This window comes from Martes martes (genome assembly GCF_963455335.1).
Source record: "Martes martes genome assembly, chromosome: X".
Taxonomy (NCBI): domain Eukaryota; kingdom Metazoa; phylum Chordata; class Mammalia; order Carnivora; family Mustelidae; genus Martes; species Martes martes.
This window is the reverse complement of record NC_137897.1, coordinates 102,107,869-102,179,957: the sequence shown is the minus strand read 5'-3', so window position 1 is coordinate 102,179,957 and position 72,089 is coordinate 102,107,869. Positions and strand designations below refer to the sequence as shown.

Here is a 72,089-nt window from a genome sequence, read left to right as displayed (position 1 = left end):
ATAACATATCGCATTTTTCACTGAGGGCGTTGTTTCAGTCAATTACAGTTTCCAACAAGATAAACACTGTAGGGCAATGTACTTGTGGTACAATATGCTTTATTAACAACATGCTTTGTCATCTGAGTAGGTTAGGCCAAGGAAAGATGATTACAGCAAAAAAGAACCTTGTTATCTGATCCAAGTTTATGTGCCATCAAAGTTGTTACCTTCTCTCTGTTCTTGGTCAGGAATCGATCTGATTATTTAACAGAACAGTTTGTAGATGATTTTTTAGGAGATAAAGTATTTACTGTTACCCACCCCCTTTTGGCTACCCTTACTGGAGAACATATGGTAAAATAGAATTTTATTTTCTATTTTAATGTTGCAAAATTCACCCAAGTTTGTCACTCCCATTTTTGCTCAGAAAAAAAAAAAAAGTGTTTTACAAAAAGTGCTACACTATATGGAGATACAATACTGCTGCTTTATATTTTCTACTTACAGTAGTTTTGCTTCAGATGGTATCATGGACCCCGGTTTCGAATTTATTCTGACAGTGTCCAAAGTGGAACTAAACCAGTTCAGAAATATGAGTCGAGGAGACGGACATGAAATGAGAACATTTAAATGAAATATGAACCCCAGGCAATCTGAATGAATTCTCCAGCACCTTGGTTCGGGAAAGAAACTGTAAGGGTCTTACTTCACTCACAATGAAGTGCATGACCCCAAGCAAGTCACTTAATTTATCTCTTTGTCTTGATGTCCCTGCTTTTACAATGAGGTTAATAGGACTAATAGTTCAACTGCACTTACAGGATAAAAGAGAATTAATTACACCATTTCTGAAAGGTACTTGATAATTATCAATCAATTATCAAGAGGAATTTACTGAGCCTTGGGTGTATTCACCATTATATACCCAAAGCTTAGTACATACCTTATGTATAAATACTCAAGAAATCTTTGTTGTATGGATGAATAAGAAAACGAATGAATGAGCCATTTACTGAGTGCCAGGTCCTGTTCTTTAGAAGATCTAAGATGCATCCCTGCCTTCAAGGAACCAATCATCTAATCAAACAAGACATGTATACATAAGTTATTTAGCAATTTAGGGTAGTAAGTACTAAATGAATGTTATAGTTCATCATCTTCAAACCAGAATTTCCAGATCCTCTGTTTCATTATGAATTCTTCCCTAAAATTTATCTGCTTGAGGATGCACCTATGATTTTATTGCATAGAAGTACTTGAGGATGGTTAATTAAAGATTTCCAAATATAGAAATATATGTCATTAGTATAAAATTCTGTAGACAAGCATAATGAAAATATAAGTTAAACAGGAAAAAAGAAAGATATAAAACATTTCCATCACTCCCAAAGTTTTCTCATGCCTCAGTCTTGTGCATTTCTCCCTCCATCCCCAACTCCAAGCAACCACCGATTTTGCACATTGTCACTATAGGTTAATTTGCATTTCTAGGATTTTAGAAAAATGCTATCACACACTATGTACTCTCTTTTCTGGCTTCTTTAACTCAAAGTGGTGATTTTAAGATGCATCTATATTTTTCCATGTATTTATTATTTATTCCTTTTTATTGATGTATTCCATTGTACGGATATGACCCAATTTCCATTGTATACCGCAATTTGTTTATCCATTCATTTGTTTATAGACATTTGGGTTGTTCCTAGCTTGGGCTATTATGAATAAAACTTCCACAAACACTTGTGTACAAATCTTAATAGAGACGTATGTTTTCATTTCCCATCGTGAATACCTAGAAGTGGAATGCCTGGGTCATATGGTAGGTATATGTTTTTTTTTTAATTTATGGTAGGTTTATTTTAAACTTTTTTATTTGAGTATAGTTTGCATACAACATTACATTACTTTCAGGTGTACAACATAGTGATTTGACATGTTTATACATTATGCTATGCTCACCACAGGTGTAGCTACCATCTGTTACCACACAATGCCATTACAATATCAGTGACTGTATTCCTTCTGCTGTCCCTTTTAGGCCCCTGACTTACTCACTCCCTAACTGGAAGCCTGTGTTTTCTACTCCCTTTCACCCATTTTGCCCATCTTCCACCTCCCTCCCCTCAACTATCCATTTGTTCTCTGAATTTATAATTCTGATTCTGCTTTTTGTTTATTCATTTGTTTTTTTGATTCCACAGGTGAGTGACATCATGTGGTATTTGTTTTTCTCAGATTGACTTATTTCACTTAGCATTAATACCCTCTAGGTCCATCCATGTTGCAACGAATGGCATTATCTCATCCCTTTTTGTGGCTGCATTATATTTTAGTGTTGTGTATGTGTGTGTGTGTGCACCACATATATAAATAGCACATTGTACATATATAGTATATATGTATATATTTATATATACCACATCTTCCTTATCCATTTGTTTATCATTGAACACTTAGATATCTTGGCTATTACAATAAACATAGGGATGCATATATCTTTTTGAATTAGTGTTTTCATTTCTGGGGGGCAAATACCCAGTAGTGTAATTGTTGGATCATATGGCATTTCCACTTTTAATTTTTTTGAGGAAACTCCATACTGTCTTCTACAGTGACTATGCCAACTGACATTTCCTGCAACAGTGTACCTCCACATTTTCCCTCCACATTTTTGCCAACACTTGTTATTTTTGGTCTTTTTGATTTTTACCATTCTGACAAGTATAAGGCAATATCTCATTTTGGTTTAGTACCATGTTGAATAGAAGTGGTGATAATGGCATCCTTGTTCCTATCTTAAAAAAGAGTAATTCAATCTTCCACCATTAATTATGGTGTTATGTGTTGGTGTTTTATAGATGCCCTTCATTCATTTGAGGAAGTTCCTTATCATGTCTAATTTTCTAAAAATGTTTGTCAGGAATAGATACTGGATTTTGTCATGTACTCTCTGCATCTATTGGAATTATCATATGGGTTTTCTCTATCTTGTTAATATGGTGAATTACACTGATTGATTTTTAGATGTTAAATTAACCTTACATTGTGGGATAAACCCTGCTGAGTCTTGAACTATAATTTTTATATGCTGTCTGTTTTATTTGTTAATGTTTTGCTAAGGAAATTTGCCTCTACATTCATGAAGGATATTGATCTGCAATTTTTAAAAAATGTTTTTCTTTTTTAAAAGATTTTATTTATTTATTTGAGAGAGAAAGCAAATACAAGCAAAGGGGAGGGGTGGAGGGAGAAACGAACTCCCCACTGAGCAGGGAGTCCAATGCAGGGCTTGATCCCAGGACCCTGGGGTCATGACCTGAGCCAAAGGCAGAAACGTAACCGACTGAGCCACCCAGACACCCCTTAAAATATTTTTCTTATGTTTTGATATGAAGGCTATGATAGCCTCATAAAACGAGCTGGACTGTGTTCCCTCTTTTTCTGTTTTCCTGGAAAATGTTTGTAAGATTGGTGTTAATCAGTAGTGAAGCCATTTGGCTTTTTTTCCCCCTAACAAATTCAATTTGTTAAACAGATAAAGTGATATTCAGAATTTTTGCACCTTAAGTCTATTTTGGTAAGTTGTATTTTTTCAAGAAATTTGCCCTTTCCATCTATGTTGTCGAATTTTTGACATAATGTTATTCATAGTGTTTACTTCTTATTCTTCAATGTCTACAGGATCTGTGCTGACAACCCTTAATCATAATCATAATAATTTATATATATATATATATTTATCATGTATGTTAATGTGTAATGGATTTATTATTGTTAAAACAAATTAATAAATGATTTTTTAAATTCTCGCACACTTTACTTAACGGAATTTGATTTAAGGAACACCAGTCCAAGACAACATGGTTCAAATTTCAGTTATCACCGTATATGGAAGGGAATACTATGCATAATTTATTTATTTATTTACTTACTTATTTGAGAGCAAGAGAGAAAAAGCAGTGCAAATAGGGAGAGGGACAGAGCAGGAAGGGGAAGGAGAGGGAGAGAAAATGTGAAGCAGATTCCATGCTTCCATGCTGAGGGTGGAGCCCCACATGGGGTTCAATCTCCTGACCATGAGATCATGACCTAAGCCAAACCCAAGAGTCAGACACTTAATGGGCTGAGCCACCAAGTGCTCCTATGCACAATTTTATGTGAACAAGTTAGATAACCTGGATGAAATGGGCAAATTCCTAGAAAGACACGAGTTATGAAAATGAATGCAAGAAGAAATAGAGAATCTGAATAGGTCTATAATAAGGAAAGAAGTTTATCTAGTAGGTCAAAATTTCCCACACAGAGAAGTCCAGAACCAAAAGGATTAACTATAGAATTCTACCAAACATTTAAAGAAGAATTAATACCAGTGCTTCACAAATGCTTCTAAGAAATAGAAGAGGGGGATGCCTGGGTGGCTCAGTTGGTTAAGCGGCTGCCTTCGGCTCAGGTCATGATCCCAGCGTCCTGGGATCGAGTCCCACATCGGGCTCCTTGCTCCGCAGGGAGCCTGCTTCTCCCTCTGCCACTGTGTCTGCCTGTGCTCACTCTCTCTCTCTCTCTCTATGGCAAATAAATAAATAAAATCTTTAAAAAAAAATAAAAGAAATAGAAGAGGATGTGATGCTTCCCAACTCATTTTATGAGGTCAGTGTTACCCTAATACCAAGACCAGAGAGAGACATCATAGAAAAAAGAAGAAAAAGAAAAGGAAATTTCAGACCAAAGTCCCTATGGATATAGACTCAAAAAATCCTCAATAAAACTTAAAGAAATGGAAAGACATCCTGGATTCATGGGTTAGAACACTTAGTATTGTTAAGATGGCAATGCTATGCAAATGATCTATAGATTAAATACAACTTTATCAAAATTCTAACTGGCTTTTTCCCCCCCAGCAATGGACAAGTTGACTCTAAAATTCATGTAGAAATACAAGAGACCTTAAAATGACAAAAAAAAAAATCTTGAAAAAAAAAACAACAACAGTTGGGATGCCTCGGTGGCTCAGTATGTTAAGCCTCTGCTTTCAGCTCAGGTCATGATCTCAGGGTCCTGGGATCGAGTCCCACATTGGGCTCTCTGCTCGGCTGGGAGCCTGCTTCCCCCCTCTCTCTGCCTGTCTCTCTGCCTACTTGTGATCTCTCTGTCAAATAAATAAATAAAAATCTTTAAAAAAAAAGAACAGTTGAAGGATTCACACTTCCTAATTTCAAAACGTAGTACAAAGCTGCAGTAATTAGGGTGTGTGGGTGGGCTCAGTTGGTTGAGCATCCAATGCTTGATTTTGGCTCAGGTCATGATCTCAGGGTTGAGGGATCAAGCTTTGAGTTGGGCTCTGCACTCAGCAGCATGGAGTCTGCTTAAAATTCTCTCTCTCCCTCTCTCTCTGCCCCTTCCACCACTTGCAGGTGCTCTCACTCTTTCTAATATAAATAAATAAACAAATAAAATATTTTTTAAAAAGCTACAGTAATCAAGCAGTACAGTACTGGTATAAAGATAAACATAAATGTCATTGGAATAGAATTGGGGCCCCAGAAATAAATCTTTGCATTTACAGTCAACTGATTTTTGACAAGAATTTTTAACTTTCCATACTTGTTATTTTGATTATTCTGTCTTTTCCTGTAAAGATTATTTTCAGGACCGGTAGCAAAGGGCAGTATACATGAGGAAGAAGAAACTAACCCAAATAGAAGAATTGCTAGGATTCAGTGACTGAACTTACGTGTGTTAAGGAACTAGTGAAGGAAGATTTGAAGTCTGGGTAACTTGAGAGCAGGACCACTAGTGCCATAGAACTTTCGAAGGTCTATTGGGAGAAGAAACCCTTTTACTCTTCAGAATATACATGTTTAGAAAATGTTTGTGCAAGTGGTATCTTGATGGATGTTTTTCTTGTAGGTGTATATTTTCTTAACATTTTAATAACTATTCTAGACATTTATATGACAAGAATAACAAAGAGTTAGATGCGAAGCTATATTATTTAAAACAAATTTGGTGAAATTAACCAATAATTTAAATAATCTGACTTTTATTTCCTTTTAGTCATCAAGTTTATGTCTTTGCCTCTCAGGTACAGTACTTCTTTTTATTGGTGTTCCTATCTCCTACACACAAGAAGACCTGGAATTCACATTTTCAGGGTGTGCATCCCAAATTTCAAGATTGCAACTCAGGTTGAACAATGAATTCACTAAGAAGATCGGCATCAGCATGGGACCCTTACCCTGGCCCTCCCCCTAAGGCCGGTGGCCCAGAGCGCACAGCCAGAGTGCCTCTGCCTTCGAGAAAGTGTAAGACCGTGCACATGTCCGCACCGCCCCTCCCTCGTCGGTTAGAAAAGAAACCCGGATGTGCAGGGGCGGGGTGGAGTTGGCGTCTACCCATGAGGCAGTGCGCGTAGTTATATACTTTTGCCTTGGTCTGAGGCGCTCATTCCGCGCTGGGAGTCGCCGCAGCCGCCGCTGTTTCTGTGGCCGCCGCCTAGCGTCTTCGCGCTCCTCCCTTTCCTCCTCCTCTTTCTCCTCCTCCTTCGAGTCCCAGTCACGGCGACCTGCTCTGCTCACGGTAAGTGATCCCCCCGCCCCCGCCTGATTCTCGCTGAAGCCGGCAGCGGCTCTGCCACAAAGCTGTGGCGGCATTGCTCTGAGGGTGGCGGCGCCGGCTCGGCTCTGAGGGGGGCAGGTTGAGGGTCCGGATGCCGGCGTGTGTTGCTAGGATCGCCCAGGGAGCGGGGGAGGGGACGAACTTGGCGGCGCGGTGGCGGGTGGGCCACCATCTTGCGCCAGCCCCGGCGAGGGATCTCGGAAAGGTAGCTGCTCGGCGGCAGGGTTTGGCGGCCCTCTCAGGCCGTTGGCTGGGCGGGCCGCAGCCGCTGCCTCCTCACCACCCGGGCCTGCGCGTCTGTCAGTCCTTAGCCTGGTTTTGGCTTTTCTTTCTGGAGGCAACTCCCTTTGGTCTTTTGTATATTTGATACCAATGTTTAGAGAGACCCGCCCACCCTCAAGTCTCTTCGGCCTTAAGAGACCAGAGAAGGTTCCGAACTTTCTGGCTTCTGGGCCCCTTGGGCCCCTCCTTTCAGTCCCGGTTCCCCCATCCAGATTACTGGTCATTCAGTGCTGATACCCTTGTTCTTGCCAAAGGGACTGTGCTGCTCGTTGTAGAAATCGTGCTCCATTCAGTTATTGTCTAGGAGAGAAGAGCTCTAAGGAGAAACATGGAGTTAGATACACAATTTTTTAACAGTGAGCTTTGCGCGTTTTTCTGAGATGGAAAAATTGTTTCCTTTTGGGGTTTTATCCTTCTCTAGACACAGGGAGTTCCTCTTGTTATCTCAGTGTAAGTGCTTTTTAAAGGAGAAATCATATTAGAAAATGTCAAGTGAGCCAGCTTCTGCAAGCACAGGAGATCTTCATCCAAAGGATTGTCTTTGTTTGCAAAGATTTTTTAGTTTAGTTTTTTTTTTTAATCTGTGAACTTAAATTTTGCCTTTATTGTTTTCAAGTGTGGACTGAATTTTAATGTGTTTTTGTGCCATTAAAAATAAAATTGAAACCAAGAAATAGAGTTTCAAACTACAAAAGTCTCCTCTTAGCATTTGTGAGATGTCCTGTTTTGGGGGTTACTGTAAAAACTCAAGCTGTCTACTTAAGCAGAAACTTCACTGGGCTTATGAGGAAACTGGTTTGCATATAAAATTAAGTTAGGGCTGTGTGCCTTGGTGCTTTAACATCGGTACAAATTCCACTATAATTGCGTTTTTCATTTATATATTCATTGATAATCGTTCCTTTTGAGGTGAGCTGTGGAGTGTTGGTAGAACTGTTTGGAAGGTGAGAAGACTGCCTCAAGGAGATTTTCCCTGAGGCCACTTGGTTAGGAAGTGATAGAACCAGTTCTTGAACCTAGGTCTTCTGACTTCTCCAATGCTCAGTTCACTGTATCATGCCCCACTTCTCATGGGAATGAGGTGGTCAAAGAGAATAATCAAGGACACTTTACCTAAAAAAAAAAAAAAAAAAAAAATTTCAATTCCCCTTTCCTTTATATTTTCATTTTAAAATCTTCATATCTTTTCAACTTTTTAGTATTTAAATGATATCATTATTATTTCCAGCCAGGTTGAAATGTTGAAGAATAGCCCATTCTTCCATTAGCCCAGTTTTCCAGCAGAAAAAGTTGTGATGTTGAAGGGCTCCAAATTTCAGCTTCCCTGTTAACCCCTTTTCCTCACTTAAGTTTACTACTCCAGTCTGATTTCTTCAGCCCAGTGTTTTACTACCCAGCACCAGCTTTCTTAGTAAAAAAGAAGAGTTAAGTGGAAAGAGTATATAATTAAGTATTCTTGCTTCTCTCCCATTTGTTTTCTTTATTCAAGAGAACATTTAGAACCCTACAAAAAAAAATTGTTGTTGCTGTTGTTATACTGATTGCACAGGAAAAATATTTAGATGAAAAGAGTTTTTTGTGAATAGAAGGTAATCCATAGTTTTAGCGACTGGATATAGGAAACATATTGAAAACACAGTTTGTTATTTCAAAAGTGACTTTTCAAAGAACAGAGATCTTTGTGATATATTCACTAATTAAATATATAACCCTGAATATTTTTTCTGTCCTCCTGCTTCAGAGAGGGACTTGAAAATGTTTGGTTTTCATAAGGTTTTAAATAATGACTCAGGAAGACGTGGTTTACTCAGTAATTTGTATCAAAAATGTGTTTTTGATTCATTCTCTGCAAAGCAGTTTTCTTTTAAGGAGTGGTTTTATTAACCCACAATATGTCAAGGAAAATAGTGAACACTATCATCTGGATAAAGTGGACGACTTTTATTTTATTTTTTATATTTTAAGTCCTTTTACAAATAATTTACATAAAAACAAATAGTGAAATCAACTTTATTAAAAATTTAATAAGGATTGAAGCATGGTGTACGTCTTTGTGTATATTTGGAAAAAATACATTTCGGAAGCTGATAAAAGAATTCAGCTACCTTTTGTTAAACAGATATTAAAGACATTTACAAAATGTATATCAGTGCCACTTTTCTCATTAAATTTTTTGTTTTAGAATAGTTATTTTCATTAAAAATATTTATATGAACATGTAATAGGCTTATTATTACTTTAGATAAATTAATACATATTTAATTTTTTCTCATTTTCAATTTCTAATATGATAAGTATCAATAGATATAATCCATATAAGCAAGCTCATTTGGGTCTTCAAGTTTTAAGAATGCAAAGAGGTCCTGAGACATCCTGAGACCAAAAAACTTGAGAACTACTGATCTAGTGTACGTTTTTGGTGACAGTATCTTAACAGTTCATTGTTGTTGTTTTTTTTAAGATTTTATTTATTTATTTAAGAGAGAGAGAGAGATAGAGTGAGAGTGCATGAGAGGGGAGGTCAGAGGGAGAAGCAGACTTCCCATGGAGCTGGAAGCCTGATGTGGGACTTGATCCCAGGACTCTGGGATCATGACCTGAGCTGAAGGCAGTTGCTCAATCAACTGAGCCACCAGGGACCCTTTAACAGTTCTTTATATGAACTAGAATTTCGTTTTCTTTTAGTGTTTATATTCATCAGCTTGTAATATGAGTTCCAGTAAAGAAGGAAAAGTTGAATAAAATAATGTAAATAATTTTTCTTGTGCTTTATTTAATCTTCCTAATAGTGCTGCAAGGAAGATACTACAGTTTTTACTTTACAGGTAGTAAAACTAAGCTCAGAAAGGTTGATTAAACATCCTATAGGTTTGGCAATCAGAAAATGGTAGATTCAAAATTCCCAGTTATTCAGCCGCTATGTCACGTGTTTTCATCATCGTACTTTACTCTTACTTGACATTTTCCATATTAGATAAGTTTTATTCCTATAAAATGTGAAGTAATTAATCCTGAGGTTACTTTAGTTATTAGTGATTACAGAATATCTTATGAAATGTATATAAATATTAATTTGGCTTTGAAAAGCCAATTTGTCTTTTTTGCAGATTATGCCTTTTATATATGATGTGCAATAAAAACATATTCTTGTAGGTAAAATCTTTACCTTGACTATGATATAAAAATTACTTTGCAGAAAGTAAATTTTATAGCACCCCACCCAAAAAACTAACATAAAAGAAAATGTTTTAAAATATAAGCAATCTTTGCAAAGTATTATTCTAATGAACTTTAGTCATAGTGCCAACTAGCTACTTTCCACAAATAGATGAAATCTGAACATCGACAGAGAAAAAAATTGAAAACCTAAATAAAATAGGGGAAAATAGGAGAGTTATTAAAGAAATATCTTCTCAAAATATGCCAGGACTTCATGTGTTCAGACTTTCAAAAAAATAGTTCCTACAATATAAAAATTTCTTAAACAAAGAAACAAAATGGTGAGCCTAAGTTTTCCTTCTAAATTATATGTGATTTGTTCCCAAAACCTGGTTTGAGAGTTTGAATTATTTAGATGTCAATGTAATTGTCTAAGGAATCAAGGTATAATGCAGTGTTTCTTGCATTTGAGTACTGTAGCAATTAATTTCTGTTATAAGAAAACATTTTCATAAACATTTTCCTACTTAAAATGTTTAAAGTATTTCTGAGCTCTTACATAATCATAAAAATTTAATCAAATCGATGCTATTTGAGTCAACTTTAATACATTGAGTGAATAATACATTTTGATGAAACAAAATCACTGCCTACTTTTATTGCATTTTTATACCTGTCTAAACAATGGCAAGATTTTTCTATTTGAATCTTTTAAATACCATCATTTTTATAGCTAGCCATACTGTCATTTGTCAATTTAGTGAAGATATATCGTTTAGATATTGTCTTCCTATGTTCTTTAGTTTGTTATTAACCAGCAGCAGTAAAAGTGATAGTACTTGATAAAAATGCAGTAGTAAAGACAGACAAAAACAGCAATACTGATATGATCCAACAGTTTCCTCTTCTGCCTGTTTATCTGAAGGAAATGAAAACACTAACTCAAAATTATATTTGCATCCTCATGTTCATTGCAGCATTTTTTTTTACAATAGCCAAGACATGGAAACAACCAAAGTGTCCATCACTGGATGAATGAATAAAGAAAATTTGGTGTATAAATATAAAAGGGACTCTTATTCAGCCATAAAGAGGAAGGAAATCCTGCCATTCATGACATGCATGGACCTTGAGGGCTTTATGCTAAGTGAAATAAATCATACAAAGACAAATACTGTATGATCTCACTTATATGTGGAATCTTAAAAAAAAAAAAAAAAGGAACTTATAGATACAGAGAACACATTGGTGGTTGCCAGAGCTGGGGATTAGGGATGGGCGAATTTGGTGAAGATGGCCAAAAGTTATAAACTTCCAGCAATATAAGCCCTGAAGATGTAATGTATATCATGGTGATTACAGTTAATAAGATTGTATTGTATATTTGAAAGTTTTTAGATAGCAAAACAATATATTGGTTTAGATAGAGCTCTCTTGTACCATCTATAATATATCTTTTCTCCAGAGGTCTATTAGTTTGAAAAATATGGGGGTAATAAGCCACTAGTAAGTGTGTTATTACTCTTGAATGCAAGTACTAGAAACCTCACTCAAGATAGATAAAACCAAAAATGAACAATTATTCCTTCTCTTTTTTAATAATTTTTTAAAGATTTTGTTTATTTATTTGACAGAGAGAGACACAGAGAGAGAAGGAACATAAGCAGGGGGAGTGGGAGAGGGAGAAGCAGGCTTCCTGCTGACCAGGGAGCCCAATGTGGGGCTCCATCCCAGGACCCTGGGATCATGACCTGAGCCAAAGGCAGACACTTAACCGACTGAGCCACCCAGGCGCCCAATTATTTCTTCTGTTAACTAAAAAGTCTAATAGTTAATTTACTTCAAGAATGGCTAGATTCAGGTATTTAAATGGTATTATCAGAATTTGAATATCTCCCTACCTTGCCCTCTCTTTCTCTACCCCAGAATCTTACGGCTTTTCTATTTTCTTTGTTGGTTTCTCTCTTGGACATTCTTTCTCCACATAGTGACTGCATCACTCCCAGGCTTATATCCTAGCAGCTTATTATTTTTTTAACTTTATTAAGTTTATTAACTTTATTAAGACAAAATTCACGTAAGAGGGGCCCCTGGGTGGCTCAGTTGGTTAGGCTTCTGACTTGATTTCAGCTCAGGTTATGATCTCAGGGTCCTGGGATCGAGCCCAGCATTGGGCTCCATGCTCAGTGGGGAGTCTGATTGAGATTATCTCTCTCTCCCTCTCTCTCTGCCCCTTCCCCGTCCCCTGCTCCCACACTCCCTCTCTAAAATAAATAAATAAATCTTTAAAAATTCACATAACCTCCAATTCAGCCATCTGAAGTATACAGTTTAATGGTTTTAGTATATTCACAGTGGCATGTAACCATTACCATGGTCAATTCCCAAAAGAAACCCCATATCCACTATAAGTCACTCCCCACTTCCCCTCCAACAGTCCCAGCCCTAAGCAACCACTACTGTACTTTCTGTCTTTATGAATCTGCCATTTCTTGACATTTCATGTAAATGAAGTCATGCAATACATGGTCTTTTTGACTGGCTTCTTTCACTTAGTATGTTTCAAGGTTCATCTATGTTATATATGAGTATTTTATTCCTTTTATGACTGAATATTATTCCATTGTATAAGTATATCATATTTTGTTTATCCGTTCATCAGTTGGACGTGTGGGTTGTTTCCACTTTTTGGCTATTATAAATAATGCTGCTATGCACATTCCGGTGTACAAGTTTTTGTATGGGCATATGTTTTCAATTCTCTCTCACTTGGAGTGGAATTGCTGTGTCATATGGTAACTATGTTTAACTTTGTGAGTGACTGCCAAAGTATTTTCCACAGTGTCTGCACCATTTCATATTCCCCCAGCAGTGTATGAGGGTTCCAATTTCTCCATATCCTTGCCAACACTTGTTATTATCTGCCTTTTTGATTACAGCCATCCTAGTAGGCATGAAATGCACATAACATACAATTTACTGCTTAACCATTTTAATCTATTAACGTTTTTTGAAAATTTTGTAGATTTGAACTCTTAAAAGGTAGGTGAATTTTAAGTATATAGAAACTGAAGCCAAAAATATATAAATAGCAGTTATAACCATTTATTCAGGCAGTCTCCAAAAACTGGATTGTATTCCAAGAGGTCTTTCGTTAGTTACTTAGAATTCATTTTTCCCCCATAGGAACAGTGTATTAAATATAGACATAGTATTCCTACCTGAGTCAACAGCTGAAGTGGAGAGTTCTTTGCCTATTTTGCAAATATGCCTATCTTGGTGCCAGCTCTGAGTTGCAGAACCTAGAGACCCTCTGGAGCTGCTATTACGGAAGCTGTAAGATCCTCACTGCACCTTTTGCTGTGTATTCCATTTCTTTGAGAGATGACTTAATCTCCCATATAATTCCTTGCACTGTCACCAAAACTCTGAAATTATGACTTGAGAGATTTTGTGTGTGTGTGTGTGTGTGTGTGTGTGTGTGGTGATAGTTTTGGAGGGCTTGACTACTTTATTGGATAGTGCAGCTTTAGATGAAGTTATGGTTCTAATGGCATCTAGGGATTTCTGACTTCTTAGAGCGTTTATAAATGTACCAATTGCAGCTCCTTGGTGGCTGTTACAAGCCTCAAAATCCATCTCTGCAGTCATAGACAGTGGATATGAGTTGTTTATGTAAACTGCTTGTATGTTTCATACTGATTTTAGGCTATTTGTACTAGTAGATATTTTTATGAGCATTTAATAAAAGTGTTGTACCTGAGTCTCCATAGGCTATGTAGTTGTGACTCTTAAAAAAATTGTGTTCCTGGTAGCAGTAGGTCTTTAATGCTAAGCAGAAATTGACATGTATTTATCTACTTGACATATGCATTACCTTAATTCTAGTTTAGGTTTCTATTCAAATAATTGAGTAAAAGAGATTTGAATAGTCAAACCTCAGACAGAACTAGGGAAATTTACTTAACTACAGAATTCACTTGAGATCCTTATGATAGTAATTCAAACATTCATACCAATAACATCTTCTGGAGTTAAAATAGGTTTTTTCCTTTGGTCTAATTCAGCCCAAATAATTTGGAATTGAAAAAAGCAAGAAAGCTTGCTTTTATCAGTCTGAAAATAAAGACAAACGTGAAGACTTAGCTCTGTTCATCCTAATACTTTAGATTTCTGATGACTAATTTTTTACATTTTTGTTTTATAACTGAAATAGTTTTTTAAAACACATGTATTTTGTATGTGAAGAATATGCATGTATGAGAATTCAGAACACAAATTCCTACTTTAAAGAAAGCAATTCAAAAAACAATTTTTGATATTGTTTAATACAATAGCTTTTTTAAAAGCCCAAAGAACTGTAGGTATATTGGACTATAACCTTCTGAAGGCAAGGACTGTGATTTATTCATCTTAATTTTTCCCTCTAGAACTGAGCACATCACTTTGAGCACAGAAGGCAATGAGTAATTATTTTTTAATGAATTAATCTATGATGAAGTTTATCCAATTAATTTTCTATTCCTTACAGTTAGTGTTAATAAGAAGTAAAAATATATAAACCAGAAGTTTTTTGTATGTGTTTTTCTTGTAATAATTACATTTATTTCTGAAATATGGATAAAAAGTAATGGTTAAAGTGTAATGTCATTTAGCATTTCAGAATTGAGATTGACTAAAACATGTAGTACAGGGTGATTACTCATATTTACACAGAGGTGCTTTTCAAAACTTATTTGTAATTTAATAATCTATCAGATTTCTTCTAATAATAAATGTTTAATATATTCAGCATTTTATTTACTAAATTTTCATTTACAATTAGGTAAAGTTATTAGCATATGTGTATCAAACATATCAAACTCAAAAGGTAAGCTTTTTGTAGGAGAAAATGATTAAATGTGAATACTTTAACAAATCCACCCTAATATTAGTATCTTTATTTTATAGGGCAGAAAACTAAGACTTAATTTGCTCTTCTCTGGAGTCATATGGTGAGTTTGCTGGAGATCAAAATTAGAACCAAAGAGTTCTGAATCCCAAGTTTCACGTTTTAATATTTGGTGTTAAAGTAACTCATAAAATTGATTGATGTCATTTTTTGGTGCCTAGGTGACTCTGCAACTTGATGGACGACGACAGCCCTTTTCAGTCAAAAAGTAAGTATTGCTGCTGCAAATGGTACTAGTATGCATGGCTTTTGTACTGATGACCTTGCCTCATGAGAAAAGGTAAAAGAAACAGAAGTATGTACATTTAAAAATAACACTTAATTTAAAAAACACTTAAATTAATTAAAGTAATACTTGCTCATAGTAAAAAAGAAGAATATACAATAAAAATCTCAGTAATGTAGAATGAAGTGTTTCTTCCTGATCTCCAGAGATAACTACTGTTCTTGGTTTGGTATATGTAATCACAAACTTTTTTCTTTTTATTCTTTTTTTTAAATTTAAATTCAATTAGGCAAGATAGAGTACATGATTGGTTTTTTTTTTTTTAAGATTTTATTTATTTATTTGACAGACGGGGATCACAGAGCAGCAGGCAGAGAGAGAGGAGGAAGCAGGCTCCCCGCAGAGCAGAGAGCCCGATGCGGGGCTCGATCCCAGGACCCTGGGATCATGACCTGAGCCGAAGGCAGAGGCTTTAACCCACTGAGCCACCCAGGCCGCCCCATGTTTGGTTTTTGATATAGTGTTCAATGATTCATCAGTTCAGTGTAACACCCAGTGCTCATCACATCATGTGATCCTTAATCCCCATCACCCAGTTATCTATACCCCCACCAACAAACTTTTTTCTATGCATAGTCAAAAAATTTCTAAATAAGACCATACTATATATGCTATTATGTGCCTTTAAGAAATTTTTTACTCAACAATCTTTCTTGAATATATTGACAGTGATAGTACCTTGTTAAAAAGAATGAGGAAGACCTATGGGTCAGATATGGTATCAACAGAAATACAAATTATTTTTTTATTATCTGTATACATGAGTGTCCCTCATTTTTTATAAAATTTGGCATTGCCTCACTGCCTTCTTAATTCAGTGTTTATCATGTTAAGTGCTGATGGTTATCCAGTAGACTACTCTGTATAGGAGGAGATACAAAAGAAGAAGAAAATAAGTTCTTCACTCTGACTTTGGATCTTACTTTGGAGTTAGACGTGTACAGTAAAGAAATAAACATTAAGAGGGGTGCCTGCGTAGCTCAGTGGGTAGAGCATCTGACTCAGTCTCAGGGTCATGAGCTCAGAATCCACATTAGGTGTGGAGCTGACTTAAAAAAATACACATTAAGAAATAGTGAGCAGTTTGAAATCATATATAGTAAATCTTGAACTGAGTTGCATAGAATACCAAAGTAGTAAAAGGTGGAAGAAAAATAAGGTCTACTGGTTTATTGAGGAAGTTGTAACTGAACCAAGTTGGGAATTAAGATTTTGTTGAGTATTTGCTAGAGGTTAGGTTAGGTACCTTATATGACATTTTTCTCAGTCTACGTTGCCACTTCTATTAGGTAAATATTGTACCTAGATTAGAGGTGAGAAAACAAGATCCAAGTAATTTCTCTAGAGTCACATGATTAGAAACGGTGCAATAAAGATTTGAACTATTCAATTTGATGTCAAGTCCATGCTCCTACCATACTTGAATAACGTGGACAGTATACGGTAAGGGGGAAGAATATTTTAGATAGAATAAACACTACAAAGAAGGTCTCCAGGGGACACAATGAGGATGGTGTCTTCAGGTATTCAGAATATGCAAATGTTAAACTGTGAGTTACTCTCTTAATTATTTGACTTAGACCATTCTGTATATGTGTTTTTGAAGCAAAGTTAGGAAAAAAAGTTCATAAACTGGTTACATTTGGAAGGGTGAAAAGTTTTTTGTTTTGTTTTGTTTTATGTGTTTTGTTTTGTTTTGTTTTATGTCTACTTATCAGTAGACCACTAAACACTAAACAACAGCATTATGGCAAGAAATTATTTTGGCATCCCTATATAGACAAAATTAAATTTAAATAATTTTAAAGAATAGTTGCCTATTTGTTATGGTGTTTCTTTTGTAAGCCATCCCCAAATCATTGTTTTAACACACTAATTTTGAGCCAAAATTAGAAATGACATTTAATCTAGTAAAATTACCTTTAGAAATGATTGCATTTAAAAAATAAAGATACGGGGCGCCTGGGTGGCTCAGTGGGTTAAAGCCTCTGCCTTCGGCTCAGGTCATGATCTCAGAGTCCTGGGATAGAGCCCCGCATCGGGCTCTCTGCTCAGTGGAAAGCCTGCTTCCCCCCCTCTCTCTCTGCCTCTCTCTCTGCCTGCTTATGATCTCTCTCTGTCAAATAAATAAATAAAATCTTTTTTAAAAAATAAATAAATAAAGATACTATTGTCTAAAAAAAAAGATGATTATTGTCTAAGCCAGAATTCTGGAATTATTATTTTGTTTTGTTTTGTTTCTTTTTAGTTGTTCCTCCATCCACATCTCACTTCACGTATCTAGTACCACTTGTATGCATTCCCATTGCTATTATATTAATTTAGGGGCTACCTTAATACTTTTTTTAAGATTCTATTTATTGGAGAGAGAGAGAATGTGTGAGCACAAATGGGAAAGGGGCAAAGGGAGAGGGAGAAGCAGACTCCCCAGTGAGCAGGGAGCCTGACCTAGGGTTCAATCCCAGGACCCTGGGATCATAACCTGAGCTGAAGGCAGATGCCTAACCAACTGAGCCACTCAGGCACCCCCCCACCGCCGCAATGCTTTTTTAAAAGCAGAACAATACACGCATAGTTTAAAAAACTAATCTGAAAGTTATAAAGTTGCATAACCACAGTTATTTGAAGGATAAGAGTGAGAGAGTGGTGTGCATGTGTTCTGGGCCTGTTACTCCCTGTTTTTGCAAGGAATTCACTTTCAATAGTTTAGTTTTCTTTTCTAATAATTATTTTCATATTTCTAAATTTAAAAAAATTTTTTAAGATTTTATTTATTTGAGGGGCGCCTGGGTGGCTCAGTGGGTCGAGCCTCTGCCTTCGGCTCAGGTCATGATCTCAGGGTCCTGGGATGAAGCCCCGCATCAGGCTCTCTGCTCAGGGGGGAGCCTGCTTCCCCCTCTCTGTCCCTGCCTGCCTCTCTGCCTACTTGTGATCTCTGTCAAATAAATAAATAAAATCTTTTAAAAAAAGATTTTATTTATTTGAGAGAGCGAGAGCGAGCACAAGCGGGGAGAGGGGGAGAGGCAGAGGGAGAAGCAGACTACCCACTGAACAGGAAGGCCTGATGTGGGGCTCAATCCCAGGACCCTGGGATCACGACCTGTGCGGAAGGCAGATGCTCAACCAATTGAGCCACCCAGGTACCCCTCCATATTTCTATTTTTAAAACATATACACATACTGCTGTCTCTTAAGTCTTCATTTTTTTGCCATTATCTAATAATTTTTCTATCAACAGAAAATGATGGTTTTAGTTTTCTTATGCTTACCCCTCCCTCCACACATCTCCCACTGCATTTATTTCTCAGTTTTGAATCATATTAAATGTTTTTATTATAATGACCATAATAAATATTGTTCACTGATGAGTATAGTACTATGGTATTAATATGAATACATTCCCTTTTTCTCTTTTTTGTGTATACCCAGATATTTAGACTTTTAATTTTTTTTTAAATTTGCTAAATTTTATTTTATTTTTTGTTGGCTAAAAAATTTTATTTTATTTTATTTTATGTTGACTAAATTTGCTAAATTTTATTAAAGCCCATAGCCAAGTCTTCTTACACCCTTTTGTAGCCTCTTAACTCAATTTTTCTACATGGTAAAACTTGTCAGGTAATCTAACATTTTAATTTTCGAATCTTTGTGTGTGTGTGTGTCTGTCTGTCTGTGGTCTCCTGGAGACATTTCTCCTGGGAGTAATATTCTCTTGCTCTGCTCTGGCTGGTTATCTAGACCTGTTGAACAGCTATTATCCTGGGACCTTCCTTTGTCTTTTTATTGTATTGAATGTCATGTTTTCTGCATTCTGTATCTTCCTCCTTCTTAAGTCCCATGTTTTGGTGGATTCTTCCTAAGAATGAAAGAGTGAATGGGGGTAAATTTTGCGTGATGTTGGTGATCTTTATTTTTGATGAAAGAATATGTACTTCATGCTTGATGAAAACCTTGGCTGGGGGCGTCTGGGTGGCTCAGTGTTAGGTTAAAGCCTCTGCCTTCGGCTCAGGTCATGATCCCGGGGTCCTGCAATCAAGCCCCGCATCGGGTTCTCTGCTCAGCAGGGAGCCTGCTTCCTCCTCTCTCTCTCTGCCTGCCTCTCCACCTACTTGTGATCTCTCTTTCTGTCAAATAAATAAATAATATCTTTAAAAAAAAGAAAGAAAAAAGAAAACCTTGGCTGGGGGGGTATAGAATTCTAAAATGAAAATTATTTTCATAGCTTTGCGCAGTGGCAGTATCGTAGCCAATGAGGTTTATCCGAGGCACGATTATTGCTAATTGAAAATTATTTTCACTAATACTTTTGAAAGCATTATTCTGACTCTCTCTATCTCTGTCTCTCTTGCTGATTTTACGTTAGTTTTCCTCTCCAACATTCTCAAGTCTCATGAAATATTCCTCTACTGTAGATTTTTTCTTGATTTTTGTGCTGGGTCCTGGTAGAACTTTTCAATCTGGACATTTATGTCCTTTAGAACTAGAAATTTCTTTTGTATTTTTCCTTTGATTACATCCCCTTTCCTTTTTCTTATTATTCTGGAGCTTTTATTAGGTGTATTGTACCTTTTTTTTTTTTTAAAGATTTTATTTATTCATTTAACAGAGAGGGAGAGTACAAGCAGGGAGAGCAGCAGGCAGAGTGAGAGGGAGAAGCAGGCTCCCCGCTGAGCAGAGAGCCCGATGCGGGGCTTGATCCCAGGACTCTGGGATTACGGCCTGATCCGAAGGCAGCCACTTAATGAACTGAGCCACCCAGACGTCCCTGTACCCTTTTTTTTTTTTTAAGATCTTATTTATTTATTTGACAGACAGATCACAAGTAGGCAGAGAGGCAGGCAGAGAGAAGGGAGGGAAGCAGGCTCCCTGCTGAGCAGAGAGCCCAACACGGGGCTCGATCCCAGGACCCTGAGATCATGACCTGAGTCGAAGGCAGAGGCTTTAACCCACTGAGCCACCCAGGTGCCCTGTGCCTGGTGTTTATGATCTAGTTCAGTTTTTCTAATGTATCTCCAACCTGTTGCCTCTTATTCTTAGCTTATCTCCTTTTTATTACTGTAAAAGTCTATGGGTTTTTCAGTTACAGTTAGGTACAATCCTTTAATAGATATAATCATATTCTGTTCATAAAATTGAAATTCCTTTTGATTGGATTTATTTATTCTTTTTTAAGTTTTTATTTAAATTCCAGTTAATATACAATGTAATATTAGTTTCAGGTTTATAATATAGGGATTCAGCACTTCCACAAAACACCTGGTGCTCATCACAAGTGTACTCCTTAATCCCCATCACCTATTTCAACCATCATTTCCTGCCCCCAGCTCTGGGAGCCCTCAATTTGTTCTCTGTAGTTAGGAGTCTGTTTCTTGGTTTGCCTCTCTCTCTTTTTTTCCCCTATGCTCATTTGTTTTGCTTCTTAAATTCTACATATAAGTGAAATCATATGGTGTTTGTCTTTCTCTGACTTATTTCACTTAGCATAATACTCTCTAGCTCCATCCACATTGTTGCAAATGGCAAGATTCCATTCTTTTTGTGGCTGAGTAATATTCCATTGTATACACATACCACCTTTTCTTTATCCATTCATCAGTCGATGGACATCTGGGCTGCCTCCATAATTTGGCTCTTGTAGATAAGCTGCTATAAACATATGGGTGCATGTATCCTTTTGAATTAGTATTTTTATATCCTTTGGGTAAATACCTAGTAGTGCAACTGCTGGATCATGGAGTAGTTCTATTTTTAACTTTTGAGGAAACTCCATACTGTTTTCCAGAGTGGCTGCACCAGCTTGCATTCCCACCAACAGTGCAGGAAGATTACCCTTTCTCAACATCCTCACCAACACCTGTTGTTTCTTGTGTTCTTGATTTTAGCCCTCTGACAGGCGTGAGATGATATCTCATTGTAGTTTTCATTTGTATTTCTTAAATGATCAGTAATGTTAAGCATGTTTTTGTGTGTCTCTTGGCCTTCTGTGTATGTCTTCTTTGGAAAAATATCTATTTATGTCTTTTTTTAAATTTTATTTATTTATTTGACAGAGAGAGAGAGATCACAAGTAGGCAGAGAGGCAGGCAGAGAAAGAGAGGGGGAAGCAGGCTCCCCGCTGAGCAGAGAGCCTGATGCGGGGCTCGATCCCAGGACGCTGGGATCATGACCTGAGCCCAAGGCAGAGGCTTAACACACTGAGCCACCCAGGCGCCCCTATTTATGTCTTTTTTAAAGGTTTTATTTGTTTGATAGGGAACACAAGTAGGCAGAGCTGCAGGCAGAGGAAGAGGGAGAAGCAGGCTCCCTGCTGAGCAGAGAGCCCAATGTAGAGCTCAATTCCAGGACCCTGGGAACATGACCTGCGCTGAAGGCAGGCACTTAACTGACTGAGCCACCCAGGCACCCCTCTATTCATATCTTTTGTCCATTTTTTAATTGGATCATTTTTTGGGTCTTACCAGTTTTTTATAGATTTTGCGTACTAACCCTTTATTAATATTTCATTTGCAAATATCTTCTCCCATTCCATAGTTGCTTTTTAGTTTTGTTGTTTCCTTTACCCTGTAGAAGCTTTTAATTTGATGACATCCCAGTAGTTTATTTTTGCTTTTGTTTCCCTTGCCTCAGGAGACATATCTAGTAAGAAATTGCTACAGCTGATGTCAGAGATATTACTGTGCTCTCTTCTAGAATTTTTTTTAAAGCTTTTTTTTAAAAGATTTATTTATTTATTTATTTGACAGACAGAGATCACAAGGAGGCAGAGAGGCAGGCAGAGAGAGAGGAAGGGAAGCAGGCTCCCTGCCAAGCAGAGAGCCCGATGTGGGGCTTGATCCCAGGACCCTGAGATCATGACCTGTGCTGAAGGCAGAGGCTTTAACCCACTGAGCCACCCAGGCGCCCCTCTTCTAGAATTTTAATGGCCTCCTGTCTCACATCTTTCATCCATTTTGAATTTATTTTTGTGTGTGGTGTAAGAAAGTGGTGCAGGTTCTGGGGTGCCTGGATGGCTCAGTCAGTTAAGCAGCTGCTTTTAGCTCAGGTTGTGATCCCAGGGACCTGGGATCGAACCCTGCATTGGCTCCCAGCTCAGCAGGGAGCCTGCTTCTCCTCTTACTCTCCCTGTCTGTGCGCGTGCTCTCTCTGTCAAATAAATAAATACGATCTTTTTAAAAAAGAAAGTGGTCCAGTTTCATTCTTTTGCATATTGCTGTCCAGTTTTCCCAACACCATTTTTTGGGGAGACTGTCTTTTTCCCATTGAGTATTCTTTCCTTGGCTTGATTATTCTTTTTTTATGTTTCAAGTTTTTATTGGACTTGATTATTCTTAAAATTTATTGGCAACTACTAATAACCATTGTCGTCTCTTACTTAGCCAGCTAGCTTAATTGTACTAGTTTAGATCTTAGAGATTGAGTTGTTTCTTACTTTTGTTACCATGTACTGACTGCAAATATCAATTCAGTACTTAAAATTAAGATTATTAAAGTATATCTTAAATATCGTACTGTGCATTGCAAAAAAGTTATTTTAAAAAAATAAGGTGGGTTTCTCTTCTTTTGAAAATTAGATAACTCAAAAATGGCAGAACTCTTTATGGAATGTGAAGAAGAAGAGCTGGAACCATGGCAGAAAAAAGTAGAAGAAATTCTGGATGAAGATGATGATGATGATGAGCTGATTTTTGTTGGAGAGATATCAAGTTCAAAACCAGCCATTTCAAGTAAGCATTTATTTCAGTCAAGTAAAGTTTTATAAGTTGCTGTTTCTAATAGAAAAACCTGTGGGCTGTCTTATATGTCCTTGTTATTCTGTAAGGAGTTGGAGCATGTAGGCCAGCAAGAATTTGTGAGAATCGGAGGGAGGATGTGGTTGGGGACTCGAGTAAAGTGAGAGGTTAAAATATCATTTGAGAGAAAAGGGAAATGTTAACTAAGTTAAATAAAGGTTAAGATTACCATATCAGCATTATAGGCCTTCTGAAATTGGAAATCTTAAGTTTTAGGAGAGCTAAGTAGCTTATTCACCTGTTTGTTAATTTTTATTTTTCTTCATTAAGCCCAAACACACCTAGAAAAGGAAATGTTTGGAATGCTTTGCTTAGAATATTAGAACAGTAAATTGGCTTGTGTTAGTCTCTGATGGGGGTTCTCACATCCAGGCAACTGCCTCATCACAGTGTCATCTTGAATTGTGGCTACAAAATGAACAGGCACTGCATGATTATACAGTCTCTTGTATATGTACCAACATGGGGTATAGTTTCTGGCCACACCCATCTTCCAACGACTCCTGATTATATTCATGAAGCAAGGAGGGTCTGGTCTTTAGCCACTGTACTTGTACAACGCAGGCAGTTAGCACACTAAATCCTCATGGCTTTCAGGCAGAACATGTCCAGTAATTTTGTAGATTGTTAGATTTCAGTTAGAGTTACAATTGCCATTGTGATAATATTGATGATATTGATGACACTTGTTAAAATGTCTAATAAAAATGTGCAAAGTGCACATTTTACACTTAATGTAAATGTAGTGTCTTACACTACATGTAGTGTTTTACACTATACTACCTTTCTAGCAGAACATGTCCAGTAATTGTGTAGATTGTTAGATTCTTCTGCAAAGGAACAACATACTGAATTTCAGCAGAAAAAGAGGAAATAGATTCCTTTTCATTATATTTGCTTCTTTTAAGCCAGGAGAATTTAGCAAAGAATGTACCCAGCATACCAGTGTTTTCTTACCTACCATGGCAGTGCATTATATTGTGGTTCAGAGATGAGTTTTTAATTTCTTGAAAGCCCTGTTCTTGTATCTCTTAACTCTAAACTTCAGATAGCACTTCTGTTCAGTTTTATCAGAGCTAAAATAATTTAATTCTCAATATCATTTCCTGTGGCAAATTGAGAGGTGCTAAGTGGAATGTCACTTCAGTTATAAAATTAGGTAAATGTGTTGGCATGCTTGTTGCTGATAGTGGAATAGAATATTATAATTATTGTTTCTTAGTTACTGTGATTATTTTTATCCCAAAATATTGTGATATTTCAAAATTATTATTCAGATCATCTTATTTGAAAGCATGGCAATTCAAGTTGGGTTTATATCAACTGCAGATAATGGTTAACAGTACTCAACTAGAATAATGTGTATTAGTTTTAAGTGATTCTATAAAGAGAAAGTTGACCCCAGTGAAATTTCTTTTCTAAATGAACTCAAAATCTATGTGATTCTATTGCTGTTTTATGTGTGAGCAATAAAATTCTTTTGTCATATGGAACATGAGCTAAATATTTATATAGAACCATATTAAGTTGGGGGATGGTAAAAAGTTGTGTATGATAGACTACAGTCACCAAAAAGTACTATAGGTTTAACTCTTTAATGGCTTGAGTAAATACTTTAAATTCTGAATGAAAACAATATCACGTTGTTTGAGCAGATTTTTCTCCTAGAAAACTTCTGTAGTGTGTCGTCTTAGAGAACTGAATTTCCATTATCATAAAACAACCCTACTTTTGTGTGACCCTTTACTTTATAGAATTATTCTATGAGATCTGATTCTTTTCTACCAGGAGGGGTAAAAGGAAATTTTTTTGAGGTTTTATGGGATTTTTAAAATGTTTGTACCTTTTCCTGATTAGCAATTTTAGGCGAATCTCTACTCTTCCAAATTTTTATTTGATTCCTCAATAACCCAGAAGTTATGGGTTGACATGGCTACAAGAGTGAGCACTGATTCACAGGGTCATGTCAGGCTCAGATTGACTTTTGGTATAGTAGTAGATTTGAGATACTCTGGTAAACTCTCGATTAAATTTAGTCTGCAGTCTTCAATAGTGTTCCTCTCAGAACTCAAGAGGAGTGGTGCAGATAATGTGACCAGCTTATCCATAATGAAACTTCCAGACTTTTAGGGGTATGAATGTAGCATGGGAATTAGGGAAGGGTTTGATCTGGGGTCACCATTAAGAGAAAGAAATATACTTAAATTATTATTTGTATGTGGATATATTTTTGGAAAGTTTTTTATTATCTTAATTTACACTTAATTAAAATAATGAGTTTTAAAATAAAAATAATTTTTATAGATATTTTGAACAGGGGTAACCCCAGCTCATCTTCAAAGGGAATAAAGAATGAGACAGTCACTCAAGGTATAGTATTATACCATTTTAATTTTAAAGTGAAATATTTTAACAAAATTGGTTATATAGAAAAATAATATGTTGTGTAATTTTAAAATGCAGGTGTTACTGATCCGTTCAAGCCTACAAGTCAACACTACAAAGATCCAACATCAAATCCAGTGGCTGCCTTGCCTAGATTTCATCCTGAATCTAAGTCTTCACAGAACTCTGTTATTGTTCAGAACGTGTCTAAACCTGTAAGTGTTTCTGAAACTACACAATTAGCTCAGGGATGCATTGGATATTATAACACCCAGTTAGAATTGTGGACTAGTCAGCATTCCGTTAGAAGCATAATCACAATCACAGTCTGAAAATGTCACTATCTTTATGACAGCTCAACCAGAACCCAAAGTAGTGACTGTAGGAACTAACCAACTTTTCAATGTATCAGGTAATATGCTTAAATAGGTATAATACTGAAAACTAGACTATCTAAAGGTGAGTAAAAACATGATCAGTAATGAATGTTACATAATGGCAAAATTCTTAAGAGAGTAAACAGAACCAAATATTCTTATTGGGGAAGATTGTTTTGAGGTCATTGTTGTTATTTACTCTGAAAACATAGTTTCATGGCTTAGCTTTTAAAACTTTTTTTTTTAAGATTTTATTTATTTATTTGACAGACAGGGATCACAAGTAGGCAGAGGCAGGCAGAGAGAGAGGAAGGGAAGCAGGCTCCCTGCTGAGCAGAGAGCCTGATGCAGGGCTCGATTCCCAGGACCCGGGTATCATGACCTGAGCCGAAGGCAAAGAGGCTTTAACCCACTGAACCACCCAGGTGCCCCAGCTTTAAAACTTTTAACAGCAGTAATAGTTAATGATAATATTTAACATTTGTTATTCTGTTACTGTGGGTAAGTCTTTATTCTAAATGTTGTATGTAAATTAATATCATTTCATTCGTATGATTTCCCTATGAGGTAGGCACAATTATTATCCCCATGTTATAGTTAAGGAAACTGAGACTCAGGCTAAATAATTCACTCAAGGCCATATAACTGGTAAATAAAAGTTGGATCTGGTATTTCAATCCAGGTTAGCCCAGAGGTTTTATTTTTTTTAAGTTTTTATTTATTTATTTGAAAGAGACAGAACATAATCAGGGGGAGGGGCAAAGGAAAGAGAAAAGCAGATGATGCAGGGCTCGATCCAAAGACCCTGAGAGCATGACCTGGGCCAAAGTCAGATGCCTAACCAGCTGAGCCACCCAGATGCCCCAGCCCAGAGGTTTTTAAATATGCATACATGCATCTGTTCATACATTTAAGCATTGCTATACATAGAAACACTTCCTTAGAGCAACGTTATAGTTACAGATCATTGGGGTTCCCTGAGACCCTTTCAGGGATTTCATGAAGTTAAAACTTGTGATAACTACACTGATACATTTCCTCTCTTCACTCTGTCAGCATTTGCACTGATGATGCAAAAGCAGTAGAGGGTAAAACTGCTGGTCCCTTAATATGAATGAAGGCAGTGTCACCAAACGGTACTGGTAGTTTTTGTATTAGTGACCATCAAGCACTCACAGTACAAAAATTTCACTTTCTCTTGAGAATAACCTTGAAAAAGTAATAAATCGTTACTAATTTTATTAACTCTCAATCCTTGGCAAATACACTTTTTTTGAAATACTCTGTGTGATGAAGTGGATAATATGCATAAAAGATTTCTGTATGTATAGTATGAAGGTTTTCTTAAGGAAAACCACTTGAATTGCAAACTGAACTAGCTGCTTTTTTTAATAGAATGCCATTTTTGCTTGAATGGATGGTCGACAGAGCACCATGTGTTAATTATTGCTAAATAATCGGGGCACCTGTGTGCTCAGTCGGTTGAGCATCTGCCTTCCGCTCAGGTCATGATCCCAGGGTCCCAGGATAGAGTCCCGCATTGGGCTCCTTGCTCAGCTGGGAGCCTGCTTCTCCCTCTCCTTCCAGCTCCTGCTGTTCTCTCTCTGTCTCTCTCTCAAGTAAATAAATAAAATATTTTCAAAAAATTATTGCTATATAACAATAGTATCAAAAACTTAGCAGCTTGAAGCAATATACACTTATCTCGTGGTTCCTGTTAGGAGTCAGGTCATGGCTTTACTGGGTCCTCTGCTTCAAGATCTTACAAGGCTGCAGTCAAGGTGTCAGCCAGAGCTGCCATATCATGGTCGTTGGCAATACCCAGTTCTCTATGGGTTGTCAGACTGAGGGCATGAGTTTCTTGCTGCTGTCAACCAGAGACTGCCCTTAGTTCTTTGCCACATAAGCCTTCCTAACATGACTGGTTGCGGCTTCAAAGCCAGCAAGGAAAAGTGAATCCTCAGCAAAATGGGCTATATAACATAATCATCCCATTTGCCATATTCTGTTGGTCAAAAGCAATCACAGGTTCCACCCACACCCAAGGACAGATTACACAAGGGTGTAAATATCAGGAGGGAGTCATGGGGGCCACCTTTAGAATCTGCCATGCAGTTTTTCGTGCTTAAAAATGTACAAAGCATGTCTGTCATAGAAAAAAAAATGGGGGCGCCTGGGTGGCTCAGTGGGTTAAAGCCTCTGCCTTCGGCTCAGATCGTGGTCCCAGGGTCCTGGGGTTGAGCCCCGTGTCAGGCTCTCTGCTCAGCAGGGAGCCTGCTTCCCCCTCTCTCTGCCTGCCTTTCTGCCTATTTGTGATCTCTGTCTGTCAAATACATAAATAAAATCTTTTTTTAAAAAATGATTGTATTCTTCCCAATGATAAGGTTTGAGCTTTCAAACAAAATTTAGATTTTTGTGGGGTGCCTGGCTGGGTCAGTTGGAGAAGCATGTGACTCTTCATCTCAGAGTCGTGCATTTGAGCCCCACATTGGGGCTTTAAATACAACCTTTTTATAAATTATAGGGGCGCCTTGTATGGCTCAGTCGGTTGAGCTTCTGCTTTCAGCTATGGTCATGATCCCAGGGTCCTGGGATCAAGCCCCGCATCCGGCTCTCTGCTCTGCGGGAGCCTGCTGCTCTCTCTCCCTCTGCCTGCTGCTCTGCTTGGTTGTGCTCTGTCTCTCTCTCTGTCAAATGAATAAAATCTTTTTAAAAATAAAATAAAAACTCTTTTAAAAATTAGATATTTGGAAAACTTGTATCTGCATTCTGAAAGAATTAATAGTAATTTGAGTCCTGGAGTAGTAGTCCAAGAAATCTAGGTTGAAGATGAAAGACTTGAGTGTTGATTCTGTCTATTCCTAGCCAAAGCATTGTTATAACCTTAGTGGGCCTCACTTTCTGCATTTTTAAAATGAGAATCTTTATCCAAACCACTGGCTTTCAAACTTGGATCCTCTAAGCAACCATGGACTGTTTTTAATAAAAACTTAATAGGTGTACCTGATAATGGCAGGCCGCCAGAAATACTAAAATTATTTTTATTCTAACTGGAATCAGACTGATTCAGGGGTTTCTCATGGTATCATAAGCTGTTTGGCATTTAAGAAAAGCAAAAACAAAAAAAGGGGGGAACATGATTATTTACATGGAGATAGATGAAAATTATTCCTACCTTGGAACTAGAGAAAGAGAACAATGGAGGGGGTGGTACCTTTCATATTAAAAAATTTAGGAACTAGAGCTCATTCAAATTCAGAATGTTTTGTTTTTCTGGGCATGATTGTTTAATCAAAGCTCCTCAATCAGTTTCCCAATCCTAGGAAGCTTTAAAAAACAGTTTTTGTCATTTGATCTGGGTTGAGGCCTGGGCATGATAGATTTTTTTTTTTTAAGTCTCCAGGTGATTCTCATGTGAGCCAGGGTGGAGAATGACAGATCTATATCTTCAAATAAATTGAGAATCCTACGTAAGGGGATTTTCTCTGAAAAATTTAAGTATTTTCTTCTCTTTACCATGACTCTTTGGGGTAGTCTAGAAGATAATTATTATTCCTTTTAATGTCAGTGTGTTATAGCTTAAGGGCACAGGGGTTTTTTTTGTTTTGTTTTTAAGTAGGCTCCATACCCACAGGGCTTAAACTCAGGACCCTGAGATCAAGATCTGAGCTGAGATCAAGAGTCAGGTGGACGCCTGGGTTGCCTGAGTTACTCAGTCAGTTAAGCTTCCGGCTCTTGGTTTTGGCTCTGGTCATGATTTCCCTACCCAGTGTGAAGCCTACTTAGGAAAAAAAAAAAAAAGAAGAGTTGGATGCTTAACTGATGGCACCACCCAGGTGCCCCAAGGGCACAGGATTTATAATCAGGGCAACCTCGGTTCTAATTCCAGCTTCATAACAAGCTGGGTTGTATTGGGAACCTTACTTAACTATACTGAACTTTAGTTTACCTATTTATAAGGTGGGAGATAGTATTAGGCCTTTATTAGTACTGTTGTGATAACTGCCTGATATGATACATGGACTGTAAAAGAGTCGACTACATTTTAAATAGACAATAATTGGCAGTTATTATTTCGGTTGGAAAGGCGAAAACTTGAATCTCAGAAGTGACTGGCCCAACGTTCCAAAGTTAACTAAATAAATCCCATTCTATTGCCTCTTGTACCTCACTGTTGTATTTGGTATCTTTCTGAACTATTTTATGAGATATAAAAAATTCCCAATTGGAAAATTATTTTAATAACTTGTTGACTAATATGTCTGCTCTATGAAATGATGGTACTTAATTGGCCAGAGTTATTACCTAGGAAAAGGTTTAAAGTATTGATTTTAGGGGTGCCTGGGTAATTCAGTTGGTTAAGCAACTGCCTTTGGCTCGGTCATGATCCTGGAGTCTCAGGATGGAGTCCTACATCGGTCTCCCTGCTCAGCAGGGTGTCTGCTTCTCCTTCTGACCCTCCCCCCTCCCATTCTCTCTCTCTCTCTCATTCTGTCTCTCTCAAATAAATAAAATCTTTAGAAAAAAATAAAGTATTAACTTTATTTGAAGGAACTTCTGTGAAAGAACTATTTGGAAAATTGCTAGTGAATTTTTTCATTTGTAAGTGCAAATATTTGGAGAAAATACTTACCTTGCAGAAGATTATGCTTGGTTACAGTTAAGTCATAAAGTCATCATTAAGTCATATAGCTGTTTTATATAATACATGTTAAGACTCGAATGCAGAAATCTGCCTGTGATGCTCAAATTCTAGGAGTGGAATGGTTTGGTTCAGTTAAATATCTGCCTCTATAACTTCTTTTTTTTTTTAATTTAAAGTTTTTTTTTTAAGATTTTATTTATTTATTTGACAGACAGAGATCACAAGTAGGCAGAGAGGAAGGCAGAGAGAGAGGAGGAAGCAGGCTCCCTGCGGAGCAGAGAGCCCGATGCGGGGCTCGATCCCAGGACCCTGGGATCATGACCCGAGCCGAAGGCAGAGGCTTTAACCCACTGAGCCACTCAGGCGCCCTGCCTCCATAACTTCTTAATAAGCTCATGTAAACAGAAAACTTAATAACAAAGTAAAATTCTTAAAACCTGATTTTTTTTTCAACTTGTAAGCACAAAACATGCAAGCAAGACTCTTATATTCCTATTATAAAGGTACTGTGTATGGGGGTGTTAGTTAGGAAACAGAAGACAATACATATTGTACTTTGATTTTGTTTTTTACGGGTGGTTAGTGTGGTATATAGAACATATCAATCAGGATTACATTTTGTACACAGATACGAACTCCTCTTTTTTCACTGAACTTCATATTGGAAACATTTTTCTTTGTTTTTGGTTACTTTTCAAAAGTATGATGTTGCATTATAGCCTATCATTTATTTAACCATTCCTCCATTGTTGGACATACAGGTCGTTATTTTTTGTTATAAATAATTCTCCATTAAATATTTTCATTTCCTTAGTATAAATTCATGTAAGTGGAATATTTGGGTCAAAGGATATGAACTTTTTAAAGCCCTTGATAGATATTGCCAAAATTTTCTTGCGGAAAAGTACCAAAACGTGTCTACTTTGCCAATAATATTGTCATTATTTTGTAATTTTAATTTTTAATTTCAAACTAATTTCAGATTTATAGAAAAATTGCAGAAGTAATCCAGAGAGTTCCCATATAACCCTTACCCACTAAATGCTAACTTTAACAGAGTAATAATTATCTTAGTGTTTTATAGCTTATTAGTAATTGAATTATTAAGGTGTTTATAGTATTGTTATACATTTAATTTACCTTTCTACAAGCTTATGAAACAAAGTAATTATAACTTTTTACAGGATTTTACAAAGAATTCATCACAAGTTGTATCGGATGATTCTTCAGAGTTACTATTTGACTTGACCCAGGATACAGTTCCACTGTCCCAAGAGGGATCAACAATTTATATCGAAGGTTTGGCTTAGCACTTTTTTTGAATATACTAAAAAGAAACTTGATGAATATAGATGTGGAATGAATTTCTGTTTTGAAACCCATACCTTCATATTAAGTTTTTCATATACCATAAAATAGAAGCTAACACTCCCTGAATGCATTTCTTTCTTGTGTGATTTCTTTTTTATAAATTTGTATTTAATAATAGAATATTGTATTTCTATTAAGTTAGCTAACATGTATTTTTTTAGCTCATTCTTACTTGGAACCAGCCATGGGCTGAAAAATCTTAATATAATTTCTGTGAGTCCAGGAAGTCTCCTAATGACCTAATACTATCATGTAAAAAAAGTATTAATCATTTAGAAGGCCATTAGTATGAGAAAAAGTACATGGTTATAGTTGATTTTTTTAATAGGCTGGTGTCTTTCTTTCCAAATAAATGATGCCGATATGATAGTTAAATACGATTATAGAGTATTATTATAGAAAGAGGGAATTTAAAAAAAGAGAGGGAGCATTATAAAAATGGTGATTTGTGCACAGTAAGTACTTAGTAAATATCCATTGAAGGAATAATGAGTTTTCAATTGAAGAACTACAGTTCTTTGTGTACAATAACAAAGTTCTTCATTAACTAGAAATAAATTAGTATGCCATAAAAGAATTTTATTTAGTTGAAAAATTCCCCATAATCAAAGCAATTGCTGTTTGTATATGAGTAAATTTGTTATATTTCAATAATTGGACAGAGGTACATAAGGCTTTTTAATGTTTAAATTGTTTACTAACAAATTTATATACATTTACCAAACCAAAATAGAAATTATAGTAATATGTTTGCCAAAAATATTTTTCCCATTTTGATAACATGTGGTTTGTTAATCACCTAATTGTCATTTATCTAATTAGTAAAATAGCCAAGAGCCCAAATAAATGAGGTAAAATAGTTGTCTGAAATCTGATTTTATAATGTACACGGTCTTTATTCAGAGAAAAAGTCTGAATTCTTAAAGATTCTAGTGGGTAAAGACAGTGATGCCTCTTCTCTCTGTAAGCTGTATTGCAGGAAGTAGAACTTTGCCTTGATGGGAAATAGCGTTATAGTCAATTAGGAAGGTGTGGGTTTGAGCCTGTATCCTAAAGATTTTTGTGGCCTTTATCAAGTCACTCTTTACATTTCAATTTTCTCATTTTATTGAAATACAGACTTTTATCTTTCTCAGATAATACATTCATTCTCCAGACCTGAAGTCACCATTTGGAGATATAATTTTAATTCTTACTCTACTTACCTCAGGCCTTTTTTGAGGCTCAAATGAGATAAGCGAGAAATGAAAAATGCCTTAAACCATTAAAGGACTTGACAATAAACAGTTCTTAGAATGATAATTATGAATGATAATATGTATTATGTGTTCAGAAGCATGATTAATAGACTCCTGTCAAAGATGATGATAGAAGGTTCTTGGAGAAGTTTGGATTGGAACTTGATTTTGAGGAATGAGAATAGGATTTTTATTGGCACTGTTGAAGGTAGTGAACAGCACAAGCCAGAGGCAATAGAAATAAACAAGGTAAAGGGTTAGAATTTAAAACTATTGAGCTTAGAGTGATTTTATTTAACTTGGAAATTTACTCATACATAAAGAAATTATGTACAAAAGTCTATTTTATGATACAGCCTGCTAGAGAACTAGTTGCCAAAATACCAGCACTTACTGGTTGTTTAAGTAACCTAAGCATCTGAGAAAAATATTAGTGATGATACAGATATCAGTCCCAAGTGCCTGTAGTATAGCTGTCAGTAACCATGTGCTAGAAGATGGAAAAAAATCATTTCTGTTAACTCAAAGAATGACCCACAAATTTGGTAGAGGAGTCCACTAATGCAGTGCTCTCCTTTTCCATGTATTTCTCTATTCTACGGCTTCTCCTATTAGTGTACAGTTGGGAGCATTGAAATATGATGTGCAGTTTTGGTATCTTTATCACAAAGTACAATCGTATGTTATTTTCAAAAGGACTTTTGCTGTGTCTAGTTTTAGCCTAAATAGCCTCACTTGTTTTGCAAATGCTCTGAATTACGTGATACCTTAGCCTTTAAGGTGATGGTTTTCAAACTCAGAACTATCTTTAGTAATGAAATCTCTTCAAACAAAATTTTATGTAAAAATCTAATTTTTTAAAAAAGGTAAAAGGAGAGGTTTTCTATCTGACGTGCTTAGTAAATTCCCTAAGGCAAAACCGTTAGCCTCAGGGGAATATAGTTTGAAGACCATTATACTAATTTAAGACTTTTCATATGAATGAGCAAGGTATTATTCAAGATTAGTTGTTTGTACTTGGTTCATAGGAAATAAACGGATAATTTAAACCCATCAGGTTGTTAGTAAGTGGAAAAAGAACCAACTCAGAGTTTTCCATTAGACATCTTAGTTTTTTAAGTATCTTAAAGGGTTTCTCTGAATTTTTAGAACAAAGGTTGTTTTGTTTCCAAGCCTAAGTGTATTTAAGCATCTAAAGGTAAATTCATTTGTGGGAACTGAGCTTGGAACATTCTCTGTGTTTTCATTTTTTTTTTCTTCTTTTGCTTCAGATTCTTTTGGTCTGACTTCTTTTGTTCCTATTTATATATTATTTGAAAGTATTTTTAGAATTTTCTTGTATAAAAAGTTTATTCCATGAGTTGTTCAAATATGTGTAGTTCATAATAGCTGTTTGTACAATGTTTCTACCTATTGATCATATAAATTTTTCTTTTGTGATCATACAAATTTTGATCACTCTTTGTCATTTATATGATATAATTCAATTATATTATCTTTAATTTAGCTTCAAGGTGTTTTTACTTAAATTCAAATATAAAGCCATTTTAGTAGCATTTGTAAGCAGTGTTCTATACTAAAGTATTTACAAATATTTTTCCCACTATTATTTTAGGTATAGATGAAACTCTGCCTATATTAAAACGTTCTTCTGCTTCTAAAGTAAACAGTGTTACTCCAAAAAAGCCAAAGATCAGCGAAAGTATTTCTGATATAAGTCCTTGTGCTTCATTGTCTCTAAGTAACTCTCCTCCAGTGACATCTTCCCATGTTATGATATCAAAAGGTAAATATGCATCTAGCATATAAAATAGAAATTATTTATACATAAATTTTAGAAATTGCGATGAATTTTTAAACTTTTATTACTGGTTGTTTAATGTTTAAAAAAGAATTTGAGTCCTGAAAATTTTTAATCTATTTTAGGTACAAATACCTCATCAGCTCACTATAAAACTGGAACACCTTTTTTAAGATCCTGTCCAAAGTGCAATGTAAAGTTTAATCTTCTGGATCCTTTGAAATATCACATGAAGGTAAAACTTTTTCAAAATTTGTCTTTTAGGGACTCTGGGTGGCTAAGTCAGTTAAGCATCTGCCTTCAGCTCAGGTCATGATCCCAGGGTCCTGGGATCAAGTCCCACATCCGGCTCCTTGCTCAGCAAGGAGCCTGTTTCTCCTTCTTCCTGCTGCTCCCACTGTTTGTGCACTTTCTCTCTCTCTCTCTCGCTCTCTCTCTCTCTCTCTCTTCCTCTCTCTCAGACAAAAAAACAAAATATTTTTAAATATTTTAAAAATTTTGATTTTTAAAAATATTGACAACTCTCTGAAAACATTAAGGATTGATATGCGGTAAATGCCAGTTTGTCCAGATATTTAGATAAGAAATCTTCTCATTGGTATTTCTATATAACCTAAGCAAAAATTTATATTCATGATGATTATCTTTATACAAGATTTTAAAATCTTTCCCAATCATGAAATCTTAAAAAAATAGGCTTATATGTACTATAGTATATGCACATTGTATTTTGGGGGGGTATTAGAGAACACCAAGTAATCTTTGATAATTTTATTAGATGTGATAATGGCTTTATCAACCATAAAATTATTAAAGTATCTGTTTTCTGGAGCTGAATGCTGAAGTAAGGTGAAAGTGACAATGTGTGGGAGTTGCTTTACAGCTAAGGATGCTAGATCAAAGCTTTAGTTGTTGCTTTGTCTAAGAGATGTGACTGTCGTTGAATTGATCTCTGAGGCTTGAGAGAATACATTAAACACAATATGTTGTACTTTAAGAAATGGAATAAATAGACCTACCTCTAAGCTCTTTAAAGTATTATATCTAGAGGACTTTGTAGAAAGTCCGGTGTTTCTCTTAGTGACAGCCCTAAGAGTATTTGTGGGTGTTGGAGTTTTCCCAGGTAAATCATTTCTTTCTTGGATCTTAACATTTCTTTCTCTTCATTTCTGACATTTTGCCACTTGTAGAGCAGATGTCAATGGCAAATCTCATTTGTAAAATCATTTGCCCCAACCAGCAAAAACGGTTCAGGGGTGGGGGAATCCTCTCCCTCTCTGGGGTGGCCGGTAATTACATTGCTCTATTCAATCCCAAATGATTCCCAGATAAGTGAGTCCCGTGCATTACAGCCACCAAGTTGTGCAGGGGCTGCAGCCTTTGTCCTATAGGGTCCCCAGGCCGCTGGCACTCACCCATGGCACTTGAATCTCTATGCATATTGTACAGCGCCTGGGTGGGTCAGTCAAGTATCTAACTTGATCTCCACTCAGGTCTTGATCTGATCTCACTGTAGTGAGTTCAAGCCCTGCATTGGGCTCCACACTGTATGTGGAACCTACTTTAAAAAAAAAAAAAGAATCTATGCATATTGTATTTTAACTTTTAATGAAAATAATATATTTTTCAGGATATTTTATTGACTAGGTAATGCTATTCTTCAAACCTCTTATAAAGCAGGCATTTTGTTTGGTGCTTAATCTTTCCTATAACTTAAAAATTCCTTTTTTAACATGATTTTTTATCTGGTGACATATGCATGTCACATTACTCAAAATCTCAGTCTTGCATTTTAATGTTCAACGCTTGGACATAAACTCATAATGATAGAGCATTTCACAAGAAATGATAGTGTTAACTCAATCCAGAATATAGTTTGTATAGTTGTTATAAATTCTAGCTTTATGTTGGCATAGGAAGCTCTTGAAATTCGGTTTTGGGTAATTTTTGAAGTACTAATGAAGTATGAGGTCTAAGTATTATTCCGCTTAAAATATTTTGGTAGATATTGCAGTGTTCTGTTTGTCTGTGGAAAGATGATCTGTATTCTTCTTGCATGCCCAAATGTAAATGGCAAGAAGGGAGAAAGGAGGCAAGAAAAAAGGCAGTGCAGATTATATTCAAGAAAGAGGGGATGAGAAGACTGCAAAGCAAAGAAGCAACTTAAGAAAAGTTAATTGCTTGGGGCACCTGGGTGGCTCAGTGGGTTAAGCCTCTGCCTTCGGCTCGGGTCATGATCCCAGGGTCCTGGGATCGAGCCCCACATCGGGCTCTCTGCTCAGCAGGGAGCCTGCTTCTCCCTTCCTATCTGCCTGCCTCTCTGCCTACTTGTGATTTCTCTCTCTGTCAAATAAAAAATTAAATAATTTAAAAAAAAAAAAAAAAAAAAAAAAAGAAAAGTTAATTGCTTGCTATTTCAAAGATTGGCAGATTTTTCATTGAAATTCAGCATTTTACAAAAAATGTAGAAAGAAAAGAATTGTAAAATTCCAAATATAATTTCTTTATTCTTGGGCAAAACTGTGTTTGATCTATCACTTTTTCTACTTCCCTGAGTGTGATTCCTGTGAACTGGACTTCGGGTTTTGGTTTTATATAAAAATAAACTTTTGCCAGTGTTTTCAGTCTTCCTATCTTTGTGATATTATGTACAGATACTTGATGTTTTTTATCTTTTTAAATTTTTTTATAGTTATAAATATATATGATTTTTCATTAACAGATTTAACTCTTTATTAATGAAGGTCGAGAATCAGACACCACTTTTAAATTGTTGTAGGGTACAGAAAATTGAACAAGTCACCAGTAAAATAATCACTGTTTACAAAGTGAACACTTCCATTACAAGACTGCAGCTCCAGAAAGAGAACACTGGAGTGTATAAGAAAGAGTCACTTCCCCAAATTATCCTTGATTGTGACTTCTAGTTTTGCCTAGTCTTTAACTCTAAATATGTCCACTTTCTCTTGTTTCTTCAACATCATGCCTGTGAAATTTATCCATTCTGTTGCATGTAACAGTGTTCCTTCATTAATATACTTACTACAGTATTTTTTATATTTATAAAAGAATGTAGCAGTGATCCTTCATTAATGTACTCACTACAGTATTCTATTTATAAATACAGAAAAGAGTTATCTATTTTATTATTTTTAAAAATTTTTATGTTGTTTTTTCAGTGTTCCAAGAGTCATTGTTTATACACCACACCCAGTGCTCCATGCAGTATGTGTCCTTAATACCCACCACCAGGCTCGCCCATCTCCCCAGCCCCCTCCCCTCCAAAACCCTCAGTTTGTTTCTCAGAGTCCACGGTCTCTCATGCTTCATCTCCCCCTCCGATTTCCCCCAATTCACTTATCGTTTCCTTCTCCTAATGTCCTCCATGTTATTCCTTATGCTCCACAAGTAAGTGAAACCATATCATAATTGACATTTTAAAATTAACATATAATGTATTATTTGTTTTGGGGTACAGTTCTGTGATTCATCAGTTTTACACAATTCACAGCACTCACCATAGCACATACCCTCCCCAATGTCCATCATGTTTTGCATCATAAATGGAAAGAGAAAAGGCTGAGTAGTTTAGTTACCTTTAGTTTATTTAATTTGAAGGGTAATGAAGTCATGTGATTCAAAAAGTATAAGAAGGTGGGTGTTCATCATTCTTTACCATAAAGGAAATGCAAATTAAAACTACAATAAAATATCACCTAACACGTGTCAGAATGGCTAAAATCAACAGCACAAGAAACAAAAGGTGTTGGCAAGGATGTGTAGAAAAAGGAACCCTCATGCAGTGTTGGTGGGAATGTGAACTGATGCAGGAAAACAGAATGGAGGTTCCTCAAAAAGTTAAAAATAGAACTACCTACCACCAGAATTGCAGTATTGGGTATTTACCCAAAGAATACAGAAACACTAATTCAGAGAGATTCCCTGCACCCCCATATTCATAGCAGCATTATTTACAATAGCCAAGATACGGAAGCAGCCCAGGTATCTATTGATGAATGAATAAAGATGTGGAATATATACACAATGGAATATGAATCAGCCATAGAAAGGGAAATCTTGCCATTTACAGTGACTTGGATGGAGCTAGAGAGTATGCCAAGAGAAATGTCAGTCAGAGAAAGACAAATACCATGTGATTTGACTTATATGTGGAATTTAAGAAACAAACGAGCAAAGGAAAAAAGAGAGAGACTAACCAAGAAACAGACTCCTAACTATAGAGAACAAACTAATGGTTATCAAAGGGGGCAGAAATAGCTGAAATAGGTGATTAAGGACTGCACTTGTGATGAGTACCAGGTGTTGTGTGGACGTGTTGAATCACTATATTGTACACCTGAAACTAATATAACACTGTATGTTAACTAACTTGAATGAAAGTAAAAACTTTAAAAAAAGAAGAAAAAAGAAGGTACACAGTGAAGAATTCCACTTCATCTATTTGCATAGTTCCCAGTAGGACTTGCAAAGGAAATCACTTTTACTAATTTGTTTTATATCCTTTTGACTTAATTTCTGAATGTACAAGCACACATGAGTGTTCTTATTTTCCATTTTATACACAAATCATAGCACCTTATATATATTTCTGTACCTGAAAAAAGTAGCAAACATACTCTAAAATGTAGCTTTTGTTTCTAGTAGCATTGTTTGTCTTTAAAAAAATAAGTGAGACAGGGACGCCTGGGTGGCTCAGTTGGTTAGGCGGCTGCCTTCGGCTCAGGTCATGATCCCAGCATCCTGGGATCGAGTCCCACATCGGGCTCCTTGCTCCGCAGGGAGCCTGCTTCTCCCTCTGCCACTCTGTCTGCCTGTGCTCGCTCTCTCTCTAACAAATAAATAAAAATAAAATCTTTAAAAAAAATAAAAAAAAAATAAGTGAGACTTGTACATTTTAGCTTATGCTTTGTTTTTAGAGGTTTTGTATTTATTTGTCAGAAAGGAAGAGAGTGTGCACACAAGCAGGAGAGCAACAGACAGAGGGAGAAGCAGGCTCCCTGCTGAGAGAGGAGCCCAGTGTGGGACTAAGTCCTAGGAACCTGGGATCATGACCCGAGCCAAAGGCAGAGGCCAACCAACTGAACCATCCAGGCATTCCACTTATGCGTTTTTATATAACAGTTAAATTAACATAATAGTACAGTAAGGATTTCCATTTTGAAAAAAATGTGAATTTTAGTTTATTTGTGAGTGATCTTTTGCTGTTACCATAGGTAAGGAGATTGGTATACCACAGAGATAATCTTTTCTTCCAAAGGAAGAATTTTTAGTGTTAGTTAAACATTCTATTGATCTAAGACACTGTACTAAGCTTTAAGGTATTATTTCATTCAATTTATTTCATTTAGGCTGGATCTTTTTCTCATTGTTTTATAGCCAATTAATTGGCATAGCTGAGATTGAAACCTCAGTCTCTTTGACGGCAAAGCCCAGGTCCTTTTCTCTCCCATTTTGAAAATTGTGTGGGCTGTTTTCTTGAATGTTACATAGAAACTTGAAAATAAGGGGTCTGATTTCTTTTTGGAGTATGGAATTGATAGTTATCAATCAGATCTAACATACTACTATGTTATGAGGTTCCTGTGTCTTCATTTATGTTCATCTGTTTGCTCTGTTATTTTTTTAGTAGGTCTCAGAGTCTCAAATTATCAGTGTTTTCTTTGATACTTTCCAATTCTGTTTTATGGCCATTACTATTTAGGATATAGATGGATATATCTCTTTTAACTTCATTGTGAATGTATCCTTTAGCATTTTTATTAAGTGTTCCCTTTTTGGCCTGGATTCTGTTTTGTTTGACATAGTTTCACAACCCTTGTTTTCTCATTATTACCATTTGCTGTTATAGTCTTTGTTTAACTTTTTATTTTCAAGCCTTCCAAATCACTTTGTTTTGGGTATATTTCTTAATTTCACAGAGTCGTTTTTTTCTTTTGTGATCCTATGTGAAATTTCTTTTTTCAGTAGCTGAGTTAAACCCACCCATCTGTATTCATTGATAGGATAGATTTAATTGATCTGATAGGTTTGATTGGTCTTGATTCTATCACAATTTTTTGTTCTTTATTTTTCTAGGTTTTTCACTTTGTGGTTGCTTTGTGAGTATATAGTTTGGGTTTTTAGAAAAGTTTATATTTTTAGGGGTGCCTGGGTGGCTCAGTGGGTTAAAGCCTCTGCCTTCAGCTCAGGTCATGATCCCAGGGTACTGGGATCGAGCCCCGCATTGGGCTCTCTGCTCAGCGGGGAGCCTGCTTCCTCTCTCTCTCTCTGCCTGCCTCTCTGCCTACTTGTAATCTCTGTCTGTCAAATAAATAAATAAAATCTTTAAAAAAAAAAAGAAAAGTTTATATTTTTGCTCTCTGGCTATTCTTAAAGAATTCTTCTAGTGAAATTCCACAACTGAAAATTGTATATAATAAATGAACTAGTTTTATCTCATTGAGAATTGAAAGTTTATATATGAAAGGGTCCATATTAGGGTCAGTTTATATGAGGTCTTGATTTTATTCATGAGGTTGATTTCCCCTTCACATATTTCAGCATTCTAGATAGAATGTGTTGATGTTTTTAAATTATAACTTACACTTCCCTTTTTGTGTCCCATACATTTTCCAGTACCTTGAGTCTGGGGAATGGCAGGTTACCTGTGCTCAGAGTCAAGTTCCAGCCAGGCTTTACTAAAATACTACTGTATTATTTGATAATTTAACATGTACATAATGGCATATAAAACTACCTTTCTGGGACACCTGAGTGGCTTAGTCAGTTAAGTGTCTTCTTTCAACTCAGGTCATGATCCTAGGCTCCAGGGATCCTAGGTCCAGGGATTGGGCTCCTTGCTCAGTGGGAAGCCTGTTTCTCCCTGTCCCTCTGCCTATAGCTCCCCCTGCTTGTGCTTTCTCTCTCTCTGTCAAATAAATAAGTGAAAATCTTTTAAAAACATAAAATAAATAAGATATTTATTTTAAGATATTAAGATATTAAGCTATATCTTGACATATGAAGTGAATGGTTTTGGACCAAGAATCAAATTATTAAAATATTTATATCTGAAAATGGAAATTACAAGGAAAATGGTGTTAGGTATATAGCCATCCCTGGCCTCAGGTTTTTAATTTGTTTTTGAAGCTATTTCGTTATTAAGGTAAGAGATGTTTGAATTTTTGATTGTTTGAATTTTTTAGACTTTATAAAGAAGCCAACATTTTGGTGACTGTCTCTCCAGATATATTGCCAAGCATAGTTTTACATAAGCTGGCCCTAGTTATAAACACAGAATCATTTTTTTGGTATCTAATTTTTTGAAGAGACCTAAGTAAACCTTACATATATTTTTTTTCTCTTTCAGCGTTGTTGTCCAGACATGGTAAATAAATTTTTGGAAATGATTAAAGCAGAACTTGCTATTACTGAAAATAAAAAAAACGGTGCAGAGAAAGGAAAATTGATCATGTTAGTTAGTGACTTTTACTATGGAAGACATGAAGGAGCTATTGATGATGAACAGAAGACTTACACAACCTTTAAATGCTTCAGTTGCCTGAAAGTTCTTAAAAACAATATTAGGTATGTAAATATTTATTTCTCTTTCTGTCTGAAAATTGGAATGCTACTGATATAAATATCATATCTTTATTTTCCTGTGCTATCCTAGATAAGCAATTTTAACACTTTCTACTAGGAATAAAAGCAGATTATCATGTCAAAGCTTTTGTCTTTTATTGTATTTTAGGAGTTTGACACTTGGATCCCCTTCATTGTATTTCTTTAATGCAACTTAAGAAAGGGCAAAATTTATTTTAACTTAGAGAAAAATCACTTGTCTATATTTATCATTGAACTCCTAATTTTCAATGAGGTATTTTTATTATTAAGCTTCTTTTGAATCTGCTTTGCCTATCACAGGAAGAACTACTTTATCCAGTTTGACCTCTTCCATATTAGTCTTATTTAATGTTCTAGTTTTTCAATTCGTATTATCGTCTTTATCACATTAACCTTGCAGAGAAAGTGATACTTTTCATGATCTTCTTTCAAGAAGTGCCAGTTTATGAAACATGTCTGCTTTGAGTTTATAATTAAACACATTTTAAAAATAGAGATTTAAGTTTCAGTTTTGAAGATTTTGAAGATTTATACGTGTATGCTTTAAATTTTAGGAACTTATACTTTGCAGTCTTTGAGGAATATGGCATATTACATATCTACAATCCTAAGTAAGATAGCAACCAAAACAAAGTAACAAGATAAACTGATTGGTATTTTTCATTGTTTATGTAGTCTGACATTGTCTTTTCAACATTTTATTATAAAAATTTTCAAATATTCCTCAAAGTTGAAAAAATTTTACAGTAAATATCTGTATAATTACCACCTTGATTCTACCATTAACATTTTACCTCAGGTGTACCACACACCTGTTCACCAATAGACTCTATCTGATTTGTTTTACATTTTGGAGTAAATTACAGACATCACTATACTTCCCTTAGACGAGATAGTCGTATGTGTGTGTATTATGCCACACACATATACATACATGTATGTGTAAACTTTTAAAGATATTTACCATTGATAACTATCCTTTGCAACTAGCATTCTTAGGTATCCTATAGGTCATTTCTAAGCCTAGCATTTATTTTATTATCTGATGAATTCTTGAGTCCAAAATGAAGTACATAGAAACCCCCTGAAATGCATTGTAATATAAACCTAAAACAATTATGAATGTTACATTTGTGGTAGTGCCTTAGAGTTTTCAAAGACCTTTCACATATATTTATATGATTTTTCACACTTCTTTTTTTTTAAAAGATTTTATTTATTTATTTGACAGACAGAGATCACAAGTAGGCAGAGAGGCAGGCAGAGAGAGGGGAGGAAGCAGGCTCCCTGCTGAGCAGAGAGCCTGATGCAGGGCTCCATCCCAGGACCCTGAAATCTTGACCTGAGCCGAAGGCAGAGGCTTAACCCACTGAGCCACTTGGGCACCCCGAGTTTTCACACTTCTTTACCCCCTTTTATCAAGTCCTAATAGCCATTAGTCGCTAATGGCCCAGTAGCTTAAGAGAAAAGAATTGTGCTTTGATATGTAACACTGAAAGAGTGTTAGGATAGAACTCCATGACCTGCTTCCATATCTTTACCTTTTTACAGTAAAATACATCAGAAAAGAAAATTAATAAATTTAGTGAAATACATAGAAAAGTGGGTCTCTGTTTAAGTTCCTTTTTATACTTAAATGTTATATGATATTTGAAGTTCTTTCAGCAATAGCATTTTTTTTTCCTGTAAGATTAGTCCATTTACTATTTAACATGAAGTTTCCCTTTTTTTTGTTTTCATTCCAAAGGACTGGTTACACATTATCAGAATATCTAGAAATTTTAAGCTAACCATATTTTATAACATTTAGAAATTTTGTAGCATTTTTGACATATTTTTAGTAAATAAAACCTGAATAGTAGACTCGGGGTAACCAAAGAGGTTAATGTGTGTTAAATAATATTTTACCTTATGGTAAAATCTGGGATGGCAAATTGATGGTTTTAGAGGATGATAGAAGCTGATAGTTCAAGATTTCTACTCTCTGCCCTGTCAAGATATTGTAGGATTATTTTTTCCTGCATTAAGTGTCACTAAAACCAGTTAGGGCTATTTTATTCTGAGAATAGTTTTGTGAGGGGGTTGCTTTTTCCCACATCTCCATCTGCTGGTTTGAGAAACGTGCACTGCCGATGGGGGCAGTGTAGTAATTGAGAAATAGGTAGGTAGTTAACAGATCACTTTTTACAGATAGACTTTATTTATTACTTAAAGTTATGAGCTGAAAGGTTAATGGCTTATGACCTTTATATGTAAATATTTAGCCAAAACTAGAACTTTTTTAAAAAATGGATTTTAATAGAGATGATGTTAAAATTAAAGGAGGTGGTTACCTGGCTGGTTCAGTTGGCAGAGCATGTGATTCTTCATCTCAGGGTCGTGAGTTCAAGCCTCACATTGGGCGTGGAGCCTACTTAAAAAAATTAAAGGAGAAAATAATATTTCAGAGTGTACCATGAGCAGGAGATGTAAAAAGGTAAATGTTAAAGCCTGTGCATTATGATTGCTACCTAGGGTGCACTGTCACTTCAGGATTATATCCTTTTGGGACTCATAATGAATGAATAACTGTTAATATTTGACTCAGTATTAAAATTGTTACTTTGATTGAATAACTTTACTTTGAAATTTAGTAAAAAGTTTTAATAAGCGCTCTGAAATAGATCTGCCTTTTTATATTTTACTCTCCGCCACCGAAGTTCACAATTCCTTCTTAATAAGAAACCTATTAGGGGGATGCCTGGGTGGCTCAGTGGGTTAAGCCTCTGCCCTCAACTCAGGTCATGATCTCAGGGTCCTGGAATCGAGCCCCACATCGGGATCTCTGCTCAGCAGGGGGCCTGCTTCTCTTCCTCTCTCTCTGCCTGCCTCTCTGCCTACTTGTGATCTCTGTCTCTCTGTCAAATAAATAAATAAATAAAATCTTTAAAAAAAAAAAAAGAAACCTATTAGGGAATCTGATAGTGGAATGTAGAGCTAAAAAGTGGACTGTGTTTCAGAGGGCATGGTCTGTGAAAAATGAAGTGTTTACTGCTCACAGTAAACCAGCACTATTAAATAAAACAAAAAGGTTCTTGTAATCAAGAAAAATCCTCATAATTAAAGGTGTTAAAATTGCTACTACTTGCATTTAGAAACCAAAACACAAATAAAAATACTAATTTGTCATTAGGTAGCTGACAACCTATTGTGTATCTTTGAAAGATTTCTCTCGGGACTGTGTAGGTGCTTTCAGTGATAGGATTTTCTTTCTGTAGGGATTTTTATTTTCAAATGTAAATAGTACTTTGTGTATGGAAAAGAAGACTGTTGTCCTTTACAAAATTTGTTTACGGTTTTATTTATTTATTTATTTATTTGAGAGAGACAGAGATAGCGAGAAAAAGAGAGAGAGAGAGAAGGAGTGGAGAGAAGAGGAAGAAGCAGGCTTCCCTCTGAGCAGGGAGCCCAACGCGGGACTTAATCCCAGGACCCTGGGATCAATACCTGAGCTGAAGGCAGATACTTAACTGACTGAGCCACCCAGGAGCCCCTGAGCCCCTTTTTACAAAATTTTTAAAATCTGAAGTAATGAAGAGTTCTAGCAAATTAGTGGTATTTCATATGAACTATATTAATGGATTGTTTTAAAACAAAGATGCAAAGGAAGATGTTTACTGAGCCACTTAATGAAAGTGATTATTGGGACACCTGGATGGCTCAGTCAGTTAAGAGTCTGCCTTCAGCTCAGGTCATGATCCCTGGGTCCTGGGATCGAGTGCCACATCGAGCTTGCTCTGCCTGCCCCTCCCCCTACTTCTGCGCGCACGCACGCGCGCTCTCTCTCTCTCTCTCTCTGACTGACAAACAGAAAAATGTGATTATTCAAAGTGCACACTTTTCTAGAGGACTCTAAGGCTTTAGAGATATTTTGAGTACTACAACTGCATTTTTACCATTTAGATTCAAATCTTTATTTGAGAGGTTTTTTCCCTTGGTTATAAATCTGAATATTTGTACCTATTGATAATCATTTATAGGTTTATGAACCACATGAAGCACCATTTGGAACTTGAGAAGCAGAACAGTGAGAGCTGGGAAAACCACACTACCTGCCAGCACTGTTACCGTCAGTATCCCACACCATTCCAGCTGCAGTGTCACATTGAGAGTACACACACTCCCCATGAGTTTTCTAGTAAGTCACAATTTTATTGAAGTCTTGAACAGTAATTTTTTTGGCCGTCTAAACTATGAGGAATCCTTAAGAATTCTGATTAGAAACCTAAAAATGAGAAATGGACTTTGGATTTGAGGGCACAGTTTTAAAACAAGTTTTCACTTACATAAACTTTTCAATAGAGTTGCTTTTTAAAACTGAAGTCCCTCTTGTACATAGAAACTTCCTTTGCATAACTCGTGCATTCATTGTATATAGGGGGCTAAGTTAGGGTTCTCTGGTTTGCAAGTATGAAATCATTAGTCTTGATTTATACTTTCATAAGAAAAGTAACCACAATGATAATTAAAAATCACAGAGTCTGGGGTTAGCTAGGATTTAAATTCCAGTTCTGCGTCTTAATATAGCTGTGAGATTTCAGGCAAGTTACTTAATCTTTCTGTGCCTCAGGTTCCTCATCTGAAAAATGGGGGTAAAATAGCAGTATTCTGTCAGTGATGGCATGAGAGGTCAGCTAATATAAGTAGAGTCCATGGAACAACATTACAGAGTTAACAACTATAGAACTGTTGGAACCATCACCACTGTTACTATTACTACTTATTGCTAATGTTGTGGATGTACAAAATGAATCTTTTATTTATTATACATCTGTAAAATGGTAATGTGTTTTTTTCCCACTTTCAGCTATTTGCAAAATCTGTGAATTATCATTTGAAACAGAGCATGCTCTTTTGCAACATATGAAGGATACTCATAAACCCGGTGAAATGCCATATATTTGCCAGGTACACATACATTTTATCATGTACTTAGGTGCTTGTTTTAGTTTCCTGTGCTACAAAATAGTATTATTCTATTGATCTTTTTAATAACTGTTAGAATAAAATGAATTACTAAAGTCTTCAATAGTGGAAACTCCTTTGATATAACTCACATATGTGTAGATGGTTTGGACTTGGACTAGAGGCTAGTACTAGACCCCTGTACTAGATAAACAAAATACCCTGCTGGAGAAGACAAATATGTGGATTTTCTTACCATGCGCAGAAGAACATAGACATGGCAGAGAAATAGAAAATGCTGTTAGTTATGGGGAACTCAACTAAATGCTTTGGAACTTATATTTTTCCAGAATTTGAAGTGGTCCCCAATTAGATAGCAAGATAAGAAAAATTGCCTCTTGTCATAGCCTGGATGCTATCTAAAATCGAAAGAAAAGAGTATTCTATTTTATGTAGCAGGAAAAACTTTCTAGGACAAGAGATGTCAGAGTTTGAAAATTCAAGCAAGTTAGGGGGGATAGTAGACCTGAAAAGAAGGAAATCTGGTTATTTTTAGGAATATATCCCTAAACTTCAAAAGATAACTTTTCTGTTTCAAGTATTATACTATTATTTTCAGTGCTAGAATTCTTGGTTGTATAGGCAACAGAGCTGAATTAGTAGTGCATGATATTCCTCTTAAACGAATGACTCGTCATTGCTACTTTGATGTAATTGTGTTTCAGTTATGAACTTTGAAGTTAAACTAAACCTTCTTTGTATTTCTAGGTGTGCCAGTTTAGATCATCAACATTTTCTGATGTAGAAAGTCATTTTAGAGCATCTCATGAAAACACTAAGAACTTGCTCTGTCCATTTTGCCTCAAAGTTAGTAGAATGGCAACTCCCTACATGAATCATTACATGAAGCATCAGGTGAGATTTAGCAGTTATTTGCTCATTTTGTCTTAGTAAAAAGGTAGATACATAAAACCTTGAGCATTGGTTAGATTTGTTCTAAAAGGAAAGTTAAGTGGTTCCAAATGACACAATTTATTAATTTACAATTTATGCTGAATGACTTGTGAAACTTCCACTTCTTTTCTTTGTCTGCCTCCTAGTGGTGATGAGGCTCTTAACTAGTGAAGATTCAAAGACAGGTAGAAATAGGAACCCTGGAGTGGAAGGGAAGAGGAAAGATGGGTGAAATATTTAAGTTGACTATTTCAGGGGTCTAAGAGTGGTGAAAATGGGAATGATTTTGAAGGTAGTTAATCAAGAGCAAGAAAGAGGAGGTATTGGAACTAGGGATTGAGATTGAGGACTCAATCTTCTTTTTTCCTCCTCTTCAAACTTCATTTCCACTTTTTAGCTCACTTTTCATTATGAAAAGATATGTGGTTGTTATTAGCAACCCAGAATGGTCTTTTGTAGCAGCGAGTGACAAAGAAAACAGCAATGACACTTATTTCTAAATATGTGAACTATGCCAAAGAGCTATATTTAGGTTAAAACTTGTTTCTGGATGATTTTTGCCAGTTCTGCTATGTAATTTCTGGAATACTGGTGTTAGTGCTTGCCCTTTTCTCTTGAATTTTCATTTTATCCTTGCTGGGTCTTTTCCTGACACAATTAGACCATCCTTTAGTTAGGGTGAAAACTTTGATGAAACAGTAAGCCTATTCTTGAGTGTTTGAAAGAGCAGCGGTACCTTTGCCAAAATTAGAAGTCAACAGGTTTACAAATGTGATTATGTAATCAAGTTTTGTCTCCTCACTGATCAGCTCATTACATTTTCTTACTGTTGATTGCACTGTCATGGTCAAATTACTCAGCATTGATGCTAACATGGTTTTCAGTTCTAGTCATTAGATGATCACGAAATCAACTTGTTAATTGAAAAAAATTTACAAAATTAGAATATTCAAGTACGTTCAGAATCACCTATGTTATGACTGGGATGGTTCCAATATGCTGGCATGACATCTCACCCTTAAGAACCTCAGGCAAAATCTTTCTATTCTAGAGTTTCCCCAACAATTTTCCATCAGATGTTAATAGCTGCCCCACTCTAAAATTGTTCCTAGGAAAAGAAATTCAGTAAATGGCTAGATTTATAAAATTAACAGGTTTTTTTAAATTTTAAGATTAGAGCTTTTAAAATGCTGGAAAACCTCATAAATCTCCAAGGAAAGGATATTGTATAGACTGTCCCCAATACTTATTTAACCATTTATTTGCACAATACTTATTAACATTTCTTGAGAAATAGTTCGGAAAATGCTGGTCTTGGTTCTCTATTCCATCTTTTGACCTTTGATTTTGAAAGGAAGAATGAGATATAAAACAGCTCTAACTACTTCATTATGAGGCTTTTAACATAGTGCTTTCTGCCATGCTTTCCTAAGCTCCAGAGCGAGGTATAGATGTAACAGAGTAATAGTATCCTTAGAAAGGTAAGAAAGAGATGGGTGGACCTGGTATGGGGACTGTGTCTCTTAAAAGTGGTTTACCTGATCTGTAGTCACTCTTCATACCCTGAATTGTATGTCTTCACTTGCCAGGTGTATAAGAAAGAGTTAACCCAGCAGGTGTGAGTTGTTCAAATCCTGTACATTTTCAGAAGGGTCTACTTGCATACTTCCATAATTGGCCCTTGGCTAACTCCTGGAAACCGAGCCTTTGTTATTAATTGATGAGTGTTTTTCATGTCTGGAACCTGAGCCAAATTGTACCAGCTTTTCTAGATCGTTTGTACAAAAAGTATGATTATGGTGAACACCTGCTTTTCCTCTGGGAGACTGAAGATTTGGTGACTAAACCTTGTCAAAAAAACCCAAAAAACTCTGACCTCTTAGACTCAAGAGAGCTTTCCTGGTAAAAAGCACTTCGTACATGTTGCTGCAGTTAGTTGCTGGGGGATTGATTGAGTCATGACCTGGGCAATTCCATTGGGAGAGGGTGCTTGGAAACTGGTGCCAGTATCCTCCAGACTCAACCCAATGCCCTTTAATCCTGCTCTGTATCCTTTCATTATAATAAATCACATCTATGAGTTTAACAACTTCTAAGTCCTATAAGTTCTGGGAGTAGTCTTGAGGACTACTGGCACAACATTGGTGTCCGGTTTTTGTGAGTTTGGAGTACCTAAGAGGTAGGCAGTCAGCAGTCAACAGAGGAAAGACTCTATTTTTTTTTAAAGATTTTATTTATTTGACAGAGAGATCACAAGTAGGCAGAGAGGCAGACAGAGAGAGAGGGGGAAATCAGGCTCCCTGCTGAGCAGAGAGCCCGATGCAGGGCTCGATCCCAGGACCCTGAGATCATGACCTGAACCAAAAGCAGAGGCTTAACCCACTGAGCCACCCAGGCACCCCAAGGAAAGACTATTAATCAGAAGGATCATCAAGCATTTTTCAAAGCACTTGCAGTTTATATAGTTGTTCACAGAAGACTCAAAAACTGTAACTGAGCAAGATTATACTTGTAATTGAGGTAAGGTAAGTGTGATTTTAGATATTAGGAATTATTGACTATATGGCTCATTTTATTCTTTTTAAAGACTTTAGTTGTAACCTTTTCCTAAAAGGAATATATTATCATGTCTGAAGTGATTTTAGAGCTAACAAATACAGTTTGCACAACTTTTAAGAAAGGATGAGGGACCTTAGATATGTCAAGTATTCTTACTAGATCTTTAAAAAAAATCACAAGTAAATATATACTAATCACGTGCGATATGACAGTCACAGTGTTTTTACTTCCATTATTTTGTTTAGTCCTCTCAACCACTTTATAAAACAGGTATGTGATCATTTTCATTTCATCGATGAGGAAACAAAGATTTAGAGAGAATAAGTTACTTGCCCAATGTCATATTCTCTAATAAAGGGCAAAGCCAAAAATAGACTTAAAGCCCAAGGTTTTACTAGTCATATCCTTTACTGAAGCTAGGTCTCAAAGCATATATTACAGATAGTCAGAATTAGCCTTCAAAATTCTTCAGATCACCCAGATAATACAGTGTGTTTGTCAGGAAGTTCAACTGAGACAAGTTATTCTCTATCCTTGGAACAGACCACCAATTTTTTGGTTGAATGTCGTATTATTTAAAGATGTTCTGTATTATCCTCCTTACCACGTCTCAAGCATACATGCATTAAGATATGCAAGACTTGAGTCCAACTAAGGGAATAGTAGCTTAATGTCTCCCATCCCAGGGTGCTGGGTAAATGCTCATTCAATGAAATGGCAGACATTTTCAACTAGTTAAATTGTGCCTGCTTCTCTTGTGCACGCTCTGTCAATCTCTTGCTGTCTGCCTCACTATTTATTTAACAAATATTTATTGAGTGCTTAATATATGCCAGGGACTGTTTTACAGAAGTGAGCAAAGCAAAGTTTGTGCTCTCTGGAATTTGAACTGTAGTGAAAAAGTATGTGTATTATATCTGAATGTTTATGTATGCCAGCTGGTGATAAGTACCATGGGAAGAAAACATAGGAGGGCTGTGAGTGCCACGACTTAGGAGGTGAAGGAGCCATTTCTGTTTTTTATATGGGCAAAGAGAGCCTCTCCAGAGAAAATAAGGGGTTAGCTATGTGGGTATCTGGGAGAGAACATTCCAAGGAGAGGGAACAGTAAGTAGCAGTGAGGTGAGCATATATCTAGATGTTCAAGGAGCAGCAAGAAGGCCAGTGTGGCCGGAGCATGGCAAACAAGTGGGAGGAAGAGTAGTAGGAGAGAAGATCGTACCAGTAGAGTGCAGAGCAGATGGCGTAGGGTCTTGTGAGCCAGAGTTAGGATTTTGGTGTGGTATGGAAAGCCATTGGCAGCTTTAAGCACGTGAGAGATGACTCTGGAAACTATGGAGAGAATACACTGTTAGGAGGAAAGAGTGGAAACAAGAAGGCGGAAGGCTATTGTTAGAGTCCGGGTGAGTGGCTTGGACTGATACTGTGGCTGAACAGGTGATCGTGAAGGTAGAGCTGACAGATTTTATTAATGGGTTGGTGGATGTGGGGTGTGAAAGACAAGAGTTAAGAGTAACAGAATTCTTTTGTCCTGAGCCACTACCAAGAATTGTGTTCTCATATATTGAGATATTGGGAAGACTAGGCAAGGAACAGATTTTTTTTTTCAGGGTGAATAGGGGAAAATTTAGAGTTCAGTTTTGTCCATGTTGACTTGAAATACCTATTAGATATCAAGTAGTGATGTGGAATAGGCAATTGGATGGATACTACTTAAAATCGTGAAACTAGATGAGGTGTAGGTACCAGCAGAGAAAAGACTTCCAGGAACTGTACTCTGGGGAATTTTCTTTCTGTCCTGTTATCTTGCTGTCTGTTTCTTGACTGAGATCTTTTTCCCTTTCTTCTCTCTTTTGAGCATATATTAGGTGAATCTGTTTATGTTGCCTGTACCTATGATATGATCCAATGCACCATACTTTAAAATTGTCTTAAAAATGAACCTAAAACAGTAATATACAAACATTTCCATATTGCTTTGAAATTTTTAAAAAAGATTTTATTTATTTATTTGACAGAGCACGCACAAGCAGGGGGAGTGGCAGTCAGAGGGAGAAGGGGAAGCAGGCTTCCCGCCGAGCAGGGAGCCCGATGCGGGACTCGATCCCAGGACCCTGGGATCATGACCTGAACCAAAGGCAGATGCTTAACTGACTGAGCCACCCAGGCGCCCCTGCTTTGAAATTTTTAAAGAAATTTTATTTATCAAATGCCTGATGTGCACCAATAACTGCTAGCTACTTTCATTTATTTTAACTCATTTGCTTCTCCTAAATGACTGTTTTGTGCTTAACATAGAAATAGTGACAGGCCTGTGGAGATGTAGCTTTGGAGAAAACATTCTTTTGCATTTGTATGTTCTAAATTTACATATAAATATAAAATATATTTTTAATTAGTGAGAGCATATACATAAAGAGCATATACATATACATAAAGACTGTAATTGTTAATATATACTAGAAGACCCACTAGTTGTGAGCAAATGACTTAGAGCTCTCTTGGGTCCCACTGATCAAATAATAATAGGCCTGAGTTTGAGAAGGGACCTAGTCAAGGGGTTCTCTGACAGTAGATTGGGATCAATTGTTCTGATTTGTACTTCTACACCTATGCTGTTCAATATCACAGCCACTAGCCACCTGTGTCTATTTAAATTTAAATTAAATTGTTTGGTTATAGGAATTTCAACTTTTTATGAAGCAAATAGAAGTTTTAAAAATTAAAAATAACTTGGTCTTTTCTACTCATTTTCATGGTATCATGTGTTTGAATGGTTTATACTTCAAATTTATAATTATATACTTCATGGTATCACGTGTTTGAATGGTTTATACTTCAAATTTATAATTATATACTTCAAATTTATAATTAAAAATGCTTTCATGCTACAAAGGTTTAGGACTCATCACATTTTAACCTAACTGATACAGTTTTCATTTTGATTGCCTTTATGGTAACAAATACTTTTTTTTTAAGATCTTTTTTTTTTTTAGTAAATGGCTACACCCAATGTGGGATTCAGAATTAAAACCCTGAGACCAAGAGTTGTATGCTCTACTGACTGAGCCATCCAAGCACCCCACAAATGCTTTTGAAACACGAATACTAATGCAAGCAGTGTTTTTAAAAATGAAATAATATTTTGGCATTATTTATGATGGGATATGGTAAAATACGGGGTTTTAAAAATTATTTAGCTGTTACAATTTGAACTTCAGGTTCCAGGATTTGTGGTGGTAGAAGTTACTATTTCTGATAGTATTTTTAATTTTTTTTTTTTTGTAAACAGAAAAAAGGAGTTCATCGTTGTACAAAATGCAGACTACAGTTTTTGACCTGCAAAGAGAAACTGGATCACAAGACCCAGCATCGGACCTTTATAAAGCCTAAAGAGCTAGAAGGATTGCCTCCTGGTACAAAAGTGAGTTTTAAATATGCTGTATTTTAACATTTTGTGTGATAATAGAAGTAAATTCCTGCCTGGCTTTATCTATAATATTAAAAATTAACTTCTGCCTGTCATTAAGATTTAATTTTAGGTTTTGTCATTGTTTTTTTAGGATTTTATTTATTTGTCAGAGAAAGAGAGCACAAGCAGGGGGGAGTGGCAGGCAGAGGGAGAAGCAGGCTCCCTGCTAAGCAAGGGGCTCAATGCGGGACTCGATCCCAGGACCCTGGGATCATAACCTGAGCCGAAAGGAGACACTTAACTGACTGAGCCACCTGGGTGTCCCTTAGGTTTTGTCATTCTTATGTTTGGAAAGAAAAACTAATACCCTTTGTTTTTTGAGTTATTTGACACATGCTACATTGAAGCACATTCCTTTGTAGTGAGTGCAGCTAGATCAACTGTAGACTGTTAGTGAATTGTTTCAATACTCTGTAGGCTGTTTGTGAGCTCTTCCAGTTGGCAGCATATAGGTCTGCTTCAGCTGCTAGACTGTAATGTTAAGAATCATGTTTAGTTTATCTTTGTGTCCCTAGCATCTATCATAGTTCCTTGAGTGCCATCCTTTGTTGAAGCTGGCATTACTGAGTCTACTCTCCATTCCTTATATATCCTGTATAGAGGTCCCTTATTAGAAATACAACTTGCCAGATGTCTGGCTGGCTCAGTTGGTAAGTGCCTGCCTTCAGCTCAGGTTGTGATCCCAGGGTCCTGGGACTGAGTCCCGCATCCAGCTCCTTGCTCAGTGGGAGCCTGCTTCTTTCTCTGCCTGCTGCCCACCATGCTTGTATGCTCTCTCTCTCTCTCGCTCTCTCTTTCTCTCTGACAAATAAAATCTTTTTTAAAAAAGAAATATGGTTTGCAAATACTTTCTCTCATTCTGTGGGTTGTCTTGTCAGTTTCTTAACATTGTCCTTTGAAACACAAAAGTCTAAAATTTTTATGAAGTCCATTTAATCTATGTTTTTCTTTGGTTGTTGTGCTTTTGCTATCGTATCTAAGGAGTCATTGCCCAACCCCCAAATCATGGAGATTTACTCCTGTTTTCTTCTAAGAGTTGTAGTTTTAGCTCTTACAGTTGATACGTTTTGAGTTAATTTTTGTATCTAGTATGAGATAGGGGTCCAAATTCATGCTTTTGCATCTAGATATCCAGTTGTGCTGGCACCATTTGTTTGATTAGACTAGCGTTTCCTCCGCTGAGTTGTTTTGGTACCCTTGTCAAAAACCAATGGACTAGGGGCACCTGGGTGGCTCAGTGGGTTAGGCCTCTCCCTTCGGCTCGGGTCATGATCTCAGGGTCCTGGGATCGAGTCCCGCATCCGGCTCTCTGCTCAGTGGAGAGCCTGCTTCCTTCTCTCTCTCTCTCTCTGCCTGCCTCTCTGCCTACTTGTGATCTCTCTCTGTCAAATAAATAAATAAATTCTTAAAAAAAAAACCAATGGACTATAATGTCAGGGTACACAGTGAACTTTTTAATATTAATGTGAGGATTAATTTTCTAAAATGTGTATATATATTTTACCTTCTTTTTTATAGGTTACTATTCGAGCCTCAATTGGACCGCTTCATTCAAAACCAGTTACTTCATCTCCCAGTAGTAGCGTTCCAAGCACTTCTTCTTTTCAGCTCTCACCTGCCAAGTCTAAAAGTACAACTGCTAAGAATCTCACAAAATCTAATGCAAGTAAATCTAAGGCAAGTAAGCCTCATGCAACTAAACCTAATGCCAGTAAGCGAGGTAGAGGTGCATCTAAATGCAAGACTAAAACCTCTTACAAGCAAAAGAAACAGCGCAACAGAAAGAATAAAATCAGCATAGCTTTGAAGAACTTAAGGTAATATCTTCTTTTCCTGATATATAATACTAATTGAATATGAAATATTAAAGGTTTATTTTAATATAATTTATCATATCGCAAAGGTCCCTTACGTGGTTACTGCTGATCACTTGTCTGACATAAAGGCTAAGCAGACAATAAAAAGGTACTCTTTACAACCGCTGAGCGGAACTGGAATTGGTGTTCATTGTATAATTATCATCAATTACATTAATCTATTTTGTGCTTATATCTTGTGATAGTTGAATTGATTAATGTGATCCCTTTTATTCCAGGGAAACACTAACTGGTGTTTGATTTTTGACACTTATTCTAGCTTATTGTTTCAAATCAAATTTGAGCAACTTCAAATTATGTCTCTACTTAAAGATGTTAATTTATACATCTTAGCTTCAGTTAATAAAACATTAATAAGGGTTTACCTTATTATTTTTGTTCCATAATATGTTTTCGTCTTTTTTTTTCCTGTCTCTATAAGGTGTCGTCGGGGAGTTCACAAGTGCATTGAGTGTCATTCCAAAATAAAAGATTTTGCAAGCCACTTTTCAATATATATCCACTGTAATTTTTGCAAATACAACACTAACTGTAACAAAGCCTTTATAAATCATATGGTGAGGTAAGTTAAACACGTGCACCACCAATCAACATTCCCATTTAAGATGTTTGTTTTTTTAAAACTTAAGTTGTCCTATTAGTTGTCATATCAAGGAGCTGAAAGGATTGAGTAATAGGGAACTTCTAGGATATTACTTAACATTTTTTTTCCAGTGTAATAAATCGTGAAATTAGGGAGACAGAAATTTTTAAGAACAGTTAGACCAATGAAATTAGAATAGGTTTGTTTGGTGAATTTGTTTTTTTAGTTTGTTTTTCTAAGTCCTTTAAAATGTCATTATTCTCAAACATAAAATTTTTAATGTTTTCAAAATATTTATCAGATAAATACATGTAACCACATAAGTGTTATCCTCTTCAAAGCAGGCACTTTGAGAGATTCCAGGTTTATCAAAGATGCTAAGAATATTATTGGCGCTCACATGAGTGCACTCTACCCCCACCACTCCCTCCCTTCTCCCCCTTTCAAACATCTTTCTGTCCATTAGTCTTTCAAGCCATTTATCTTTGCATTCATTCAATGAAATGTGAAATGAGAGACTATAGGGATATTCTAGTCATGATGCTACTATTAGAATTCCTTTTAATACATCAATTCAATTTGTATTATTTGAGCGCCTACCATGTACTACAGGCTAGAGAAGGACTTCTGAGACCACGTTACTTTCATTTGGACCTCATTAGTGCAGCTTACTTTATTCTTTCAAGAAGGATTTTTTTTATACATAAAAATTGTTCAGATATAAATCTGCTAAGTTATTTATTCAAACTGAGGTAGTTCCATTTATTTTCAGTCAGAAATAAGATATAACCAATAAAAGTGGTTTTCTTGCAGATCATGACAAGACCTCTGTGACATGTTATACCCCATTCCTTATCTCTGTCCCAACTCCACTCATCATATACAGTGTTCATTCATTTTGAATTCTCATTACCTCGTGATTTTTAGAGTCTTGACACTTCTTTCCAGTCCAGCAGCACCAGTCTAACTTCATATCAACCTCACCCTTAAGGTCATTTGTTTTGAATGTTGTTTGCTTTTTATCCTAGAATCCTTTACATCTTCAGACATGTTTAACCTTGCTGTCCTTGAATCTCATCCTTTTCGATCTTTTGCTGTGCTCCTTTCCAAACTACCAAACTGCACTTGATTTAATTAGCTCTGAATTTGTGATTTTTAACTTTAATTTAGTTCTTTGTTTTTAAAAATACCTCTTTGTTGTTGTTTTTTTATCTACAACATCTTTTTAAATCGTTTTCAATACCCTTAGATTTTATTCTAGTCTGTCTCTTGGCTTTTAGTCTTGTTCCTACTAATTACTCAGAGGTCATCCTTCTCATTTTTACCAAGATTAACTTTTTTCTACCTCAAGTTTTTCTCCCTTTATCCAGGCATTAATCTCAGAAAAAGACATTTCTCACTTTCTGAAAGCAAATTCTGCCTCTTGTGTCTTCCATTTTCTCTACAGCCTTACTCAGTTATTTTGTATCTTCATTTCATCTCTTTCTTTCTACTACATTCCTTCTGCCTGCACATATTTTCAGACATTTTTTTAGGATGAATGAGATTTGCCTTCACTTTGCATATTTTCTTGTCTTCCTTTTACTGTCAACATTTTAAAGAGTTTCTTTACTTCTTATTTGCTACTTCTTTACTAACTTTGTGATTTGAGTATCACCCCCACCTGTTAGTTAAAGCTGCCCCTTTAAAAATTATCAGTCAATCATATCCGAATCACTAAATGTACTCACTAGTTTTCATTCTTACTCTTCTGTGACTTCTTTAGAATATTTGATACTTTTGATCACTCACTTTTGAAAATCTTCTCCTCAACTTCTCTTACTATGTTACCATCATTTTTTTTCTTCCCTTTTGGCTACTCTATTTCATTAACTTTTCTTTTTTTGCCTCAGACATTTTTTTCCTTTTAAGTTTTTCATTTAAATTCCAGTACAGTTGACATACAGGGTTACATTAGTTTCGGGTGTACAGTATAGTGATTCAGCAATTCCATACATTACTCAGTATTCATCATGATAAGTGTGCTCTTACTCCCCATCACCTGTTCCACCCATCCCCCACCCAGCTCCCTCTCTGATAACCGTCGGTTTGTTCTCTGTCCTTAAGAAAAAAAGCATTTGCTTTTTTCTTAAATTCCACATGAGTGAGATCATACGGTGTTTGTCTTTCTCTGACTTATTTCACCTAGTATTATATATATCGCCTCTATCCCATCCACATCATTGCAAATGGCAAGATTTCATTCTTTTTATGGCTGATACATACAAACACACATACACACACCCCACATCTTTATCCGTTCTGGACACTTGGGTTGCTTCCATAGTTTGACTATTATAAATAATGCTGCAATAAACATAGCAGTGTATGTATCCCTTTGATTTAATGTTTTGCATGTTTTGGGTAAAACCCCAGTAGTGCAATTATTGGGTCCTAGGGTAGTTCAGTTTTTAACTTTAGAGGAACCTCCATATTGTTTTCCACAGTGGCTGCACCAGTTTGCATCCCACCAACAGTGCATGAGGGTTCCTTTTTCTACATAATCTTGCCAATACTTGTTGTTTCTTGAGTTTTTTGATCTTAGCCATTCTGACAGGTATGAGGTGATATCTCATTGCTGTTTTGATTTGCATTTTCCTGATAATGAGTGATGCTGAGCATCTTTTCATGTGCCTATTAGCCATCTGGATGTATTCTTTGGAGAAATGTCTGTACATGTCTTCTGTCCATTTTTTAATTGGATTATTTGGGTTTTGGGTGTTGAGTATATCAGTTCTTTATGTATTTTGGATATTAACCCTTTATTTGATTTGTCCCTTGTAAATATCTTCTCCCATTCAGTAGGTTGCCTTTATTTCCTTACCTTTTCTTTTTTTCAACTCTTTTTGCCTCTTTACATTCCCTTTCTTAGTACCTTAATCACTCAGAATTTTGTTTTACTTTTCAACTATAAATCCTCCAGTTTCAGTGCTGAGTTTTGCTGAGATCCATCTCTTTATCAGTTTGATAAAAATTTTCACCTTTGACCCACTGGTATCTATAAAGAACAAAATAAGTCAAACATTATTGTATGTCTGGGATCCAAATTACCATCACCCCAATACTCTTTTAAGCTCAGCTTGTCTCAAGGTGTCATTTGCAGAAATGTGGCGCATCAACTGAAAATAATACACTTTAAGTTTCTGAAGCCTTTGGTGCTCTCTTGATCTGCTACCATTCATAACAGCTTCCTGAATGTCCACATTCTGCAATTTACCACTCTGCCTCCCAACTACTGCAGGTCTTTCTATACCCGGTTGCTCTAAACCAGGCCCCAGCAAATCTTTCTCTCAGTATACTGCTGGGAAGAATGCTCATATTTTGCAAATTGAAGTATAATTAACATACAGTTATATTAGCTTCAGGTGTACAATATAATGATTCAGCAATTCTATACATTGCTTAGTGTTCATCAAGATAAGTGTATTCTTTTTTAAGATTTTATTTACTTAGAGAGAGCACAAAACGGGCAGGGGAGGGGCAGAGGGAGAGGAAGAAGCAGAGATAACATTTGCAAATTTCTTCCCCAGTTTAGTAGGATGCCTTTTTGTTTTGCTGATGGTTTCCTTTGCTATGCAAAGGCTTTTTATTTTGAGGGCAGCTGGTGGCTCAGTCAGCTGGGCTTCAGACTCTTGATCTCAGCTCAGGTCTTGATCTCAGAGTGGTGAATTCAGGCCCTGTGCTGGTTTCCACACTGGGCGTGGAGCCTACTTAAAAAAAAAAAAAAAAAAACTTTCTATTTTGGTGTAGTCCCAGTAGTTTAATTTTGCTTTTGTTTTCCTTACCTGAGGAGCCATATCTAGAAAAATGTTTCTATGGCTGTTGCCAAAGAAATTACTGCCTATGTTTTCTTCCACGAGTTTTATGGTTTCAGGTCTCACATTAGGTCTTTAATCCATTTTGAGTTTATTTTTGTGTATGGTGTAGGAAATTGGTCCAGTTTCATTCTTTTGTATGTAGCTGTCCAGGTTTTGTAGCACCATTTTTCAAAGACACTGTCTTTTCCCCCATTGTATATTCTTGCGTCCTTTGTCATAGATTAATTGACCATGTAAGTATGGGTTTATTTCTGGACTCTCAGTTCTGTTTCATTGATCTATGTATCTGTTTTGTGCCAGTACCATACTGTGTTGATCACTACAGCTTTCTAGTATATCTTGAAATCTATAATTGTGATACCTTGAGCTTTGTTCTTTTTCAAGATTGCTTTGGCTGAGGTGCCTCGTTAGTGTAGTAGGTAGTGCATCAGTCTCATAATCTGAAGATTGCTTTGGCTATTCGATATCTTTTGCGGTTCCATACAAACTTTTGGATAATTTTTTTCTAGTTCTGTGAAAAATGTTGGTATTTTGACAACAATCACAAATGCTGGTCTTCTATTCTGTGCCAAACACATGTCTGCCCCAATGGAGCTTTAATTCTGCCCCTAAATTATAGGACATTAAATTGGAAAATATTTTTATGTTTCTTAAACCCATGGTCATTCTGTCCTCCTGCCTCACATTTTCCATAGGTTCTTCAACTGTCTTCTAGGCCTTCAATACCGTACTATCCCAAAATATTTCCGTTGGCCTCAGACTTCCTTTATAACCTTTTCCTAATTTCCAGTGAGCCCCAACCTTCTACTGCATTGTCATCACACACATGGAGCACTTACTCATTATTAACCTCATAAAGACCTGAAAGTATCCACTTCTACTTTTCTAAAGGCCTTTGCCTTCCCCCTAATTCAGTGGTGTCTTGCTTCCTTTGTTGCCTCAGGTACCTCCCCCTGAATGGTACACCCTGACCCAGTGTGGACTTTTGTTGTAGACTTGAGCTCTGTACCTACAGAGTCTTACTTTCTTAGAGGCTGAGTACCTTTATTCCCAGTCCACACCAACTCTGTAACAAGTCAGGCCCCCCAAATTAATCTTCCCGAACATATAGTTTGTTTCATATTCATATAGTTTGTTTCATATTCAGTCTCTAAAGTGGTTTTCCTTATTCTTTGTTATTCCTTGGACTGCCCCTCTCCCTCCCTCTCCGTTTACCTTCTTCTGTGAAGAATCTGATCACCACAGCCACTCATAGGAATCATCCCTTCCTTTGAGTTCTATACCATTCAGCTATTCTGCCTTATATTAAATGTGTCTGTCTTATCTACTTGAGAGAGCAGTTCTTTGTACTCAGCATGGCACCTATTCTGCAGCTATTTTCATGGGATTATAGCTAGCCAGTATCATTTTTTTCCGATGCATACATGGTATGCTGGTGATAGTTACCTTTTGTCTAATGATAATCATTGACCTGGTGTGTTGGCTGGTTTGGGTCTGTCAGTGCAAGCTAGGACAGCTAGTGTTTCTCAAACTTTAGCTTGCATAAGAATCACCTCAAAAACTTGTTGAAACTGGTTTCAGGGTCTCACTGCCAGCAATTCAGCAGGTCTAGAGGAGGACCTGAGACTTTGTATTTATGATGAGTTCCCCGGTGATATGGATGCTGTTATGAACCACACTTTGAGTAATACTGTGCTATGCCAGTCCTGGCTAATACCACCTGACTTTCTAATACAGGAAAGCTTTCCTTATCAATTTAAAAGGGAGTATAGGGATACCTGGGTGGCTCAGTAAGTTAAGTGGTCGACTCTTGATTTTAGCTCAGGCTATGATCTCAGGGTCCTGGGATCAAACCTCATGCCAGGCTCCACACTCGGCAGTGAGTCTGCTTGAGGATCCTCTCTCCCTCTCCCTCTGCTCCTCCCCCTGCTCATGCTCTCTCTCTCGCGCGCGCTCTCTCTCTCTCTCTCAAATAAATAAATCTTTTAAAAAATAAAAATAGATGGAGGTATAAAAGCTGTTGCCATTGGCTGCAAAATTTGGTTAGTGTTTTTTTGTTGTTGATGTTTTGTGCATAGAAGCGTTGTTTTAACTCATGAGTTCTGCTTTGCTTTCCCTAAAGGCTCTCCTAATAATTGCAAAATATTCTTTAAATGTTTCCTTTTACTGATGGTAGGTAAAGGTAATGTAATTTAGCCCAAGTAGCATTTACTTCAAGGATCATTCAGATTCTCCCAACTTGCTAAGTATATTAAGATAAGAAAGTGATAAAAAAAAGATAAGAAAGTGATAGTTATTCATAATAATTTATATTAGAGCAATATGCATTATTAGCAAATACCTTTTAAATTGTTTTCAACTCTTAATGGTTGCAAAGATTTAGGTTGATGCTCTTTGCATATTTAACTTTGAGAAGTTTTTTGATTTTTTTTGTATAATGGTGAGGCTACCAATCACTTAAGAATATCCTCAGGGAAATATGTTGTTAGAAAATACACAGGTAAAATGAAATGTAAGATAAAAAACTTGAATTAAAACAGAAGAATAGAATTTAATAATTTAGATCATGACCTTTTAATCAAAACTAAGAAACTAAATATGGACTTGGAAATATGGTCATAAAATTATTATGATTTCTTATATAATAAAATCTCATTTGTCTGTTGTCTCTCCAGCTCTCATAGCAACCATCCGAGTAAACGGTATTATATTTTTAAGAAGCATTCTGGAACTCTCAGGTAACTAGTTGATCTTTTCCATTCTCTCGTTTGAAAAATTACAGTAACTTCTTTTTAACCTGATGCTTAAGTACGTAGTTTGGAAAATGAATGGTTACTACCAGATGTAAGACAGTTCTATTCATTATATCATAGATCAAAGAGGAAGTAAACCTATGTTTTCTGGCTAACTTTGTTTCAGTGGTATTAGGCATTAAGATGGAACTTTCATGGATTTGCATTATAAAATAAAAAAATAAGGCTCTCCAACAATATTTGAAGATTAAAAAGATATTTAAGATAACTAGTAAGTTGAATAACACTGGTTTTGATCAATATATAGCCTTCATAATCCTTAGGGTTTTTAAAATTTTGAAATAAGAGTGCACAACCTGTTTACAAAAGGAATTGCTGATGAACATTTCTAGGCATTGATAGTTAACTTTTGATTATACTACACACCATTGGCTCAGAACCCACTAAGCATCATTTTTTCCCACATTCTTCTGATTTCTTTTGACTTCATATTCCTTTGTTTTAATTATTTAGCTCACGTTGTCATTGCTGTTTGAAATTACAGTGCCAAGATCTTGGTAGCACCAGGCTAAGACAAAGACTTAAGTTTAGCCAGTACTTATTTTGATGCTTTGGCTTAGTGGGAAAGTGGAGGAAGGGATGATAGATCTCAGGATCTTTGTGTCTCTTACTCCTTCTGCTTTGTGGACTCTTCCCTAGATAGCTGCATGGCTGGCTCTCTCACCTCCTTCAAGTCTCTAGTCCAGTGAATGAGGCTTTCTTTGACCACTCCATTTAAAATAGCATTCTTTCCCCAGGGCCCCATTCCCACCAGTCCCTATCTCCCTTTATTGGTTTATTTTTCTTCACTTTTTACTTTCCAGCATGTTGTATATACTTCATGTTGTATATACTTCACTGTTTTGTTTATCATCTGTGTCTTCTCACTAGAATGTGGATGGTTTGGATATTTGTCTATGCCAGATGTTTTACTGAGCATTGAATAGTGCCTGACACATGGTAGGCTTTCTGTAAATATTTTGAGTAAATTAGTGTATATGTTGAAAATTACATATGTGGATGATGTTGGACCAACAGCTCATAGGCAGAGGAAAGTTTGATTCTATTGTAAAAATATATTTGTGCTATTTTAAAAATATTACTAAATTCAAGGAAATAGAATTTTACTGAAAAGTTTTATAAGAATGAAAAGGATTTATTAATTATAAAGATTAGAGAATTTAATTTGATTTTTACCTCACTGTTGTCAAGCTCAGTTGTGTGCTTGGTGCTTGATTCTTGAATTGATTCTATGACTTTAAAGATCTGAGATGCTTTTTTCTTAACTAGGCTGGGTCTCATATTTAAATAGAAAGTTGATTAATTTCTGTGTATGGGGCTTGGCATATTTATAATTCTATAAAACAGTAAATTTTGTAATTACTGTTTTGTTAAAATACAATGTTCATTTTTTATTTATCATGCACCTATTGCTTACAACACAATTTAGCAGTTCCCCTTAAGTTGACAATGATGAAGAAGGCTTGGTACCAACCTTCAAGGAATGTACAATTTATGATAACGTGTGAATATAAGTAACTAATTAGTTACTGATTTCACAGGGAGGAAAGACTTCTACTAGAAGAAGCACAAGGGCATTCTAGTTGGAGGAAGTAGTGTAAGTAAAAGTACAGAAAGGAAAGAGCAAAAGCCATAGGCAATGAATGACCAGTAGTGCAGTTTAGATGGAGCATGAAGTTTATGTAACGTAGTATTAAGATCAAAATCTGGGGGAATAGTTTTGAGCTCAGATCTGGATTGTGGAATCCTTGAAAACGAAGCTAGGGAGTTTGGACCCTTTGGGGAAATTCTTGGTGTTTTGTGTAGAATCAAGGAAGATCAATGTGGAGGATATATGAGGTAAGATGTAGTGCTTGAGACACATGGACTGTTTAAGACTATTATGGTAGTTAAGACTGATTTAATAAGAATCTGGGTTAAGGTGATGAAGTTTATCACACTGTTTAAGAACATGGACTCTGGGGCGCCTGGGTGGCTCATTGGGTTAAGCCTCTGCCTTTGGCTCAGGTCATGATCTCAGGGTCCTGGGATCAAGCCCCACATCAGGCTCTCTGCTCATCGGGGAGCCTGCTTCCCCCTCTCTCTCTGTCTGCCTTTCTGCCTACTTGTGATCTCTGTCTGTCAAATAAATAAATAAAATCTTTAAAAAAAAAAAGAACATGGACTCTTCAATCAAAGGTCTTGCTTCAATCTAATTTTGGCCTTGGTAGGTTATTAAACCCGATCCAGTACTTTATAAAAAAGGAATAATTTTAATATCTACCTCTCTGGTTTGTTGTAAGATTTAGATGATATAATATGTCTAAAACCCTTAGCCCGGCACAGAGTTAAGTGCTCAATAAATTGTTAATATGATAAAATATTTGAAATACTGACTCTATTTTAAAAAGATAAGTTTGAGCCTTTGTGTTGGGAGCATGACATCATAAGAGAGATTAGTTAGGAAGAATGGTTTTCAGGGGTGGGGAGGAAGGTACAATTTCAGCTTATGAAGATCATTTTTTTAAAAAGATTTTTATTTATTTATTTAACAGACAGAGATCACAAGTAGGCAGAGGCAGGCAGAGAGAGAGAAAGGGAAGCAGGCTCCCCGCTGAGCCGAGAGCCTGATGTGGGGCTCGATCCCAGGACCCCGGGATCATGACCTGAGCCCGAGGCAGAGGCCTTAACCCACTGAGCCACCCAGGTGCCCTATGAAGATCATTTTTGATGTGCCAGCATGACAGCCAGGTATAAATATGCAGCAGGCTATTAAGACTAGAGCTGCAGTAGGAGCACCTGGGTGGCTCAGTCAGTTAAGCATCCAACTCTTGGTTTCAGCTTAGGTCATGATCTCATGGGTCTCGGGATCAAGTCCTCCTCAGCAGGTGGGTCCTGCGCTCAGCGGGGCAGTCGGTTTGAAAGATTCTCTCCCTCTACCCCTCCCCCTAATCTCTCTTAAAATAAATAAATCTTAAAAAAAAAAGACTAAAGCCACAGTGGGGAAGTCAGTCTAAAGTAAGCTACTGGTTTTTATTCCTATCCAAGTATCCAATGAACTATAAAAGCATGGTTATGCTTGTTAACTGACAGATAATAACAATAATTAAAGTACATGATTAATTTTTAAAACCTTCCCATTTTTTTGGTAATTTTATCACTACTAAAATAAGATACCAGATTATAGGCTCCACAGAGTTTACCCTCTTTTTCGTTCACTCTTGTATCCACAACACCTAGTAGTATGGAGTGTGTAAAGAAGGTCCTCAGAAAATGTATATTGAGGAGAGCCTGGGTGGCTCAGTCAGCTAGGCGAAGCGTCTGTCTTCGGCTCAGGTCGTGATCCCAGGATCCTGAGATTGAGCCCCACATCAGGCTCCCTGCTCAGCGGAGAGCCTGCTTTTCTTTCTTCCTCTGCTGCTCCCTCTGCTTGTTCTCTCCCTCACTCACTCTCTCTGTCAAATAAATAAAATCTTTTTAAAAAAGTATGTTGAATGAATATTATATCCTTGCTTTCCAGATGGACAAAGGCACAGAATGTGACTTGCACAAGCCATACAAATTGTTAGTGGAGCCACAACTGGGTTTTAGGTCTCTTAACTCCTGTCTTTTAGCAACCAATATGAGAGGGAACAGTTTACAAAGCACTGAATGTTAGCATGACTTAAACATGGCTCTGTCATTTTCTAGAGTACCATTTCAGGTAAATCAGGCTTATATAACAAAATTGGAAATTGATGGTCATGACACATAAAAACCAAATCAAGAGTTGTTACATGGCAAAATAATAATTGAACTTCTAGATGGACTTTCATAAAAGATTAAAAAACTTTGCTTTCTTTTTATCTTCATAGGGGCATTACTCTAGTGTGCCTTAAATGTGACTTCCTAACTGATTCTTCTGCTTTAGACCGTATGGCTAAACACTTGTGTCAACGCAAAACTCATACTTGCCAAGTTATAATAGAGAATGGTATGTATATATAATTGTGTTACTTTGAATTTCTTTTTTTTAGTAACAAATTGTAGTATTTGTTTCAGGGGTACAGGTCTGTGATTCATCAATCTTACACAATTCACAGCATTCACTATAGCACATTCTCTCCCCAATGTCCATCGCCCAGCCACCCCATCTCTCCCACCCACTTCCCCTCCAGCAACCCTCAGTTTGTTTCCTGAGATTAAGAGTCTCTTATGGTTTGTCTCCCTCTCTGGGAATTTCTGATATTTATTCCAGTATTCTTGATCAGCCACAATATGGGCTCTTCTGTATTAAGTTAATAGTCTTACTCATTATCTATACTATTTTAAACGTAAAACACTTCTAATTTCAGTTCCTGAAAGTACCTCAACTTCTGAACCCAATTCTGAACCCAATTCTGAACCCACTTCTGAGTAAGTTTAATTTTCATTTAGTGCATTTTTCTTTGATGGATTTTAGCACTGTTGCATTTTTAAATGTATCATTAATAGAAATGAAAAATATTAAAGTATTTTGTTTTTGTTTTTGTTTTTAAAGCCGCTTGTTGAAATAGATTCCTGCTCTATGGAGCTCGTGCAACCTGGTGCAAGACAAGTTGGAATTTCCTAAGTTCAAAGTTCTGAAGTGTTTTCTTACACAAAGGCAGTTTCCTAAGTTCAAACTTCTGAAGTGTTTTCTCACACGAAGGCGGTTAAACAGCCAAGTTCATGACACTAGCTCTGATTCAGCTCTTTTCAGCTTTCAGATGGCACTAGATTCTTATTCCACCTTATCTTTGTGTCAGGTTAACATATCTTAACATATGCTTTTTTCTCCAGTTGGCTCTCTCCAAAAATAACTTTTGTTGCTATGGTCCTTTTTTGCTTTGCTTAAAATAATTTGTGTTTTTCTCTGCTGTACTTGCCTTCAGAATATTGCATTCCAAGTGACATGGCTATTCATTTTCTTTGTCTGTTTTGTCTGGTTTCTTAGTTTCATTTTTAGGTCAGATAGTTGTCTTTTTCCTCTTTCCTTGTCTGTCATTGTTCTATTTTTCGTATTTTTCAGATGCAGAAGCAACACAGAAATTTCAAAAAATGTCCAGGATACTCCTGGTCAGTGTCCCCCTTCGATGGACACAACTGATGCCTGTTCTCTCTTTCCAAGGAATGTGAATTATTTGACTGTGAGACCTCCTCTAGATTGTGGCCTTAAGAAATCAGACCTTGGGGAGAGTCCCTTCCTTCATGACTGGCCTCCCATAAGGCTGATGCTAATTTGGCCAGAGATGACCTCAAGGCCCGCCAAATTGAGCACAACTTCCCACTGGGGGCTTTGGTTCTTGAACTTTTATTTATGGGTTCATTCTAACCAAGAAAGACCCATCAAATCTATGCTTCAGCATCCAAGTTGAAGTTTAATCATTTTGGCTGCTGCCCTTTAATATTTGTCTAGTATGCATGCAGTCCAACGAATATAAAAAACTGGTTGTGTAGGGAACCAAGGTTACTTTCATGTTCTTGGAAAACAAGTTTCTAAAATTACAGTTCCAAAGTTATAGTTATTTGTACCGTCATTTGAAATTTTATCCAGTATTAACCCTAGGAGTTTTCAGCAATACTAATATTCAGATTTTTTAAAGTTTAATTTTATCTTGATTTTATGTTGTCCTTCACCAAATTTATTAATGTGTGTTTTGTTATGTCCACTTTTATCTCTCCTCTTTAAAACTTTTGTTTTGTGTTTGTTTTGTTTTGTTTTTAAGAACCTCAAGAAATTCTTTAGAATTCTCTACAAATTTCATATAGCTACCTATTGATAGCTTCTAGATTTGGTAATTATTCAGACCGTTAGACATTACCACATCCTCTATCTTGGGACTATCATTAACTTAGTGATTATGAGTTTAAAGACATAAAGAATTGGCAAAAAACACTTCCTACAGACCTTAAAATAAATTTTAAAGTTATGTTTCTGTACATCTAATACATATCTTCTTAGCCATTAATGTAATTCCTTTGGATAAAGATAATATATTCAGAAAATATTGGGACCAAAAAATGCACTTGTTTCTTGCCCATATATATATAGATGTATATTTTTTTTATTTTGGTGTTTGTTTATTTTGGTTACATTGAATATAGATTTGCTGAACAGTTTGATGTTATTACTTATTTTTTTAATAAAATTTGTATTGGTAAAGTGCCTCAGGAGTTATTCATGTAAAGCTGTAGATTTTATCATGTTAGTAGGAGCATTGCTTTCTTCTTACATGGAAGCCTGATTACTTGGCCTACAGACTGAGAGCTTTACCGAGTGCATCTTGCAGTCTTTCCTCCAGCACAGTTATAAGCTCACTGTGTATATTTTACTAATTTCTTGAACTTCAGAGACTGGCAAAGTACCTTTGTGATCTTTAGTAACCATTAAGGTGGTCAGGCTCTGAAGTTGTTTGACTCAGTCATGAGTAGTTTTTTCATCTTAACATCAGAACTTCTTGTGCTTTGTACTTACAATTGTACTTTGAAACTGTCTTAGTCCCTTTGGGCTGCTATAATAGAGTATCACAGACTAGGTATCTTATGAACAACACAAATTTATTTCTCACAGTTTTGGATACTGGAAAGTCCATGATCGAGGCACTGGCAGATTCAGTGTCTGGTGAGGACCCACTTCCTGGTTCGTAGAAGGATATTGCTGTATGCTCCTGGCAGAAGGGGTGAGAGAGTTCTCTGGGGTCTAATTTAGGAGGGTACTAATCCCACACATGAGGGTTCCACCCTCTTGATGCAGTCATCTCCCAAAGGCCACACCTCCTAATACCATCACAATGTGGGGATTAGGTTTCAACATAAGAATTTAGACATTCAGCCTATAGCAGAAACATATTGAAAACCAGTTTCAGTGACCAGCTCTTACTTAGTCTACTTCTTGTAATACATAGTAAAAAAGTTGAATCCGTTAGTTTTCATTTTCCAGACTGATTTCTGCTGTAAATGATTTTCCAAACTCTCCAAAAGTGTTGTTTCTTAGTAGCGTTTCTTTTTTTTTTCCCCTAAAGATTTTATTTATTTGACAGAGAGAGATCACAAGTAGGCAGAGAGGCAGGCAGAGAGAGAGGAGGAAGCAGGCTTCCTGCTGAGCAGAGAGCCCGATGTGGGGCTCGATCCCAGGACCCTGGGATCATGACCTGAGCCGAAGGCAGAGGCTTTAACCCACTGAGCCACCCAGGCGCCCCTTTTAGTAGCATTTCTACTACTACTTGTTTCTTAGTAGTAGACTTGGCAATGTTCGAATCTTTATTTCTGTGTCAGTGCCCAGAATGTTTCTTCATCTACCATCTATCTATCCATTTTTTTTACTTTTCAAAAATCGTAATGAAAATATATAACATGACTTTTGCTGTCTTAATCATTCTCAAGTGAAAAATTCAGTACTAATTACACCAAGTTTGGTCCAGATGTAAATTCTTTGTGGTTTCAATATAGATTCTCTTTTTATATACAGATATTTTCCCTGGCTCTGTTATAGTTTGAGAATATGATAAACCATATTGTTGCTATAGCAGTATTTTAGGTGGGGGTACATCTTTTTATTCTTCCATAGAATTCTATTTCTGAAAGTATGTATTAGGTTCATTTTCTTAAAGTATAATACTCTTAAAGTTCTGTGTCCTGTAGCACCATTTTTTTACTTTCTTTAAATAAAATATTTCAAACAGTAAATATTAAGCTTGCTTATTATAGCTAGTTAGTTGACTTTTGCTTATTATAGGCAGTTAGTTGACTCATTTGGTACAAATGAGTTTTAGTTTGACATTTTGATCCCATTACCCCCAGGCTTTTCTAACTAGTTCTTTCACTTGATTCAGAAATAGCCATCTCTTGCATTTGTGCTTTTTAAAAGGTTACAGCTGAATAAAATGTGTGATTGGCTCAGTTTCAATCCATCCCCATTCTTAGAAAAGTAACTTCTGAACTACAGAGACAGTTTCTTGCTCCTTTTTGCCTCACTTTGCCAAAACATCTCTTTGGGCCTCACTTACTTGTTCATCAAATACTTATTAAGCACTTACTATGTGCCTAACACTATTCTAGGTGCTGGAAAAGACAGACTGAAATCTCTTCCCTGGTGGAGCTTACATTTCAGTGGTGGAAGACAAGACGTAAAAATTAAGAAAATTAAGTAGTATGTTAGATGATGATCAATGCTATGGAGAAAAATAAAGTGGGCAAGGAGGATGGTAAGTATGGGCTGGGGTTGGGAGGTTGCCATTTTAAATTTGGTGGTCAGGATAGGCCTCTGCGAGAAGAGGACATTGAGTAAAGACATGAAGGAAGTGAGGAAGTGGGCCACTGGATTATCTCTTGGAAGAGCATTCAAGAGAGAGAACAGCAAATGCAAAAGTCCTGAAGGGAAAACTGGAACCCTCACACATGGCTGAGGGGAACATAAAATGGTTCAGCAACTGTGGAAAACAGTTCAGCAGTTCCTCAAGAAGTTAAAACAGAATTACCATATGACCCAGGAATTCTGCTCCCAGGTATATATCCAAAAGAATCTAAAGCAGGGACTCAGATAC

General features: G+C 36.3%; 1 protein-coding gene across 1 annotated transcript; it reads left to right on the top strand.

The window, feature by feature from the left end:
- The first annotated feature begins 22,852 nt into the window (after window positions 1–22,852).
- On the top strand, window positions 22,853–69,706 carry ZNF280C (zinc finger protein 280C). Its single transcript, XM_080831298.1, has 17 exons — window positions 22,853–22,999; window positions 25,370–25,435; window positions 25,529–25,665; window positions 31,657–31,771; window positions 34,697–34,867; window positions 35,008–35,117; window positions 42,252–42,469; window positions 46,528–46,685; window positions 47,355–47,455; window positions 48,221–48,367; window positions 54,258–54,389; window positions 55,956–56,254; window positions 56,736–56,876; window positions 63,430–63,492; window positions 67,401–67,519; window positions 67,881–67,941; window positions 68,066–69,706. Exons 1-17 carry the CDS (start codon window positions 22,858–22,860, stop codon window positions 68,079–68,081), a joined length of 2,196 nt encoding a protein of 731 aa, XP_080687424.1. The 5' UTR covers window positions 22,853–22,857; the 3' UTR covers window positions 68,082–69,706.
- Window positions 69,707–72,089: the final 2,383 nt, after the last annotated feature.

What these genes read in the sequence shown, in the direction of transcription:
- ZNF280C (XM_080831298.1), top strand. Translation starts at nt 22,858, where the DNA reads ATGGCAGAACTCTTTATGGAATGTGAAGAAGAAGAGCTGGAACCATGG. An exon ending in GTTCTTAAAAACAATATTAG is followed by an intron (nt 42,470 to 46,527) that starts GTATGTAAATAT and finishes AATCATTTATAG; the next exon opens with GTTTATGAACCACATGAAGC. An exon ending in ATCATTACATGAAGCATCAG is followed by an intron (nt 48,368 to 54,257) that starts GTGAGATTTAGC and finishes TTTTGTAAACAG; the next exon opens with AAAAAAGGAGTTCATCGTTG.